General features: G+C 46.5%; 2 long non-coding RNA genes across 2 annotated transcripts; one reads left to right on the forward strand and one right to left on the reverse strand.

Moving 5' to 3' along the window:
* Nucleotides 1-12,146: 12,146 nt before the first annotated feature.
* On the forward strand, nucleotides 12,147-18,323 carry LOC135310895 (uncharacterized). Its single transcript, XR_010370846.1, has 4 exons — nucleotides 12,147-12,295; nucleotides 12,456-12,774; nucleotides 14,039-14,087; nucleotides 14,956-18,323. It is a non-coding gene; the product is annotated as an uncharacterized LOC135310895 (long non-coding RNA).
* LOC135310896 (uncharacterized) lies at nucleotides 13,518-31,739 on the reverse strand. Its single transcript, XR_010370847.1, has 3 exons — nucleotides 31,409-31,739; nucleotides 14,928-15,046; nucleotides 13,518-14,635 (listed from the first exon to the last, which is right to left on the reverse strand). It is a non-coding gene; the product is annotated as an uncharacterized LOC135310896 (long non-coding RNA).
* Between the last annotated feature and the right edge of the window lie 40,350 nt (nucleotides 31,740-72,089).

The following is a 72,089-nucleotide window of genomic DNA, read 5'->3' on the forward strand; positions in this document are numbered from 1 at the left end:
TCATTGATGTCATCCTCCTGGCTGGGTGGCCTACAGTAGACGCCCACCGCAACATCTTTGTTTTTCTGTCCCTTAATCCTTATCCAGAGGCTGTCAACTGTGCCATTGCCAACTGCAAGCTCTGTGCATTCCAGCTCCTCCACTACATACAATGCCACCTCCCTGCCTCGCCTGCCCTGCCTATCCCTCCTAAGGAGCTTGTAACCACCCGTCATGGCACACCAGTCACAGGACTTGTCCCACCTGGTTTCACTTATGCCAATGATGGACTGGGCCAAGGCTTCCAGCTCTTCTTGCTTGTTCCTCATGCTGCGTGCATTTGTGTAGAAACACTTCAAGTGTGGCTCCTTGTGCCCATCGTCATATGTAGCAAGCTGAGGAGTCTCACTAGCTCGCAGCTCCTCCAACTTTGGTGAGTCTACCCGTTGCTCATCACTCAGTAGTTTGTGTTCATTTTAGGAGACACCCTCATACAACAGCAGCTTTTCCTACTGTTTGCAGCCAGGGTTTCAAATAGCATTGTTTCCTGGATCCCAAATCATCATAATTTCATTTTGTTTTGTTTTATCTTTTCTGTCTTTTTGTATATCTGCAATTCTCCAGTGAAGCTAAGATTACCTTCTAGAAACACAAGCATTCTGTTTTTTCAGGGTTTTGTTGACTAGAATGGTGGTATGGGACTACTTCTACTTCCTTGATAATGTTCTATAATAGAAGCAGTAAATAATCATAACAAACAAATATAAATTGAATATTTTGGTACCATTTTCCACCAAACCAAATTAAAGATAACAGGGAATAGTGATTATCTTGTCTAAACAAGGGCTTCCTTGCTTGAAAGTCCTGCTCTACAAACATAAGCAACCTTTTTCAGACACTATAATGGCAAGGTTTCTATGTCTAGTAATAATAGCTGTGATATGCATGATCACATCTTTAGTTATATTGCCTTTTATGGTGGAAACAATAATCTGTGACATGTCTATGTTATTTAGCTTTTTCCAAGAGACATAAACAAATCTACAGCGACTCCACTTTTCATGTACCACCACCAGTCTGGTCTCATTTCCACCTGTATCTCTGGAATTCAGAATCCATATTTCATTGGAGATATTTTTTTAAGCCGATTGATACATATATGAAAACTTTCTCTGGATTTTGTTCTACTGCTATTGTCAAATGTTCTACCAAGTGCTTTTACGATAGCCAGATCTCTCCCAGGATTGCATTCAAACAGGAAATCATAAATCTGCAGAGAAAATGAAATCCCTTTAGTATTGGATAACATTTGTGAAGTTCATTTTGTTTGTCATGATGAATGTTATATGATCACTCTCCACTGACATTGGCCTCTCAGAAATAAAGTTCTGAAACCTTTTACATGTGAGGACTAAGCATCCATGTCTATGTAAGTTTACTGACTTCCAGTTTTTATTGGTATCTATGGCATATATGTTAAAACTATCCAGATATGACCTTACAGATGTATGAGCACAGCACCAGCATGCTCTTTGGAAGCATCTGTGAATAAGACAGACTTTAGCTCAGAGTGGGACCTCAGTGTTGCAAACACTTGTTAAGATTTGCCTTCATGCCTCTCTTGATCACAAAATCCTTGTTCAAAAAAAAAAAACAAACAACAAACCAGACTGCCCTATAAGTCTTCAATTGTATTAGTCACCTTTGCTGCCTCTGCTTTCCTTGCCATGCTCACATCACAATGTCTAGCACTATGGGCACATGTTCCCATCCTGTTATTACTGAATGATCCATCTGAGATCAGTTTGACAAGGACAGCACAGCCCTGGGACAGGTTACTGAGAGATAATGGTGAATCTCCATCCTTGCAGGTTTTCAAGACCAGAATAGATAAAGCCATGGCTGACCTGACCTGGTGCTGGTGAAAGTCCTGCTTTGAACAGAAGGCCGGATTATAGATGTCTTCTCCCAGCCAGCATTTCTGTATGTCCAGCGTAAGTTAATGGTCCATTGGCCCTGAGCCTGATACTGGTGGATGTTTTGCAGAGGATTTTCTGTGAGCTAATGGTGCTGTTGTCATCCTCTCTAAGCAGAGCACTATGCAAATCCTTGGAAATTTTTTGAAGCTGTATAACCCACTTTAATGCTTCCATTTTTAAATGCTGGACACTGACTTGACTTGTGTATTCAGATCAATGCTAGTTTTTATTGATTCCAGCTTTGATCCTGGTGACTCTGCCACTTGTTTATTTTTATGTTGTTTGGATCTCCTGGTGCTCACAATGCACAGCACTCTGCCTTCCCTCAGCTTAGTTTTAGTTCTTATCAGCATCCCAATTAGTTCTCCTCCTTGACTATATACTTTATCACCCAGCTTTTGGTGCCTTCTGAGGCAGGATGTTTCCTTTTATCAGTCTCTCAGTTCTTCTTCAAGGATATAGTCATAAAACAAATGCTCCCCTGTCTCTCAGTTCCCTTCTCTGACTGCCAAATTCTGTTTTGCCAGGCTCACATGGTTCACTGTTATTGCTTAGTGAAAAATTGTATTTTCTTTGGGATATCACCACTGGTGCATTTCAGAGCCCCATGGAGGTACTGCTTCCCACAAAGAAATACTCCAACAAGTCAGACAGTAGCTGAGCTTGCCCTTTTGCCAGCTCCACAATAACTTTTCCCAAGAAAAGGAGGTTAGGGACAAGCCGATGACTGGCAAGGTCCCCTGACAGCCAGGCTTCTGAGGCAAGAGGGAAACCTCCAGGGATGAGACTTGTGTATCCTCTATGCTTCAGAAGGTCCCCTTATGAAACCTGGCTTCAACTATGTCTGCCTTATGCTTAGTTACTCATCTGGGTACCTCTATTATTATGGCTGCAGAAATACTGTGTGAAGACATGTTTTATGTTTGGTGTGATTTAAATTTATCTTTTTTTTTGTTCCAGGGTTTGTGTGTTTTTTTCCATTTAGATGTTGTTATGTTGTCAAATTAGCTCTGAAAATAATTTCAGCACAAATCCAAAACATAGCCTCGTACTAGCTTCTATGAAGAGAATTCACAGAATCCCAGCCAAAACCAGCACATCCAGAATTTATAAAAGCTGCATTATCACTTAGTGAAATGTGTCACCAAGAGATGGAAATGGGCCCACAAGCAGTGAGACCACAAAGTCCATAGTTCCTCCGCTCTTTTTTGTTTATACAAGACAAGAATTAATTTTGCATAGTGGTATACTAAGATCCAGATCAATCTGCTAGTGTTGAGCAAGCACACTTTCATTACTCTATCATCCATTTTTCTTCCAAAGATATTTTTTAAAGCCTTGAAAGCATAAAGTAGCAAACTGTTTAAATTCTATCAAATGATAAAACACATGGTCCTGACTCATTGCTGGCATCACATAAACGAACTATGGAATTACATCAGAGATTATCTTGGGTCCTTGTGTCATTATGATGATTACATAATAGTTTTGCCAAAACTAAAATAAAATTGGAAGTCTAAACTACATTTTTATAAAACATAACTGCTTTACCTATTTTTATTGTGTCCTCTAGTATACTATAGAGTATCCAGGAAAAAATATAAAAAATACATTTTATACATAAGCAAGATGTTCTTCTGCCTACACTTGGGTACATGCTATGTTATCGTTCTTTTCTTAATATTTGCTAACATATTTGCAGCTGTACCTAAGGTTCTTCATTAGAATAGAAAAAGGTCCTATATAAATCAATGAATAAAATAAATACTTCAGGATTTATTTTCTTTTATTTTTTGAGACATACTTTAAATAGAAATGTGATATCAAGCACATATGCAAGAACACATTGACACAGTACTTTACCATGAATATTTTAAGGAAAGCAAGGAGTACTGGAATAGCCAAAATGGCATATATGCATATTAGGCATACATCATAGTGTCTATATATGTATATATAACTTGAATTAAATATTTAAAGAAATTGCAAAAATCACCTCATTTTATGATAGCATTAATTGGTTATTTTACTTGATGGTTATTTAAAACTTAATAATGCCCCAAAATAATTGCATTTTAAAATAATATATCTAATCATGGAAGAAGTATTCCAAAATAATTTTATTTTTCACTTGGTAAGGATTAAATAACAAAGTCTGTATTCTTTATTGCTGATTCCTACTATTAAGCCAACTACATCTAAGCAGTGCTGATTGCAGTATAAAGAATTATTCTCCTGGGTCCTACTTGTATTCATTCTCATTCTACACTTTAAAAACCCATTCATCAATTACTCTGCTCATACTCCAGTGCAGTCTTCTGGAGAGGAAGAGAGAGACTGCAAGTGTGTGACTCCCCTGCCATACACACATGCACACATAGATCTGTGTATACATTCATAGTACATCACATGTAATTGCCGAGAAACCCTTCACAGGGATATAATAGTGGGATATAAGTGTCTTCTCTCCCCAGAATCTCTTGTAACGTTTGGAGTCTTAAACCAAATCAGTCTTGTAAACAGCTAGGTGACCATCAGTGCCAGGATTTTTTTGACATGCGGTGTAAGTGAAATGCTGCATAATATAAAATTATGGTGCTATTAATCCTATAGCACTAGTGATTCCCAGTCCCTCCGCTACTGATACCAACACCATTGTCTCTGGTTTTAAACTTCATCAGTATGCAAACAGAGTGTCACTATGATGGGTGGTAACTTGGTTGGATGCACTTTCTAGATGTCTAGCAAATTAGTATAATTATTTTCAGAGCTGCGGGCAACTCATACATGTTTTATCCTCCATCTGGACCTGCATGCTACACAATAGCTATAAAAGATTATTTCCCCCCTTGGATGTTCATAGACCATAATTGACACTATCCTGATGAAATGGCCATGTATCCCCTAGCACTTCTATATCTGCCACAGCTTGACAACAAAATTATTGCCCTATAGTACTGAAACACTTCAAATATTTAAGACCTCTGTGCATATATTTGTGTTTTGAAACATTCAGCATTAACGTAATGTGGTAATTTATAAACCGACAAATTAACTATGCAGAAACCTGAGCAGGGCCTTATGAGGTCTGCAAAGCAGCAGAAAAGAAAGCAAAAGCTTTTCGCAGTCTGTAATTATAATCTTATCAAGTGTCAGAGGCAGGTTTTAGTCTCCTGTTGTTAGTGCTTTCACTCCTGGGCTTAGTTACTGTATGCTGAAGCTGAGATGCTTTGAATCAAACTATCGTCATGATTGCAGCTCATGACAAACTGTGCCATCATTGCTTGAGCAAGAAGGGGAAATATGAACTTCCATCACTGACCATTTAAATGGGAAAAAGATGAAGGCAAAAAGGCTAAAATAGAATTTACCAAAATTAAACATTCATGTCCGTGATACAAAATAAAGTCCATCCAAGCAAGAAGTATCAATATCTGCAAAGCTGGTATTGCTCACAAGAGGAGAAGAAAAGAAAGATCAGCTTCCTTTGTTTGTTTGTTATAGAATCATTTTAATGTTTAAAATCCATCACTGTGATCGCCCTCCTTAGTAAGCGCAGGCTGTCCTTACAGGCTCCCCATTGATCCCTAAATAGCTAGACATCGGGACTAACTGAGGCAAAGGACACCCTTCTCGCTTTTACTGCAGGATCCTGATTCCCTCCCAAATAAATTAAGGACTAATTTTGCCAGAACTCGGGAGAGCACTCAGTGTCTTCTGCTGCCCCCGTCTGTCTGGTGCAGACAGATCCGACGGGCGGCCTCGCCCAGCACGGGCGAAGCAAGGTGCGAGGGGGCGCTGCACCCCTTGGGGCAGCCCTGCGTCCGGCCGAATTGCCCGCATGCTACAGGCGAGTGCGGGCCGCCAGAATAAACGCTCCTCATCAGGGCTGTGCCAGGGTCGCCATGGAAATAGTATGATAGATTTGCCCTTATTCAATCCTAGAGGCCATATTGAAGCATGATGCAAATTTGCTAGAGCCTGAATTCCTTTCAAGTCATGACTCATGTGTCAGGAAACAAGTCAATGGGCAGACAGCAGTAAACACAGGGACAGAAAGAAACCTTTACTTTCCCACCCTGCATGCTTGTGGTGGCATTTAAAAGCTGAGACCCCTCCAGACCCCATTTCTATCTTGTTTCCCAGTTATTAATTCACTCTTCAGTTGGGGGCAGGGGTGGCAATGGGATGCGGGCAGCTGTGACAGCCCCAAGGTGATTGCACTCTGAGTGGGTGGACCCCAGCCACCAAAAACCACTGTCCCCCAGAGGAAAATGAGCCCCATCCCCAGGGCATGGAGCATCCCCTGCAGAACCAGGGTCACCCTGGCATCACCTTTGGTGCTGCGAAGCATAGGCAAGCACAGCTTGGAAGTGAAACCATCCCCTCTGCAAAGTTTATCTTGGTCATCACCATCATCGCACCATCAGTGAAGGAAGAGTTAGTATATGAATTACTACAGGAGCTTGACCCCCACAAATCAATGGGACCTGACAACATCCACCCGAGGGTGTTGAGAGAGCTGGCTGACATCATTGCAAGGCCGCTCTCCATAATCTTCGAGAAGTCATGGAGGACGGGGGATGTCCCAGAGGACTGGAGGAAGGCAAATGTTACCTCTATCTACAAGAAAGGCTCAAGGGAGGATCCAGGTAACTATAGGCCCATCAGCCTTACTTCAATCCCTGGGAAAGTTACAAAAAAGATGTAGACAGGCTGGAAGGGGTCCAGAGAAGGGCCACCAAGATGATCAAAGGATTGGGAAGCCTGCCATATGAGGATAGGCTGGGAGAACTGGGTGTTTGTTCAGCCTTGAGAAAAGGAGGCTCAGAGGGGATTTCATCACCATGTACCACTACTTAAGGGGTAGCTACAAAGAAGATGGAGACTCCCTTTTTACAAGGAGTCACATGGAGAGGACAAGGGGGAATGGACACAAGTTGCTCTTGGGGAGATTCCGATTGGACACCAGAGGAAAACTTTTCACAGTGAGGCCAGTCAACCGTTGGAATAATCTCCCCAGGGAAGTGGTTGACTTGGCCACGTTGGACACCTCCAAGAGTCATCTGGACAGGGTGCTGGGCCATCTTGTCTAGACTGTGCTCTTCCAAGAAAGGTTGGTCTAGATGATCCCTGAGGTCCCTTCCAACCTGTGATTCTGTGATTAGCTAAAGCATAATGAGTTTAACTATTTGCTTGGCTGTAGTAATGAGAATGAAACATCCTGCGTCCTGAGGTCTGAGACCCAGCCAGGCATGGGGCTTCTCTACACCACCAGTACAGCTGGTCTCCCTGTCACACCAAGAATATTGCTTTTATTTCAAAATCTCATGCTAATACAGTAGGTAACACTGCCACAGGCTCGCTCCTGATTTTTTCCCCCTGCAATTGCTCCAGTCAGGGAAGCCATCTCCATGTTGGTGGAGGCCAGCCAGACCTGACTTGGAGCTGTGGAGACAAGGAGGCATCCCTGGACAAGAGCAGGTGCTGTTACCGCTGAGACCCAAACACATGCATAAGAAACTTTCCAGTCCTACAGCTAGACCTCACTTACTGATCTTCAGCATCTTCTGCACCTGCACCTGCCCCTCACTCATGGGATGCACCCCAACAGAAACCTGCTCTGGAGGAAGGCTGAAGGTTAGCATGGTGGCAGAGCATCCCATACTGGTACGTCATGCTGTGTCCTCTGTAAACCAACAAATGCCCTAAACATGGTCTCTCAGCCCTCCTTGGATGGTTTCTGTTGGGACTGGACTGCTTGAGGCATTTGCTGGCACACTGGACAGCCAGGATCTCTGCAACAACACAGAAGAGCTGGCAAAGGACAACCAGCACCTTTTTTGCATGTTTTCCATGACTGATTTTTTTTTCCTCATTTTTCTCAGCTCCCAGCATGCATGGCTGTTCTGGAAGCTGTGCCATTTGCAGGATGAAGACCCTTTGGCAAAGGCCTTGTGGTGTCCAGGTCATGGGCTAAGGCTGCTCTGCTGGCGGCCATGTGTTTGTTGTGCACCCCTCTTCTGGGGTGCACTGGCCACCCCAGCCCTCACCCCAGCCCTCCTCACTCCCCTTTGCCAAGGACCACTGCAGTAGGCTGCTCCTCACCAATGGCTTCCCAACAGGGCTCATGGGATGTGGAGAGAGGCAGCGAGAGATTCTGCAATGCAGATTATTCAATTTAAATATGGTTTTATTTCTTTGGCTGGTAAGATGGTTTCTTTTCTCTTTTATTGGTTGCTTGCCTTCCCTAGCTTGTATGCTGAAACTGGCACTTCATTTTCACTTCAATCCCAGCCTAATATTAATGCAGGTAGTGATGTAAGAATGTGGAAAAAAAGAGAAATCCAATCCTTACACTCTATGAACCCACTGATGATGGATTAAATATAACATATTTTTTCCTTATATATTATGGCAATAGCTCTTGCATGTCTGAAGACACACGGTGTTATCTAAAGCACCCTATTCAGACATGCAATCTAAGTTGCCTCTGCCATACTCTGAGTAAACAAGCTTGAGTTAATGGTGTTTTGTGTAAATGAGGCACATGTTAGATTGAGTGCATTCAGGTCTGTTTATCTAGTTATGATTTTTCTTTGCAAGAGCAAAGAAAGAGCAAAAAAAAATCCAGTTTCCTTGTACAACTGTCCCTTGCATGAGGTATCTGGGAGATGGAGGAAGGTCTAAAGAAGTTCAAGATTTTACAGCTCAGTTGAATACTGAGGAAAATGGATACCAAGGTCAAATTAAGAATAAAGTGGAAAAGGCCAAGCCTCCAGCAAAACATTTTCTTTATCATTGTTCTGCTATATAAAAAACCAGTCGGTTGTAATAGAAGGTGACAACAGAGGGGAAATGTTATGGAAACTGAACATAGCAAAATTTTGCCAGTGGTTTATCATATATGTATTTTGATTGTTCTATCTATTTTGTGCAGCTTCTCTGCACAAAACTGCAGCATGGCAGATCCTGGTAATGGATTCCTTCCAACAGACCCCTGCCAGTTCTGGTCTGTACTGGTTTTGGATGGGATAGATTTAATTTTTCATAGTAGTTAGTATGGGGCTATATTTTGGATTTGCGCTGAAACCAGTGTTGATAATACAGAGATGTTTTAGTTACTGTCAAGCAGTGCTTACACAGCATCAAGGCCTTTTCTGTTTCGCACGCCACCCCACTAGCGAGCAGGCTAGTGGTGGACAAGAAATTGTGAAGGGACACAGCCAGGACAGCTGACCCCAACTGGCCAAAGGGATATTCCATACCATATGACATCATGCTCAGTAATAAAAGCTGAGGGAAGAAGGAAGGGGGGAACGTTCAGAGTGCTGGAGCTTGTCTTCCCAAGTAACCATTACGCGGGATGGAGCCCTGCTTTCTGTGAGATGGCTGAACACCTGCCTGCCGCTGGGAAGTAGTGAATGAATGCCTTGTTTTGCTTTGTTTGTGTGCATGGCTTTTGCTTTACCTTAATAGGTAACTGTCTTTATCTCAACCCACTATTTTTCTTACATCTACCCTTCCAATTTTCTCCCCCATCCCGTTGCGGGGGGAGTGAGCAAGCAGCTGGGTGGTGCTTAGCTTCCTACTGGGGTTAAACCACGACATGGTCATTGATCCAGATATATATGCTGGCTCAGGAGCAAGAGCCTGCATCTGTATCCTGCCATGAATGCTTTCAGGAGTAAGCTATTTCATGTTACTACAGTTTTGAATAGGTGTATAATGCAGTAATGTATATCAAACTAAACCCTACTACTGCAGATGTGACTTGTTCTGTTTCATCTGTGGTACCAAGGAAAGGGAGGATAACAGTGCAGAATTACAAGCTTTTCTATTGTGGTTCTCCATTAATTATTACAATATTTTCAAGACACTACCACAAAGTGCCACATGGAATGCATTTATATTCAGATAGATTTCATATTGTGATAAAAATAGGCAGCTTCACTTAAATCACATAAATATCTACTATATGCTCAAAAAAGACTGGTGGGTTGATCTTGGCTGGATGCCTGGTGCCCACCAAGCCGCTCAAGATAAAGACAGGGAGAGATCACTCAGCAGTTACTGTCATAGGCAAAACAGACTCAATTCAGGGAAATTAATTTCTTGCCAACCAAAAGTCAGAGTAGGGCAATGAGAAATAAAACCAAATCTTAAAACACCTTTTTCCTACCCCTCCCTTCTTCGTGGGCTCAACTTCACACCCAAATTCCGTACCTCCTCCCCACCCTGAGCAGCACAGGGGGGTGGGTAATGGGGATTACGTTCAGTTCATCACATGTTGCCTCTGCTGCTCCTTACTCCTCCCACTCTTCCCCTGCTCCAGGGCGGGGTCCTACCCACAGGAGACAGTCCTCCATGAACTTCTCCAGCATGGGCTCTTCCCACAGGCTGCAGTTCTTCCTGAACTGCTCCAGTGTGGGTCCCTTCCATGGGGTGCAGTCCTTCAGGAACAGACTGCTCCAGCATGGGTCCTTCATGGGGTCACAGGTCCTGCCAGCAAACCTGTTCCAGCATGGGCTCCTCTCTCCATTGGGTCACAGGTCCTGCCAGGAGCCTGCTCCAGTGTGGGCTCTCCATGGGGATGCAGCCTCCTTCAGGCACATTCACCTGATCTGGCATGGGGTCCTCCATGGGCTGCAGGTGGATATCTGTTCTACTGTTAACCTCCATGGGCTTCATGACAGCCTGTCTCACCATGGTCTTCACCACAGGCTGCAGAGGAATCTCTGCTCCAGTGCCTGGAGCACCTCCTCCTCCTCTTCCTTCACTGACCTTGGTGTCTGCAGAGTTGTTTCTCTCACATATTCTCACTCCTCTCACTGGCTGCTTTTGCACAGCAGTTTTTTTCCTCTACTTAAATATGTTATCCCAGAGGCGCTACCGCCATCGCTTATGGGCTCAGCTTTGTCCAGTGGCGGGTCCTTCTTGTAGCCAGCTGGCACTGGCTTTATCAGACACAGGGGAAGCTTCTGGCATCTTCTCACAGAAGCCACCCCTGCAGCCCCCCCCCCACCAAAACCTTGCCATGCAAGCCCATTGCATACAACAGTGTAGAAGAAATTACGCAATTTTCTTTTTCATAGCAAGTGTTTGTGGAGTTTTTCTAATCCATAAGGAGAAAATTAAATGGGTAAGCAGTGGTTTGGGACAGCTGTAGGCCAGTCTACAGATTTTAAATTTGCACAAGGCATACACATTTGGTCATTTGCAGACCAATTCATTTCACTTAAACAAATGCAGGAAGACTTTCAACTAGCTAAAAAGATATTAATGAATCAGAGGTGCTTTTTTCAGAAACAGGTAGGGCTGCCCAGGTGTTAGATCAAAGGTGAATCTAAAAGCAATGTCACCAAACTGGGCAAGGAGCCTCCCAGTGGCCCATGGGTATTATTTTGCCACAGCTCCTTTCAACTTGGCGTTAAGTTGGTTGGCTTAGCTACACAGAACCACTGTGGTTTTGGTGGTTGTTTCAACTCAAGAAAAAAGCAATATGATGTTCTTTACAGGGGTGGGACCACAAAGGTTGTCTAGAAATCACTTCAAAAAGCTAAAGGACGAGGTTTCATGGCACATATCTGAGCCAACAGGAGGGGGGCAGCCTCGCACCCTGCTAGGCCTGGGCTGGGGCTGGGGCATCACATCTCCCACCCCAGAGTCACTCAGAGAGGCCCACACCTCTGAGGTCCTTTGCCCACTCCTGACCTCTGCAGCCATGCTCCAACACATTTGCCTCACACTTCTGTGGGGAAAAACCCCTTGGCAAAACCCCAATGCTTTAGGAGCCTTTCCTGTTGTAATGTGAGAGATCTTGCCCGCAGAACATGTGAATGTGCTAAAGCCCTCTCTATAGAGTACTTGTATCAATCAAACTGGTTTCAGAGAGAAACTATCGAGCTTTATTCTTACCTGTACAGAAAACACTTACAGGGCTCAAATCAGAAAGTATATTTTTTATATAATTTAGAACTATGTTTGAAGAATTCTTTGGATGGTATCATTCTCTCAAGGGCATTCTCTAAATTGATTTAGCAGTTATACATTAGGTATAATATTCTCTATGAACTAGGTGATTTCCACAAAGTCTAAAGACTTTCAGTACTACATTAAAAAAAATCAAAACTCAATCTTAAAGATAATTGAATTAATTTTTCTGTCCAACTCCCATTACAGAAAGACTATATACCCTAATGCAAGACTGTTTACAATTACAGAGCTCTGCTGAAAACTGTTTATCACTTTACCACTGTATGTTCCTGCAGTCTACCTCTGCTCCTAGTTCTGTTTTGAACTCTGCTAAATCTGGCTCGGATCTGCATGGTGGCAAGGTCTGTAATCTGGTTTATGTGATGTGTGGAAAAGCAATTATTTAATTTTTAATGCAACATCTTTAGCTTAATTAAATATGGCTTTATTAATGTACCTTTTCCTTTTCATTATTTGACATACTTACACTGTATCCCTTTCTCTTTTGTGCTCTGCATGCAGGATCAGCCTGCACTGAGAAGCTCAATTGAAGCCATTTCCTGAGGCTGGAGTCACACACATTCTTCACATGGGCTCATGTTCACATGCATCTTAATGCCACTGCTCACTCAGAGGATAGAGCTCAGCAGCCTTTTGACCTTGGGATGTTCGTTGCAGGGCAAAACACATATATAAGTGCTCCTGGTCTTTTCCACAGCTCATGTTATGAAAGCTTTTCCAGTCCTCTAGACTTTCCTTGTCTCTGAAGTTGTCCCTGAGTTTTTACCATTTCTGTCACATCTGTGGGATGGAGTGATGAGAACTGAACGCAGCCTTCCAGGTGAGAGCATGTGCTTGATTTATATAATTGCACTGTGGCCTCTTGTATGTTATTCTTCAGTCTGTACATGATGGACCTTTGCACCCTGGTAGCATTGCTGACTGTTGCTGTTGCTGAGATAAGGTCTTCATTTGTTTGTCCATAGCGATGACTCCCAGGTGACTTATATGCTTTGGAAAATTATACTCTGGGTCTATTTTCTGAATATCTGCACTTAATTACTGATATCTCCACACAGCACTATTTGTGAGCACAATGAATGAGCTCTGTTGGGTACTGAAATAAGTATACTCATTGCAGATGTGCCCTGTAGACATGGCCTTAGCATCTGAAAAATAATGTATGCATAGGACAGACCATTGCTCCCCTTACATTTCAGATAGCACCACTGAGCTTCACCTGCCACACTGATGCCCCGTGTTCATCTTTCTTGTCTCAGCATGGAAATTTCCTCTAAATCTTTTCAGTGCTTGATTAACATTGACATGAGGGTTGTTGCAAGAGCTCTAACTCAACTTCCCAACTTCTTTTTTGATTTTAACAAATAGCTTAGGGAATGCTAATTCTAGAGTGGGACTTGGTCAATCTTTTTTATTATGCAATGAAATAAAGCACCATCCTAAAGAAAATGTCAGTAGTTTGAAAGCTTTTGTCTAGAAAAAAAAATTCAATTTCATGCAGAACAGAAGTTTTGATATGTTTAATTTCAGCAGTTTGACTTTTGTAGTAAATTGTAAATAGAAGTAAAATAGTAACATTAAATGTTCATGTCACGAAAGGAAATTCTAGTTATAATGAAACACTGCAACATAATTAAATCTGTAAAGTTCATATGATTCATTTTGACCTTTTCCATAGCAAATTTCATTTAAATCAACACCTTCCTGTGAGACAATGCATTTAAAATAAATTTCCCTCTTTTTTTAAAGCAGAAACCTGTTCTATTAAAAACACAATCAAAAGTTCCCACTGTTAAACTTTGCCATTTCAGTAATTTACAGCTTCTTCTCCTTTTATGTCCCTTAGTGAGTTTCCAAAGCAGGAGAGTTTTTCCTCTGTGTACTTGGCCACTGTGTTTCTTTTGTAGCTTTACTTGGTGGACTATACTAAAAGCTATCAGAAGTCCAAATAAATTTTATCCCCTATTCTTTTATTAGTACATTCTAGGAGATTAAGGAGGCACCATTTTTGTTTGAAGAAACTGTGCTAATTAGACTACATTGTGATCTTTAATGCTTTTCTATTGTTTTAATTATAATTCCAGCAGTCCAAAAACTGGCATGCCAGATTTTCCAGGTTATTCACTTTTGAAGGTAAATACAGCATTTTCCATGCATAAATTTTCAGATAAATTTTCCAGTTCCAGTGTGGTTTTGTTTGCTTCAGCTCAGCCATTTCACGTTTAAGCCTTCTGGCGCTGCTGGGTGCCTTCCATTGAACCAGGTGACTTACTCCTTTCCAATTTATCACTTTGCTTCAGCATCAAGTTTTCTGGGACACCTCTACCTCTGACAGCACCTCATTCTTAAAATCAAATACATTTTCTGAGCAAGAGAACCATGATTTTTAAAAAAATATTATTTTCGTGGAAGCTGGAATAAGGAAAATTTGGTAGATGAATTTTGCCTATCCAGACTTCAGATACCACCAGCTTTCATACATATGAAGATTGAGCTCTGCTGTCACCTTGTCCAGTACTGTTTTTCAACAGGGTAGGAACACTCGTAGCAAATCAGTAGCCTGAGCATTGCTGGGCTTTTATAGATACTATGGAAAAGGGGAGGTAAATAAGATATGAGGATAATAATGAGAGTGCCTTGCAGAAGTTTACAGGGACCTTCCTCAAAGTGTCATGGGAAACCTGGGAGTAAAAAAAATATATTAACCAGCAAATAGGACGAATAGCACAGAATTCCTGTAAGTTAAGATGGGAAGTCATCTAGTAACTTCCAATCGCTTCCATCACATCCAGTCACTTCCAAAACTAGTGTAGTAACCTGACAGTACATCTTACTTTGCACCTTTGTAAGTGTCCAGGCAATCGGACAGGGATCACACGGGGAGGTGACAGAAGCAGTTGCATGTACACTTCAGATGTCATATTTTTTACTACTTTCATGATTTTACAACTTTAAAAATATGTACACTCTTACCTATTTGTTAACGTTTCTTTGAGAGCAGAACTGAGCTTTATGGGAAGAAGTGTCCTTTGATGAGAAGCAGAGGCCCATCAGGTTGGTTCAGGGAGGGAGCTGCCAGCAGATAGGAACACCTGGATGAAGGCAACACCTGGATTAAAAGGTGGCATCACCTCTCTCCCCACTATAACCCAGGAACAAATTCAGCAGTGGGCACCGGGTGTAAAGATACTACGGACCACTTGTATCTGTGCTGATATGACATGGAGTCAGAGGGGATCCATCAACCATGGCTGGTTTGGAGCAGCAGTGTGCTTGAGAGATGAGTCCCACCCAAGCTGTCCCCAGTTCAAAGTAAAACATCTGAAATGCCTATCCTGCAGTTTTGGGGCACCAACTGCTTTGATCTATTGATTTTCTTGACTTCTTGTTATGTAGACAGGAAAAAAAAGTGGCTTGAATAAACCTTATCTCAAGGACTGATCCAGGTTTGTAATCCCACAGTGCCTATAGCCTAGAAAACAAGGAAGCCTCACATAAAATTCAGGACTCCCTATGCACCCAGCCTCCTTCACTTCTGAATAACCAAGTGTTCAAAATAAATAAGCGGCATGGCTTCAAGTCCCAGGTTTTGCAGGGCTGCATGAGACAACCATCTCTCTCTTCAGAAGCAACTGAGTTAAAAAGAATTTGCAGTACTGTGTTCAGTTTTGGGCCCCTCACTACAAGAAGGACATCAAGGTGCTGGAGCATGTCCAGAGAAGGGCAACGAAGTTGGTGAAGGGTCTAGAGAATAAGTCTTATGAGGAGCGGCTGAGGGAGCTGGGGTTGTTTAGTCTGGAGAAGAGGAGGCTGAGGGGAGACCTTCTCGCTCTCTACAACTACCTGAAAGGAGGTGGTAGTGAGGCGGGGGTCGGTCTCTTCTCCCTAGTAACAAGCAATAGGACGAGAGGAAATGGCCTCAAGCTGCAGCAGGGGAAGTTTAGGTTGGATATTAGGGAAAACTTCTTCACCAAAAGGGTTGTCAGGCATCGGAACAGGCTGCCCAGGGAGGTGGTGGAGTCTCAATCCCTGGAGGTATTTAAAAGAAGGGTAGACGCGGTGCTTGAGGATATGGTTTATTGGTGACCTTGGCAGTGATAGGTTGGTGGTTGGACTCGATGATCTTAAGGGTCTTTTCCAACCTTAACAATTCTGTGATTCTATGATTTGCAGCAAAACATGTCAGATAAAGCTGTGATCCAATGAGACTTTAAATCTGAAAGCAGATATCTCAGAGTATGTAGGTAAGCAGAAAAAAGCACTGCTTTGAAATGTCTAATATCCATATTGCTGCAACCCTCACAAGTGCTTCAGAGATAAGATGAACCACCAGTTAAGATCTCAATGTTAGGTGGAAACCAATTACACAGCTTTTACAGTAAATAAGACAGTACACAACAGGGGCAGGAACAGACCTGTGTTAATTGCCACCCCATCCAGGTGCATATGAGAAGCACTGGAATTGTTTTGGCAATTTCCTACCAATGAAGTCTGCCATTGGCTGATGAGGAGCAGAGATTGGAGAGCAGTCCTGTCCTCCACAGGAGCAGAGAAATGGCATCCACTGTCACTCTGACTTATTGCTCCTTTGCCTTCTTCAAAAAAGTCTTTTTGCCCTTCTGCTGTGCTCTATCTATGCTGCTCTGTTGAGGGTCACAAATACTGAAAATATTGAATTAAAGGAAAGACGTACCCGGGTCTCATTCATTTTTGTCATAGGTCTTTCAGTATTTCTGGCAAGGAGGTTTTTCTGGGCACTGGCCACATCAGGGCCAATATCGAGGAAGCTGGCAGAGTTTGTGGTCTGCACACTCTTGCCTTCAGGATTTGTTTCTTCCCACCCACCCAATCCACAGACTGAGACGACCCTGAGAGGAGAAGAGCGACGGCAGAATTGCATCCCTAGTATCGTGACAATCACTTCATAAATAAACAATCTAAAACAAGCTTAGCAGGAACAATTCACAATATTAAAGGAATGGATACAAATTGCATATATCTGAAGTTATACCTGCCCATTGTGCAAACCAAATCCTCTGTCTTTTATGCAGCCACTGGTGAAACCATTCCTTTTCAACAGGATCATCACTGGCCTCGATAAGGCATTTGACATGCACATGATGAGGTGTCTGAGCACATGACAAGGTGTTTGACCAGACCAAGCCCCTTGCGCTCAGCATACCACAAGAAAGAAACTGGGAGAAAAATAAAGACATTAAAAGCCAGTTCTCTATTTTTCAAAACACTAATTCAGTGCATCAAGTCTATTTCTCTTCTCTTCACAGGGATTGTTTAGGCTTTACTTCAGTGTAACAAGAATTACTGAAACACTCTTTATCTAGAGAATAACTTGCCCAACTTAAAACCATTCTGTGTGCTGATTACTGTTAGAGAAAACATAAAATGGAAAAAAATAATGAATGCACATTTAAATCAACCCTGGACAGCTTTCAGTTATATAGTTTTATTTATGTGAGAGATCACCAGAACAATTTCCAGTCTGAGCAAGCCCTTCAGATGTGACTCAACAGCTACTCACATAGATTTATATGTTCATACACATTTATCATCAGCTAATATCTGCCATTTCCTTGGTGTGCTAATCCATATACATGAAAAAAATTATTTTTAAAATGCTATTTTATCAGCAAGTTTTGATGTTAGGGTGATCTTTTATTTTTAATTTATTATTTCTCATATTCTTACATGTGTTGTCAGTCATAATTTACAATATAAGGTAAAGGAATAATATCTCAAGTTTGGAAATTTGAGCGTAGGAAGAGAGAAACATTTTTTCTTTTTTTCTTTACTTTCAGCTATGCATTTGCCTAATAAGCCCCAAGACTGCTCTGAGGTGTTTTTGTAGGGCCCACCACAAAGCCTGCTGAAGCTGGCAGAAAGAGTCTAATTCCCTCAGTTTCCATGTAGCTGCGTGCAGGGCTCAGGAGGTACCAGCCAGGGAAGCCGTTGCATCTCCCCTCTGTGCTCCCACCTTTCCTGTGCTTTGCCAATCAATGCAGGTGGGGGGAGGAAAATTGCTCTCTTTTATTGTCCTGGGGAAACACAGAAGACAGCTACAGTCAGCCCCTCTGTACTTCAGGATGAATATGGAAACAGGCATCTTTTCACCACAAATTCCAGACATTTTCCTTTTTAATAAACGGAGAACTACTGCAGTAAGAGGACAGCTCTTTCTTATCTCCCTTCCCCCCTCCCCCGCCTTTCCCTCCTCCCAACAAAGCAAGAGACAAAAGAAAGTCTCCCCCTCTGTCCCTTCATTACCCATTTGCTCCTGTGAATGTCTAATAAACTGATTATTGCAATGTTCTTTGTAAAGATGTGCTGCAACACTCCACCACAAAAGACTGATTTTATTATATGGTAGAAAATATTAATTTTCTTGCTGTATGTGTTTAATGGTGATAATTATTGTGATCTTACATTTCTGTTGTGCCTCTCCTCCCAAGAGACCTCAGCTTGCTTTATAAACCCACACCGACACAGCAACTCTACACAGGGATCACTTCCTCTCCTATTAAAGCATGGTCATCTTTGCAATGAACGCAGCAGTGGTGCAAAGTACTACAACTCAGCCCTCTAGGACAGAAAACACAGCCTGTCTAGTTCAGTCAGAAGCAGCTGGGGGGCAGGAGACGGGGAAGGTAGATGTGGAGAAGACTTCCTCTTTCTGCCAAGAGGACCCAGATTCAGTCACATGAACCAGCTTACTTTGCAAATAAATATGGTGTGACTCACCTCTGGAAGGGGATGTGTGATCTGCCTCTAAAACTTAACAACTTATCTTTGTGCCTCCCACCACATGACACTGAGTTTGTCTGGGGTACATTGCTAGCAATGACAGGAACCACTTTGAGTTTCTAAAAGAGAGGGGAGGGAAGGAAGGAAGCAACAATGATCAAATAAATTTGATTTATTTATTGTCTGCAAGCCAGAGCCTGGGCAGAACTAAGGAAGACTTTAAAGCCCTGGGGGAGGGAGTGAAAAATATTGGTGCCCAAGTTATCTTCTCCTCCATCTTATGCACTGGAGAAAAAAGAGCCACTAGAAATAGGCAAATAATACAAATCAACTCCTGGATACATGGCTGGTGCCGACATGAGGGTTTTGGCTTTTATGACAATGTGACATTCTTCAGCAACCACAGCCTGCTAGGGAGGGACAGACTCCACCTGTCTGGAAGGGGCAAGGGAATCTTTGGCAGCAGGCTGGCCAACTAGGTTGAGGAGGGCTTTAAACTGAGGGTCTTGGGGGTGGGGACCAAAGTGGCAATGCCAATGCCATCACATCCAACAGGGGAACAAGACAGGCCAACCACAGCAGTGGCAAAGGTGCCTTTGCTGCCTCATGAGATGATAACCAGGAGACCAACCACCGCAAGGGTTTACATGGCTATAGTGTGTCCTCGTGCACCCCTCCAGGGAAACCTGTATGCTCAAGCACCTTTCTGAAATGCCTGTACACCAACGCACGCAGCATGGGGAATAAACAGGAGGAACTAGAGGTCTGTGTGCAGTCGCAGGGCCATGATCTGATTGCGGTCACAAAGACATGGTGGGATCGCTCACATGACTGGAATGTGGTCATGGCTGGCTACAGGCTTTCCAGGAAAGTCATGCCAGCAAGGCAAGGTGGGAGAGTTGCTCTTGATGTGAGGGAGTGTCATGGTTCAGCCTCAGTTGGCAACTAAACACCACGCAGCCACTCACTCACGCCCCCAAACCCCGTAGGAAGGGGGGGAGAGATTCAGAAGAGCAAAAGCACAAAAAAACTTGTGAGTTGAGATAAGAACAGTCTAACAACTAAAATAAAATAATAATTATAATAATGATTATTATATTAACAAGAATGATAATATAATAAAAAGGAAAAGGGAAAAAGGGAAAAAAACAGAAAAACAAATGCTACAACTGCTCACCACCCACCGACCGACAGTGCCGGTCCCAGAGCCACGACTGCTGCTTCCCTCCCCCGGCCAGCTCCTCCCAGGTAACATACTGGGCATAACGTTACATGATAGGGAATATCCCTTTGGCCAGTTTGAATCCGCTCTCTTAGCTGTGCCCCCTCTCCTCCTGGCTTCTTGTGCACCCGGTAGAGCATGGGAAGGTGGAAAAGTCCTTGACTAGTACAAGCACTACCCAGCAACAACCAAAACATCTGTGTGTTATCAACATTGTTGTCATACTAAGTCCAAAGCACAGCACTATGCCAGCTAGAGTGAAGAATATTAACTCTATCCCAGATAAAACCATGACAGTATCCACCCCTTATTCCATATCATTTACATCATGCTCAGGTCCCATACTATCCAATAAAATTTCAGTAACCCATACCCGCCTTCTCATCCTTTAACAGAATATACAGACTTCATTTATCATTCCCCTAGTCTATGGACCACCTCTGTAAAATGTCTGTGAAATGTCCATTGAGTTCATTTAGTCCATGACTTTGGGTTCCATCTACTGTATGATTCTTTCAGAGAGGTGGGGTGTGTGGTGTTGGATTGTTGCACGCTGAAGTCAGTCCTCATTCCATCACCACTGCACTGTTAATCCTTGTTTTATCACCACTGCACTTTGCTTGGTTCAATGAAAGTTTTTTTCATTATTTTGAGGTTCCCACCATGATACCATTGATATGGCATATAGCAATCATAGTAGTGATGACAAAAAACGTTATATAGCAATTAACAACGTACCATTCAGTTCATTGGCTGATTTCACCCAAAATCAAATCCCCTTGAGGTACACACTGGAATCCTCCATCCTCCCGCATCACCCACCAAGTGCACCCAGGTCCTCGAGCAAAAGCAATCCCACGAATGGGCTTGCCTCTGCCTGAGGCAGGAAGAACCCAGACTGTTTTCCACAGCATATTTTTCACGTGCACTACAGGGACTCTATCCCCTTCCACAGTACGTAGAAGGTTCTGATTGGGCAGGGCCATCTCGATTGACAGATCCCCTTGTGTTGACTAATCAGATGGCTTTTGCTAAATGCGTATCCCAGTGTTCATATGTTCCAACCCCCATTGCTCTCAGTGTAGTCTTTAATAGTCCATTATATCATTCGATTATCCCAGAGGCTGGTGCATAATAAGGGATGTGATACACCGGATCAGTGCTGTTCTCTTTGGCCCAGGTGTCTATGAGGATATTTCGGAAATGAGTCCCATTGTGTCACTCAGTACTTTCTGGGGTGCCATGTCGCCACAGGACTTGTTTTCTGAGACCCAGGATAGTGTTCCAGGGGGTGGCATGGGGCACGGGATATGTTTCCAGCCAGCCAGTGATGGCTTCCACCACTGTAAGCACATGGTGCTTGCCTTGGTGAGTTTGTGGCAGTGTAATATAGTCAATTTGCCAGGCCTCCCCATATTTGTATTTCAGCCATCGACCCCCATACCACAGAGGCTTTACCCGCTCCACTTGCTTGATTGCAGCGCATGTTTCACATTCATGGATAATCTGTGCAATAGCATCCATGGTCAAGTCCACCCCTCGATCACGAGCCCACCTGTATGTTGCATCTCTCCCTTGATGGCCTGAGGTACCAAGGGCCCACCAAGCTAGAAATAGTTCACCCTTATGTTGCCAGTCCAGATCCACCTCAGCCACTTCAATCTTGGCAGCCTGATCCACCTGCTGGTTGTTCCAATGTTCTTCAGTGGCCCGACTCTTGGGGACATGAGCATCCACATGCCGTACCTTTACAACCAGGTTCTCTACCCGGGCAGCAATATCTTGCCACAATGTGGCAGCCCAGATGGATTTGCCTCTGCACTGCCAGTTGCTCTGCTTCCATTGCTGTAACCAGCCCCACAAGGCATTTGCCACCATCCAGGAGTCAGTATAGAGATAGAGCGCTGGCTACTTTTCCCATTAAGGAATGTCTAAGGCCAGCTGGATGGCCACTACCTCTGCAAACTTGCTCGATACACCTTCTGCTTCAGCAGTTTGTGTGACTTACTGTATAGGACTCCATACAGCATCCTTCTATCTCCTCCACCACCTGCATCAAAAAGTTGTCCTTGATGCTCTGCAGGAACCTTCTGGATTGTGTGTGCCTTGCCATGTTGCTTTTCCAACAAATATCAGGGTCGTTGAATTTCCCCACGAGAACCAGGGCCTGTGATTGTGAGGCTACTTCCAGCTGTCTGTAGAAGGCTTCATCAACTACCTCTTCCTGATCAGGTGGCCTGTAGGAAATGCCCATAACAGTGTTGCCCATATTTGCCTGCCCCTTAATTTTTATGCACAAGCTCTCAACTTGTTCTCCTTCCACTCCAAGGCAGAGCTCGACGCATTCCAGTTGCTCCCTGTCATGGTTAATAAGTAATTAAAGAATATCATCCAGAGATCTGCCCCAAGGATCGATAGCTATGCGTGGCAGGGTATGTGGGATAGTATGGGCAAATGCCTAGGATGGTGCGCACCTCCAGTGTTGTGGAACTTCACCCCTGAACAAGTGCAGAATCCTGAAAAATTAGTAGAATATATGGAGGAAGTATGTTGTCACCCTGGCAATCCCAGAGAAATACAAATCACTGCAATGTGCTGGGGCCTGGCCCATGCCTATCGAGCCCTGTTTAACACTCTTCAGTAACCCCAAGGGAAAGAGAAGGCCTTTGGATCTAAAAAGACAAAGACAAGGAAAGCAACAAGCACTGCAGCCACTCAAACCCCCACGATAGACACTGCAGCTACTCCAACCCCAGTGACAAGCATTGCAGCTGAATCAGAGGACCAACCCGTGCCAGTATCAGTCGCCCCTATGCACAAGAATAAATCTTGGAAGAGAAAGTCAACTCGTTTAGAAAGAGATGATGAAGAAGCAGGGCCATCACAAGAAGAGGAGGAGGAAGAGGAAGAACTCATACAAGAAACAGAAACTACCTGATCCCTATCCTTGAGTGAGTTGCGGGATATGCGGAAAGATTTCGGCCATCGTTCAGATGAGCACATTTGTCACCTGGCTGCTCCGATGCTGGGATAACAGGGCCAGTAGTCTGGAATTAGAGGGAAAAGAAGCCAAACAGCTGGGATCCCTCTCTAGGGAAGGAGGCATTGACAAAGGAATTGGAAAAGGAACACAAGCACTCAGCCTCTGGAGGCGAGTCCTGTCAGGTGTGAGAGAAAGGTACCCCTTCAAAGAAGATATTGTATTTCGCCTAGGAAAATGGATGACTGGCGATTCACGACATGGACTCCGTATTCATGCACAAGTGAAGCCGTTTATTTACAAAAGATCAGCCTTAATATAGTCTGCTTCAAGACCTAGTATTTTTCCATTGTCTCCGCCTCTGAATATGTTGTATCACATTAGCTCCGTATATGGTATAAACATAGACAAGCCATGGGCTCACCTGTTGAATCTTCTCTGGTGCTATTTGCAGACTGGCCTGCTTTATTTGGTGGGATGCAAACGCTAAGGTCATTTACATATATTCATCAGATTCTGCGGCAATAAGGCTATCATCCATATAGTGATAGATAAGTGCTTCAGCAAATTGTTCACGTACTGGGAATAGGGCTTTCGCTACAAACCATTGACATATCATAGGGCTATTTTTTCATGCCTTGTGGCAACACTACCCAATGATAGCGTTTGTGGGGCTCACTAATATTAATGGAAGGGACTGAAAATGCAAATTTAGGGGCATCGTTAGGATGCAAAGGAGTTGTAAAGAAACAATCTTTTAAATCAATAATAGTAAGATGCCAATTGCGGGGGGATCATGGCAGGTGACAGCATGCCTGGTTGTAGTGCACCCATATCCTCCATTACAGCATTAATTTTCCTTAGGTCATGTAAGAGACGCCATTTACCACTTTTCTTCTGAATGACAAACACAGATGAATTCCATGGACTAGTGGTAGGTACTGTGTGTCCTGCATGTAATTGTTCGTCAACTAATTTGTGTAAATGGCGCAATTTGACAACAGGCAGGGCCCACTGTTCCACCCATACCGGAGTTTGTGTTGCCCATGTCAATTCTAAGGTGGCTTGCGCCGCAGTGGCCCTCAGGATAAATTTGACCAAATTTGCACTCCCCACTGACTCATACAGTCCCGTCCCCATAATGTAATTGGTGTTGCTAATACAAACGGGCGCACCGACGCTACATGTTTGTCGGGCCCTTCGATTAATATCATGTTTTCACTCTGCAAAGGTAAAGCATTCCCGCCAATTCCAGTTAAAGCTTCCCCAAGTTGCACCAGAGGCCAGTCTTTGGGCCACAGTTCTTTAGAGATGACAGTGACATCAGCACCAGTGTCAAGAACACCGGCTAATCGGATAGATTTCTTGTCTTTCGTCGTCAGGGTACAGTGCAGCATGGGGCGCGTGGCACTCACTGTTTGGGCCCACAAAATATGCGGGGCTCCTGTTGATGCAAAGCCTTGACACCCTCGTACTGTGTTAGTGGTTTGTGGGGGGTGGGCATTAAAGTAGACTAACTGGGCTATTCGTGAGCCTTGCACAATATTTCAAGGTGTGTAGGGGAATAGACAGGGATCGGCGACCAGAAGATCACGGGATGTGACGGAAAGATAGACTCCTCCCCATAGGAGTGGCAGGAACAGGAAGTGCAAGAGCTATATAAGCGTGTGACGCAGTTAAATAAACGGACATTTTGTATCCATCATATTGATGTCTGTGCATCACTGTCCCCAGGGTGGGTAGAGCCCTGTGTCCCGGAGATATGCGGCCCAAGATAAGTTCTCCCATAGAAGCGTACAGCAACAAGTGGTGACCCCGACATGATCGGCGGGGCGGCATGGCAAGTTCGCCGGGGGGAAATGATAGCTTGAGGCACGCAGGGGTGGGATGGGGAGCCGCAGGACGGCGGGCACGCCATGGAATCAGTCGTAAAGGTACTGAAGGGATTGGGGAAGGAATATGGTACTTCGATTTCGAAGGCGCCTACCTCAAAGGCCATCCAATGGATGATTACGCAGGGGCTCATATGGAGTCCCGCAGACATATTTAATAAAGATAATTGGGTGAGAATTAAAGAGGAGTTAGCCGAAAGGGCTATGATGGGAAAACCCCAGTACATACAGCTCTGGGGAAAGATACACCGATTGCTATTAAAAGTTCGGGAGGATCAGGAGACGTGGCGGCAGGCGCGGCGGTGCCTGCACGGTGCTACAGGCGACAGTAGCCCGGAAATAGACCCAGGCTGGGCAGTGGGGACGCAGACAGGGGCAAGCATCGCGGGGGATGGGGAAGAAGCGGGGAGTTCGGACGGAGTAGCCTGGCCAGCGACTCAGTCTGAGGCTCCCGAAGAGGCGGATCGGGAAGCGGCGGTGTTCCCTGTTGAGCCAACAGGACCTTTGGAACGCCCCCCTGCATACCCCTGGGACGATTTGGCACAGGCGCGGGTACGTGCGCGCGGGGAGGGTGACGTGGCGGCGGACGCAGCGGGAGTGACGGAGCGGAAGGAGAAAGATGATCAGCGCCGAAAGCAGCGCCGGCAGCGGCACAGCCCTCTGCCCGACCCTCGAGACTGGCTCCCGGGGCAACCCTTGAGATGGGAGTCAGACGAGGAGGAGGATTGGGGTGCCTGGAGGGGAGGACAGGATGGATATAGATCAAGCTCGAGTAGCAGCGAATCAGAAGTTGGGGGAGAAACCGATGTCCACATGTGGGAAGATGGGGCAGATTGCCTGCAGCGCGCAAAAAAGAGGCATAAGGCAGCAGGGACTCGGAGGACCAATCAGAAGGAGGGAGGAGAGGGACCGCCAAAATGGGAGGTCCGGAGCGCTGCAGCTCCGGAGGGGTCCGCGGAGGAAGTGCTGCGGCAGCTGCAGCAGGCTATGCGCGCACTAGGGGAAGTAACTCGGGGGCAGACAGGACCCTTAAACGAAGGGTGCGCCCCAGCGACAGTCAGTCGAGTTACCTAACTGGCGGCTGATAGCCAGAGATTGTAGCCTCGATGGAGTAAGGATAGAGATGCCCGGGATCTTCCCTGTCCGACTAGCTCCAGGAGGAGGGGTGGAGTGGACGCCTATAGATGCCAAGCTAGTGCGGAGTTTATGGCGAGAAATTAGGGAAAAGGGGCTAAAAGACGAAGGGGTAGGATTGCTGCTAGATGCTGCGCATGCAGCGCCGTTGACCCCCTCTGATGCTAGGCAGTTGGCGAAAGCAATATTGGCTCCCACAATGTACATACTTTCGAAGGAGGCAATGCACAGTGCCTGCCATGCCCTCGTACAGCAAGCGGCGGCAGTTCCGGGCCACCCGCTGAGAGGGACCACCCTTGACCGGCTCACTGGCAGAAGTCAAGGACTGGAAACCCCGCAGTTGCAAGCAGCAGAATTAAGGGGCAGGGAGCTGCAAGCGGTAACGGAGAGTTCCCGCAGAGCGTATAGCGAAGTGGGCAGGTATGAAAAAAAAGCAGAACCTTGGCAAAAGATACAGCAAGGACTAGCAGAGCCATTTACAACGTTTTGCGACAGGTTGCAGAAGGCTATTATAGAATCAGAATTGCCACCAGCAGCCAAGGAGGCAGTCCTTATGGATTGCCTCCCAAGTCAAGCAAATCCGCAAACACAAGATGTCCTCCGCACCCTGGCGGTGGGGGCATCATTGGGTCAAACCATCAGGCATGTCTTGCACCAGGAGGCGTTGAATCAGCATGGCGGTGTGGGAGCGCACATCTGCCAGAACCCTGACTGTGGAAGCGAAGAAAAGGTGCTGGTGCAAGCGGCCGGGGTGGGGCCGAGATGTCACTTGTGTGGACGGCAAGGGCACTTTAAAGCTGGGTGCCCACTAGCGGAAAGGGGAGGACGTAGTGGAGGAGGAGCGCGCCCAGTAGGGAGGTGCTGGGCGTGTGGGAAGCCAGGACACCTGGCAAGAGATTGTCCAACCACAAAGCCGGGAAACGGCCAAAGGAGGGCGAAGCGAGGGGGATTTGCGCCTCCTGTGAGTCAAATGGCCCCCATCATGGTGCCAGTGCCAGGAGCTTGGCCCACCGTAGCGGGCCAAGGGGGAGTGAACCTTCAGGCAGGGGAGCAGAACCAGCAAGATTTGCAGGTTACAGCCCCCGCGTGGCCTTGGTCATAGGCTGTGACGAGAGACCCATGGCGGCGGTGATGATTACCCCGCAAGAGCCGAGTTGCCTGGCATGGATATGCCTGGGAATATTAGTGGATACCGGGGCAGATGTCACAGTGATGCCACTCAAATGGTGGCCACCAACTTGGCCCCTTGCCATGGGAAAACGTATAATAGGGGTGGGAGGAGAACAACAAACAAGGACTAGTACTTGCCCTGTGAAACTCGAAGTCATGGACGAGGAGGCAGGGAAGCTCCTCACGGCCGTAGTGACCATACTAGTAGCAGATGGGGTAGCAAGCCCCTTGTTGGGGCGGGACGCCCTTGCCCAGATGGGGATCGGGTTGAAAAATTTAGCATAAGGGCCACTGCCTCAGAGGGGCTTCGTCAGCACAAGTTAGTGTGGAAAACCGAACAGCCCGTCTGGGTGGAGCAGTGGCCCCTGACAACAGAGAAAACAGAGGCTGTAAGAGCTATAGTAAAACGAGAGCACGAAGCAGGGCACCTAGAGCCCTCGATGAGCCCGTGGAACACCCCTATATTTGCTGTAAAAAAGAAAGATAAAAACCAATGGAGGATGCTGCATGACCTTAGAGCAGTAAATCAGCAAATGGAGGACATGGGGCCTCTCCAACCCGGCCTACCAGATCTGAGTGCTGTCCCGAAAGGATGGCGAGTCATTGTTTTAGATATCAAAGACTGCTTCTTCAGCATTCCGCTACATCCAGATGATAGAAAGAGATTTGCCTTTACTCTGCCCGCGGTGAACCGCGCAGAACCAGGTAGTAGATGGCAGTGGGCAGTACTTCCGCAGGGGATGAAAAATTCTCCAGCGATCTGCCAGAGGTATGTGGCTTCTGCATTGCAGCAAGTAAGGCAGCAGTATCAGGAGAGAATCTACATGATCCACTACATGGATGACGTCCTCATAGCTGCGCCCACCGAGGTGTTATGTGAACAAGTCTTTTCAGACACCCAAAAGGGCCTTGCGGGACAGGGCCTCCAGGTAGCTGAGGCAAAGGTACAGCGAGGACCAGTGTGTGGATTTCTGGGTGCTAGAATAGAAGGGGATTGCATACAAGCTCAGCCTATTAAACTTACACCTAAGGTTAAAAATTTACACGATGTACAGAAGCTGGCAGGAGCACTGCAGTGGTTGCGGATGTTCGTGCGTGTCACTGGTGAGGAGATGCAACCTTTCTATGCGTTGCTGAAAGGGACCGACCCATGGGAGCCCAGGAGTTTAGACCCTGAGGCAGTCAAGCAGTTGCAGATGATAGAACGTCGAATGCAAAAGGAAGGAGTATGGCGGTGGGACCCTCAGGAGGAATTAATTGCAGGTTGGATTCTGACCGCCGGTGGAGGATTAGGATTGCTATATCAAATACGGGCGGGGGAAGAAAAACCACTGCGATGGGTATATCAGAAGGTTCCCAAGGATGCATTCTCCACAAAAGTCAAGGTAGCCGGGGGAATGATTTGGCGTCTGCGAAGGGAAAGCAAGGGAATCTTTGGGAAGGAGCCAGATAAGCTGACAGTGCCGTGCAATGGGGAGAAATGGCGGAAGGTGGTAGAGAGTGAAGAGGATATACAATTGGCAGTATACTCGTACCCAGGGAAAATCGTCACAGGCACGATACAGAGGTGGGCCGAGACAGCCTAAGTGGTGGATTTAAGTGTGGATAGTAGAGTTTTGGATACCCCTCACCCAGGACCAACATATTTCACAGACACTTCCTTGAAGACGAACAGAGCGGCGGTAGTGTGGAAAGAAGAGAATAGTTGGATGCACCAGACGTATGAGGAGCAGGGTAAAAGTGTGCAGTGGCTAGAAGCAAAAGCGCTAGAGATGGCCCTGCAAAAGGATATAGATCGGCATATAAATGTGTGCACAGACTCCTTATATGTGTATAAATTAGTCACGTCCATGAAACGAGAGGGTGTACCACACACGGAAATTGCCTTGATGCTAGAGGTTGCTTTATCGCAGCGAGGAGCAACTGTGACAGTAATTCACATTCGCAGTCATCAGACGGGGCCTGGACCACTGATTGAGGGGAATCGCATGGCTGATGAGGCAGCCGCGGGAGTCTGGACATTGACGGAGGCAAAGAAACTGCATGAACAACTGCACCTGGGTGCTAAAGCCTTGGCAAAGGAGTGTGGCATCTCAATAAGAGCAGCAAGAGAAGTGGTAGCCACCTGTCCTTACTGTCAACACTCGCCATTGTGGGAGGCAGGAGTCAACCCTCGAGGACTGGAAGCAAATGCTATCTGGCAGACTGACTTTACTGAATGTCCACAGTTGGCCCCCGGACGGCACCTGGCAATTACAATTGATACATATAGTGGAGTCATCATGGCTACTCAACATCGGAAGCAGACCGCAACACACTTGACCGCGCATTGGACCACGGTAATGGCGTGGCTTGGAAAGCCCACCGAGATAAAAACAGACAATGGACCGTGCTTTCGGGCTCGAAGTACCGAAGAATGGTGTAAAGCTTGGAATATTGTATTAAAACACGGCATTGCTTACAATAGCACGGGGCAGGCAATAGTTGAACGTGCTCATCGCACCTTGAAAGCAAAAATAATACAGCTTGGGGAGGGGGAGGGGTATAAGGGAGCTATACCCGTAGCAGCTCAGCAAACTATTTTAATGCGTGCACTATATTCGCTTAATCATTTTATACGCGGGCAGGAGCAAGTTACAGCAGTGGAGAAGCACTTTGGCAAAGCTCAAGCAGGCGAGTGCTATCCGCAGGTACGAGTAAGGTTCCCAGGCAGTGAGCAATGGGAGAGAGGATGGAAACTGAGATGCCTGGGGAGGGGCTACGCCGCGGTTGAGAATGAAGGGCGCAGAGAATGGGTGCCTGCAAAGTGTGTGAAAGCAGAACTGTGCAAGGATGTATAATGAATAATCCCTCTCTGAGTTGTCTCTTTGCAGGGTCTGCTGACATGGATCCTCATGCTAGCCGTGCCATTGGGAAAAGAAATGAGCTCCTTGACAAGATCGCAAGCAATATTGCAACGAGAGCGACACTGGGAAAGGGCGGCAAAAGAGAGATATGAATTGGGATTGGATAGTAATAATTGGGGGGATCTTGTTGTGTGTAGTAACCATGGTTACTTGTGGGCTGCCATTGTTATGCTGTGTTCTAAGACAAATCAGAGAGCGCCTGCAAGAGTTACATGAACATAGACGTGACCGCAATATGTATCCGCTTATGCAAGTAGCTTTGTAGAACTTTTAGCAGCATGGGGAGGGGGAGATGTAGGGGAATAGACAGGGATTGGCGACCGGAAGATCACGAGCTGTGACGGAAAGATAGACTCCTCCCCATAGGAGTGGCAGGAACAGGAAGTGCAAGAGCTATATAAGCGTGTGACGCAGTTAAATAAACGGACATTTTGTATCCATCATATTGATGTCTGTGCATCACTGTCCCCAGGGTGGGTAGAGCCCTGTGTCCCGGAGATATGCGGCCCAAGATAAGTTCTCCCATAGAAGCGTACAGCAACAAAGGTGGAGTGGGAGAGTCTAGGCCATAATTTTGATTTCACCAGAGTAATCTGAATCAATAACGCCGGGTAAAACAAATAGCCCTTGCAGGGTTGTAGACAATCATGGGACACCAGGGTAAAAGATTTCATGATTGACCCCAACGCATTCCTTGAATATGGGGATCCCAGTCCATATTCTATCACTCCTTGTCGCATTTCCTTAATAATGGAAAAGTTAAGTCCTTCCCATCTCGGTTGTTGATTGGGAACATAGATTACAGGGGCTATGATCTTTGTGGCCAGCTCATGATTCCCAGCGGCTAATGCCTCTTTACGGATCGCTTGCCCTTGATCATGTGGGTCTTAGGGGTACAAATCAGGTTCTTTCTCTGGGTCAATGGGTCCAGGATCGAACGGGTAATCAGGGTCATCATCGCTGTTCGAGGACCCTAGGTAAACTTGAGTCTTACATCGGGTGCCTTTCGTTTTTCCTGGGACCTCGGATTTAGCTGGCATTGGGGGGACAGTGGATAGAGCGGCGGACTCACACTCTCCGGCATCTCGGTAACTAGCTTCCTGCTTGCGCATAAGCTCTAATATTTGTCTCCAGGGAGTTAAGAGCTCTGCCGCATTTTTATCCGACCTTGTTGCTCTATCCCACAATTTAACTCCTGCTTCGTCCCAAGTTTCAGAGTTAAAAATGTTAACGGCATTGGCCCCCTCAGTTTATTGATACCCACTTCAAAATTCTCTTTAATGACTACGGGTCAATATCAACTTTGTGCTTTCATAGGAGTCCCTCCATTAGGCTCAGTACTGACTTCTCCTCAGACGATATATTATTCCCCATAGTTCCCCACAGCTCACCTCACTCAATGAGGGATACCAGCTGGCTCCTGCTTCCTTTCAGCAGCACTTCAGTCCTGTGGGGATCGCCACCAGGTCACCTATTAGGTCAATTTGTCGCTCCTCACACAGGGCACCATTTGTGGCGATTCACGAACCGGACTCCGTATCCATGCACAAGCAAAGCCGAAGCCATTATTAACAAAAGAGAAGCCTTAATAGTCTGCCTCCTGAGCTAGTATTTTTCCCTTCTCTCCGCCTCTGAATGTGTTCTATCACACTAGTTCCACATATGGTATAAACATAGATAAGCGCGCTCTCCTGCTTTGCTGCTCCAGCTGTGCCCCTGACCTTCTGTCCAGCATATCAAGGCCTCAGTTCTGTGTTTTTCTGTGGGTTGTTTTTCTATCCCACGGCTTGCATCCAATAAGGGCGATGAGCCCACGGGAGGCCACATTCACTTACTCCACACCATGCCACATAGGCTTTACCCGCTTTGCTTACATGATTGCAGCGCATGTTTCACATTCATGGATAACCTGTGCAATAGCGTCCATGTTCAAGTCCACCCCTCGCTCACGAGCCCATCTGTATGTTGCATCTCCTCCTTGATGGCCTGCGGTGTCATGGGCCCACCGAGCTAGAAATAATTCACCCTTATGTTGCCAGTCCAGATCCACCTCAGCCACTTCAATCTTGGCAGCCTGATCCACTTGCTGGTTGTTTTCATGTTCTTTAGTGGCCTGTCTCTTGGGGGTGTGAGCATCAACATGACGTACTTTCACAGCCAGGTTCTCTACCCAGGCAGCAATATCTTGCCACAATGTGGCAGCCCAGATGGGTTTACCTCTGCACTGCCAGTTGTTCTGCTTCCACTGCTGTAACCAGCCCCACAGGGCATTTGCCACCATCCAGGAGTCAGTATAAAGATAGACCAATGGCCACTTTTCCTGTTCGGCAACGTCTAACGCCAGCTGGGTGGCCTTTACTTCTGCAAACTGGCTTGATTCAACTTCTCCTTCAGCGGTTTCTGTGACATGTTATACAGGACTCCATACAGCAGCCTTCCATCTCTGGTGCTTCCCCACAAGACGACAGGACCCATCAGTGAACAGGGCATATTGCTTCTCATTTTCTGGCAGTTTGTTATAGAGTGGGGCTTCTTCAGCACGTGTCAACTCCTCCTCTGGTGATAATCCAAAATCTTTGCCTTCTAGCCAGTCCATGATCACTTCCAAGATTCCTGGGCGACTGGGGTTTCCTACTCGAATCCGTTGTGTGATCAGTGCAACCCATTTACTCCATGTAGCATCAGTTGCATGGTGTGTAGAGGGGACGTTTCCTTTGAACATCCAGCACTGGCAGTCGGGGTGCCAGGAGCAGCTGTGCCTCAGTACCAACCACTTCTGAAGCAGCTCGAACCCCTTCGTATGCTGCCAATATCTCTTTTTCAGTTGGAGTATAGCGGGCTTCGGACCCTCTGTATCCCCGACTCCAAAACCCTAGGGGTGAACATCGAGTCTCCCCTGGTGCTTTCTGCCAGAGGCTCCAGGTAGGACCATTCTCCCTGGCTGCAGTGTAGAGCACATTCTTTACATCTTGTCCTGCCCGGACTGGCCCAAGGCCTACTGCGTGAACTATCTCCTGTTTAATTTTTTGAAAGGCCTGTTGTTGCTCAAGGCCCCATTTGAAATCATTCTTCTTCCGGGTCACTTGATAGAGAGGGCTTATGACCAGACTGTAATCTGGAATATGCATTCCCCAGAAACCCACAGTGCCCAAAAAAGCTTGTGTTTATTTTTTGCTAGTTGTTGGAGACATGGCTGTTATTTTGTTGATCACATCCATTGGAATCTCACGACGACCATCTTGCCATTTTATTCCTAAAAACCGGATCTCTTGTGTGGGTCCCTTCACCTTACTTTGTTTTATGGCAAAACCAGCCTTCAGAAGGATTTGGACTATTTTCTCTCCTTTCTCAAAAACTTCTTCTGCTGTGTAGCCCCACACGATGATGTCATCGATGTATTGTAGGCATTCTAGAGCTTCTCCCTCTTCCACTGCAGTCTGAATCAGTCGATGGCAAATGGTAGGACTGTGTTTCCACCCCTACAGCAGTCGATTCCAGGTGTACCCTTCGCCCCTCCATGTGAAAGCAAACTGTAGCCTGCACTCTGCTGCCAAAGGGCTGGAGAAAAATGCATTAGCAATAACAGTTCCCTTAGATTCTGGATACCTTTCTCCAAGGTTCTTCATTTTCCTAAACGATATGTAACATCTTCCTTGAAGGGCTACCTTTCCTTCAATCTGGACAGGAGTCGCCTCCAGAGGCTGAGGGCTTGTTTCCCTTTTCCAATTGCTTTGTCAATGCCCCCTTCCCTAGAAAGGGATCCCACTTGTTTGGCTTCCTTCCCCTCTAATTCCAGGCTCCTGGCCCCATTATCCGAGCATCGGAGCAGCCAGGTGGCAATTTGCTCACCTAGGCGACGACCATAATCTTTTCGCATATCTTGCAGCTCACTCAAGGACAGGGATTGGGTGGTCTCCTTTTCATTCATGACTTCTTCCTCCTCTCCCCCTCGTGATGGCACTGCTTTTTCATCATCTCTTTCTAAATGAGTTGATTTTCGCTTCAAGATTTCTTCTTCTGTATGGGGGCAACTGATACTGGCACAGGTTGATTGCTGGTTCAGCTGCAGTGCCTGACGCTGGGGTTTGAGTGGCCGTATGCAGGGATGAATGTCACAGACTCCTGAGAGATGTTTTGCACAAGACCCTTATTGTCAGCTTTTCATTGCTTATATATCTTTTTGACACATTCCTCATGCGATCACACGCACAATTTCTCTTATTCGTCAGCTAGCTCTAAACACCCGCCTTATGCTACATTCTAATAGGCTGTTCTATTTGCGCTACTTCATTTGGTTTTGCTTACTTAAATACTTCTTCGCATTCCCACGTTCCTGTCTCTGTCTTTTACTGCCGCTTTGCTTCAGTTCAAGGACGTGTCAAACAGTGCTAAGTTACTTGCAAATTCATCCCCCACATCTCCCCCATTTTTATTTTGTATTAGCCACACATTTTTTACTGTTCTCTCTATTAATCACTGCAAGCACTGACAAAAGAATGGCAAAATTAAAAGCAAAACAAGGAATTCATTCACTACTTCCCATTGGCAGGCAGGTGTTCAGCCATCTCCAGGAAAGCAGGGCTCTATCACGCGTAACAGTTACTTGGGAAGACAAATGCCATCACTCCAAACATTCCCCCCTTCCTTCTTCTTCCCCCAGCTTTATATACTGAGCATGATGTCATATGGTATGGAATATCCTGTTGGTCAGATTAGGCCAGCTGTCCTGGCTGTGTCCCCTCCCAGCTTCTTGTGCACCTGGCAGAGCACAGGGAGCTGAAAAAGTCCTTGACCAGTGTAAGTGCTACTTAGCAACAACTAAAACATCTCCGCATTATCACCACTGTTTCCAGCAAAAATCCAAAATATAGTCTCATACTAGCTACTACGAAGAGGTCTCTCGCAGCGGTAAAAAGTCAGAGGCTTGGGGGTGGGGGTGGGGAAGGCAAAAGCATCCAGCCTTTCCCATTCAACTTTGTGGTTCTAGTTAAAAAACGCAACCTGATCCAGATTTCTGAAGTGTTTTGAACAAAACCTATGTTGCTAACGTCCATACAGCCACACTACTTTCGATCTCTGTAAAGACTCTGTAAAATAAAGCGTGGTTCATGTTCTATCACAGCACTCCAAAACTTTGGGGGTTTGCACAAAGAGAACTCAGATACTCCAAAACACTTATGATTTCAGATCACCAAACCCTGAGAAAAACAAAACTTCATCAACCCGCCTCTTGTATTTTTTCCAATAAAAATAAAAGCGCATATCGGTGCTGAATGCCAGCAGACTGTGCAGGCTGAACATCTGAAAGGAAAGCCATTAGTGCAGACCTGGACTTCAGAGCTTTTTGGAAACAGTAACTCAGCAGGGTAGTCAATAAGACTTGTAAATCCATTTACTGCATCTTTTAGATCAATTTCTTTCTGACTTCTCGTACAACATTTAAAACTTGCTGAAGCCCCAAGACATTCTTCTCCCATGATGCCTTTAGAGTAAACCACTCAATCATCAGAAAACGTTGCGTATTTTTCTTCACAACTACAAATTGTGACTGGTATTTTAAGCACTATTAAAGCTAAGGAGCTGAACGTTGGAAATATAACAGTAATTGGATCTTTCACAAGTTCCTTCCTTTCTCTCCATACTGTTGTTCTTGGCTTACTTTCAAAAAAATGACTGATTCAATTTTTTGTTACTGTTCTTTCTCCCGCTGTCAGGTCTTAATTGCAAGCCAGCAACACATTGGCTGCGAGGACAAAATTTAAAATGCAATAAAAATCAATAAAAGCATGTGCAACTTTTTACTACAATTTACTCACCTTTGTTTGACTTTATGACAAGTTATGGCTCGGCAAAATGTCTTACCATGATCTAGTTGTTTAAATATAAATCCACTGTTATTCCCCACTGCCCTTCAGTAATTTTCCTCAGGTTTTGCCTTGCATCAAGTAGGAACATTTCAAAAACAACAGGGAAATTTGCTACAACAGATACGTGCTTTAGCCCCTCTCCTCTAGATCATAACATGGGAAACAAAATTCCAAGAAGGTGTTGGTCATGAGCTATTTTTACCTCTGTGGTTTGGGGTTTTTTAACCCATATAATTACTTTCATGGGTACCTTAAGGGAGGGAAGAAAGAGTTATCATTCTGCTCTATTTGAATATGTGCTAGAGCTCAGAATAAAACAACTAAAAGAATGCAAAGCATGTAACAGTCCCAAGTTGATATAGATAAGTGCTTTTCTTCCCTGCAAGAATTGATTCAGATTGTAACCTCTGTGTTGCCATTAATTCAAGGCTAATCTACACACAAAGGTCTCAATGCATATGTAATGTGAAGTGGGGGGATAGGCTAGAGTCTGAGTACCCACAGCTCATCAGCTATGGCTGGGATCACCATGTGCTACAAACCCCTGATTGGTGCCATGCGGGTGGTGCCCATCACCACAGCTGGTTCTCAGCTGACCACAGTCTGCTCCAGAGGAGTCAATGTGGAAAATGAAAATGACTCAGAAGGTGACTTTGCAGTGAAGGTGTAGCCTCTGGGTGAAGATAACATAGTCTGGCAACTGCTTTGTCACTTTGAATGACACCTACCAGTCACTACAGATTGCTGGACTTGGATTATTGTTGCTAGCACACAGTAAATTCATGTTAAATAGACCCACAGATTTTCTAAACTGCTGCTGCTGTTCTTCATTAGAGCTGGGTCAGCTTCTCCTATTGAACAATGCGTTTAATTTGGTCCCTCATATTACGTCTACACACAGATTTCAGTGTTTCAATTATTTAGAATTATTCACTGAATAATGCATAGGAACATCTTGCAGACTGTGTACTTACTTGTGAATGCTTGCCACAGTTATTGCTTGTTCACTAGCTGGACTGTGTGATTGGTCACCAAAGCCAACCAGTATTTTTTCTGCTCTCCCTGTAGCCCTCCCCAGCCCAAGAAGCATCTTCAAGTTGCATATTTTAAAAATGAGACTAATCAGTCATATGTACTTTTTCACCAATACCTATAACATTTCCAATTCCTTTGCACATTCCTAAGAGAATAAATTTTGTGTGTTCACGTGTACAGCCAATAAAATGTGAAACAAAACTGTAAAAGTAAATGAATAAATAAATAAAGTCAGCTTTTAGCCTAGCGGGCAGAATACTTACCTAGGAAATGGGAAAGCTGTGTTCAGCTTCCTTCTCAGCCTGAAGGCATCCTTCCTCAGCTGAGTCTTCCAGGTATAGACACATCTCAACCTTCATTTTGAAATTTTCCCTTTCACCAGTCAAAATGATGAGTGTCCTGAAGCTGGGGGAGGGGGTGAAGAAATAATAATAATAATAAAAAAAAAAACTCAAGGAAACCTGATTTTGTAACCTTGTAGCCTGACAGCTGGTGGGAGAAGGTAGCCATGACCTGAAGCCCTTTTCTGGAGAAACCGCCTCAACTACAGAAAAGGCAATGGCAGAGCGTAGCACTAGCATGGTGAAAAACATCTTCCAAGCAGCAAGGCCTGCTCACCCAGCACCATGGCAGTTGCTACAGTCTGGGTCCAGAAGGGATAGAGAGCACCCAGGATACAGCTCTGATTCATGCACCAGGGAGGAGCAGGAACAGAGGCGAACATCTGGTGCCATGTCTCCTGCTGACTGGCTCCAGGTTGCTGCCTACCCGGTATAGGGAATTTGGGGGTTAGCCTTTGGAGCTTCCCTTCCTATTGATTGCATAGGTCTTGTTTTGACCTCTGAACCACCCTGATGGTGTTGGACACCTGAGTTTTTAGACAGTGCAAGGTCTACATTGGAAGCCCCGAACAGATGCTCTGAATCTGGCCCCTTGTTCCTATTTTCAATTATTTCTCTCATTCTAACCCTGTAAATGATTCTGAAGCATCACTCCTCACTGTCAGAGGGGAGGTGCAGTACATTTCAGGGCATCCAGAAGAGCTGACAAAAACTTCACTTCCCTCCAGCTCTGTGTGTGCTATGGCCCTGAACATGCAGAAGGCACAGGGATGGGGCAGGGGACAATTTCCAAGGCCAGGTGCGATGAAAGGCATGGCCAAGCCAGCACCATGCTTCTGGGTATGACTGTCAAGGAAGAAGGACAAGCAGATGGACTAAGCAAGAGGCACAGGCACTGCTGTAGGGCACTGCATACTGGGCTAAAAGGAGAGCCGCACAGAGCCATGATATTCGCATGCAGGTGTCATGGTTTTAGCTGGGATAGAGTTAATTTTCTTCACTGTAGCTGGCATAGTGCTGTGCTTTGGACTTAGTTTGAAAACAATGTTGATAACACACATGTTTTGGTTGTTGCTGGGTAGTGCTTGTACTAGTCAAGGACTTTTCTAGCGTCCCATGCTCTGCCAGGTGCACAAGAAGCCGGGAGGGGAGGGGGCACAGCTGAGAGATATTTGCTGGAAAAGCAACATGACAAGGTACGCACAATCCAAGGCGTTCCTGCAGAGCACTGAGGATAACTTTTTGATGCAGGTCGTGGAGGAGCCAATGAGGTAAGATGTGCTGCTGGACCTTATACTAAACAAACAAAGAAGGTCTGGTTGAGGATGTGAGAGTTGGGGGTAGCCTTGGCTGCAGCGACCATGAGATGGTGGAGTTCAGGATCCTGCATGGTAGAAGCAGGGCAACAAGTAGGATTACAACCCTGGACTTCAGCAGAGCTAACTTTGGCATCTTCAAAGACCTGCTTGGAGGAATCGCATGGGCTAGGGCTCTAGAGGGCGGGGGGGGCGGGTCCAAGAGAGCTGGTCAGTATTCAAGGAGCACTTCCTCTGAGCTCAGGATCGGTGCATCCCTGTGAGGAAGAAGTCAAGCAAAGGAGCCAGGAGACCTGCATGGCTGACCAAAGAGCTTCTAGAAAAACTCAAATGGAAGAGGGACTGACCACTTGGGAGGAATATAGGAACGTTGCCAGGGTGTGTAGAGATGCAACGAGGAAGGCCAAGACCCACTTGGATCTAAATCTGGCAAGGATAACAAGAAGGGCTTCTTCAAATATATCAGTAATAAAAAAAAGAGTGGGGAAACTGGGCCTGCTGCTGAAAAGAGGTGGGGGCCCTGGTGATGCAGGATGCATCAAAGGCAGAGTTATTGAATGCTTTCTTTGCCTCGGTCTTCACTGCTAATGCTGGCCCTCAGGCATCCCAGCCCCCAGAGGAGAGAGAAAACCTGGAGAAAGGAGGGCTTCCCCTTGGTTGAGGAAGACTGGGTCAAAGATCACCTAGGCAAACTGGATCCTCGCAAATCCATGGGCCCCGATGGGATGCACCCACGAGTGCTGAGGGAGCCAGCGGATGTTCTTGCTGAGCCACTCTCCATCATCTTTCAGAGTTCATGGAAGACAGGAGAGGAGCCCGAGGACTGGAGGAAAGCAAATGTCACCCCAATCTTCAAAAAGGGCAAGAAGGAGGATCTGGGGAACTATAGGCCAGTCAGCCTCACCTCCATTCCTGAAAAGGTGATGGAGCAGTTCATCCTGGAGGTCATCTCCAGGCATGTAGAGGAAAAGAAGGCTATCAGAAGTAGTCAACATGGATTCACCAAGGGGAGATCATGCTTGACCAACCTGATAGCCTTCTATGATGGTGTGACTGGCTGGGTCGATGGAGAGCAGTGGATGTTGTTTACCTCGACTTCAGCAAGGCATTTGACACTGTCTCCCATAGCATCCTCACAGACAAGCTAAGGAAGTGTGGGTTAGATGAGTGGACAGTGAGGTGAATGGAGAACTGGCTCAACAACAGAGCTCAGAGGGTCGTGATCAATGGGGCAGAGTCTGTCTGGAGGCCTGCAACTAGTGATGCTCCCCAGGGGTCTGTACTGGGTCCAGTCCTGTTAGACATGTTCATCAATACCTGGACAAAGGGACAGGACGAAAGGGTAGAGTGTAACCTCAGCAAGTTTGCAGATGATACCAAACTGGAAGGAGTGGCTGATACGCCGGAAGCCTGTGCTGCCATTCAGCGAGACTTGGACAGGCTGGAGAGCTGGGCCGAGGGGAACACAATGAAAGTCAACAAAAGCAAGTGTAGGGCCCTGCACCTGGGGAGGAACAACCCCATGCACCAGTACAGGTTGGGGCTTGAGCTGCTGGAAAGCAGCTCTGTTGCGAAGGACCTGGGAGTGCTGGTGGACAGCAAGTTGACCATGAGCCAGCATTATTCTCTTGTGTCCAGGAAGGCCAGGGGTATCCTGGGTTGCATTAAAAGGAATGTGGCTAGCAGGTCGAGGGAGGTTATTCCCCCCCTCTACTCTGCCCTAGTGAGACCACATTTGGAGTACTGTGTCCAGTTCTGGCCTTCCCAGTTCAAGAAAGAGAGGGACCTACTGGAGAGAGTCCAGCAGAGAGCTACCAAGATGATCAGGGGACTGGAGCATCTCCCTTATAGGAAAGGCTGAGAGACCTGGGTGTGTTTAGCCTAGAGAAGAGAAGACTGAGGGGGGGATCTTATCAATGCTTACAAATATCTAAAGGGTGGGTGTCAAGAGGATGGGGCCAGACTCTTTTCAGTGGTGCCCAATGACAGGACAAGGGGCAACGGGCACAAATTGGAACACAGGAAGTTCCACCTCAACATGAGAAAAAACTTCTTTACTGTGAGGGTGACAGAGCACTGGAACTGTCTGCCCAGAGAGGTTGTGGAGTGTCCTTCTCTGGAAATATTCAAAACCCACCTGGGCGCAGTCCTGTTCACCCTCCTCTAGGTGTACTTGCTCAAGCAGGGTGGTTGGACGAGATGATCTCCAGAGGTCCCTTCCAAGCCCTACCGTTCTGTGATTCTGTGAATCTCCCTTTCTTTTCTGTCCTATAGAATTCTCTTTATCTCAACACATGAGTTTTACTTCTTTTTTTTCCTATTTTCTCCCCCATCCCACTGTGGGGGAGTGAGCGAAGGGCTCTGTGGTGTTTAGCTGCCTGCCAGGTAAAACCACAACACCTCCCTTGCAGCAACAATAGCCAAAGCTGCTGCTAGAGAGAATTCATGGAGGTGTTGGCTCCTCAAAGTCTATGTGGCTCTTTTTAAACTCCTGTTGCTACAGATTACACATGAGATTATTGCAAGAGAGATTAGAAGTGTGAGTTATCTGTCTCTTTTTTCAGGACCGTTGTCCTTTAGTAGAGAAAAAAAAACCAAATCCGTCTCCCAAGAGATGTCTCTGTTTATCTCCCTCTTTCATTTGGTGGGTTTGTTTTCACAGGCTCATCTTTGCTTTGTGGCAGTTAGTCCTTTTTTCTGCCACTCTTTCTTACTAAATCCTTTTTTCCTGCTTCCTCTTGTTTTACATCCTTTCTTCTGCACTTTAGGTTTCTTCTCCTACTGTCCTTCAGAAGAAAGGGAAGTTTCATATCGGGAAAGGCTCGATTTCTCTCATTTCCTCCTCAAAGGCAATGAGATGAATCATCCTTTGACCATACTGCCCTCCAAATCTGGATCCTCCCTTATCTCCCAAGGGCCAGGGAAATAAGTTGGGTTTCCTTGGTGTTGTAGTTTAGCCCCAGTTATCAACTAAGCACCACACAGCCGCTTGCTCTCTCCCCCCACCCCAGTGGGATGGGGGAGAGAATCAGAAGAGCAAAAGTAAGAAAACTCGTGGGTTGAGATGAAAGATTTAGAGCTGTTGTGACTAAAACTTGTTGCTTTGGGGGAGTCAGAAAGGATTCAAGACAAGAAGCACCTAAACAAAAATTTACAACAACAACATTTGATCTTAGAAAAGCAGATGTACAGAGCCATAAAGATAAGGCACTACAGAGTAAACACTAAACCAGAACAGACTATCCCTCAAGGACAGTATATACATGATCTCAGAACTGAGTTTGCCCATATATTTATTTTTTTCCCTTTTGCCAGCTCCAGGGACCTCTTCAGGGCAATAATTTCAGCGTTTTGACCTGATGTTCCAGTAGGTAGTGACTGAGATTCAATTATTTTGTTAGCTGTTGTCACTGCATAGCCAGCCTTTCGAGTACCTTGTCGGATGAAGCTGCTTCTGTCCATGAACCAGGAATTTTGTGCATCTTCCAGAGGTTCTTCTTTCAAATCTGCTCTACTGGAGTACACAGTCTCTATAGCTTCAAGGCAATCATGTGTTAATGGTTCAGAAGTCACTCCACTGAGGAAAGAAGCTGGGTTCATAACATTGGTTACTTCAGCAGTAACATCATCTGGTTCAATTAAAATGGCCTGGTGCTGTAGAAATCAGGATGGGGAAAGCCAGTGATCCCCTTTCTGTTCCAACACAGGTGATACTGTGTGTGAAACCAGTACTGTGATCTTTTGGCCCAAGGTAAATTTCCAGGCCTCCTGAGTATTCAAGACCACAGCTGCCACAGCTCGCAGGCACCCTGGCCACCCCTTGCTTACGTCATCAAGCTGCCTAGAAAAATATGCCACAGCTCTTCTGTAGGGTCCTAGCCATTGAGCTAGGACTCCCAGATCTATACCCTGTTTTTCATGGGAAAACAGCCAGAAGGGTTTAGTAACATTGGGTAGGCCCAAGGCCGGGGCTTTCATTAGTTCCTTTTTAATTGTCTTGAATGCGTTTTGAGCTTCTTTGGACCAGACCAATCAAGTGGGGTTGTTTTTCAAAAGTTCATACAAAGGTTTTACTATTATTCCATAATTATAAATACATAACTGGCACCAACCTGTCATTCCCAAAAAGGTCCTGAGTTCTTTTACCATCTGAGGGAGGGGGGTGCTGCAGATGGCTTCTTTTCATTCTGTTCCTAATTCCTGTTGTCCTCCAGATATTTCATATCCAAGGTAGGTTACTTGTTGCTGCACCATCTGAGCTTTCTGTTGAGAGACTCAATACCCATTTAGTCCCAAAAAGTTCAACAAACTAATAGTCCATTGTATACAATCAGGTTTTGGTTTAGTTGCTATTAATAAGTCGTCCACATACTGTAAAAGGACTCCTTCCCTGGAGGGAGGATCCCATGTTTCAAGTTCTTGTGCTAATTGATTTCCAAAGATTGTTGGACTATTTTTTAAAACCTTGGGGTAACACTGTCCAGGTAAGGTGGGTTTTCCTACCCATGGTAGGGCTTTACTATTCAAATGCAAATAAATTTTTATTTTCTTTGGCTAAAAGCAAACAGAAGAATGCATCTTTTAAATGTAATACTGTAAACCATACTTGATTATCCCGTAATTTAGTAAGTAAGGTATAAGGATTAGCTACCACAGGGTATAGGTCCTTAATAATTTTGTTCACTTCTCTTAAAAAATCTTGTACTACCCAATAAGTTCCATCCGGCTTTTTTACTGGTAATATGGGAGTACTATATTCTGATTCACATTCTATTAATAGCCCGTGCTGTAAAAAGTTATTAATTAGTCCTTCTATTCCCTTCCAGTCTTCTAACTTCTAACTTCATTTTTCCAATGTCCTTCCTCCCAACAATATGCACACTGATTCTTTCCCAGTTCCTCTCTATTTCCAAAGGACCTTTCCCTTCCTTGTCCTCTAAATCCTCCTCTGTTTACCATTCCTCTCTGTTCCAAGGCTGCCACCATAGCTGTCACCATCACTTTTGTCAGTTTTCCTCTATCCACATTCTCCCGATCCCTCTAAACTTTCCATGCCTCCTCAAGCAATTTCTGTAAGTTTCTTATTTCCAGTTCCTTTAGTTTCTATAGCTTCTTTCTTATATCTGTAAGATGATTGCCCCAAAAACAGAGAAACAAGTTGTTTTCCCACATCCGAGGAGGGATCTAGGGTAGTGTATTTTCACATGGCATTTCTCAATTGATCCAAAAATTCAGTAGGGGTCTCTTTCTGCCCCTGTTTGATAGCATATAATGCTGACCAATTTACAGCTTTTGCATTCTCTAATCCCACTTTTATCCAGTCTTGGTATTTTTTAATAATCTATCATCAGGCCCGTCATTGGGGTCCCAATGTGGGTCAGTCAGGTGAATGTAATTGTCCACATTACCTTGTAAGGTTCCCCCAGTAATTTGGGCCTACACATGAGTTCGTGCAGTTTTTAATACTGATTGTTTTTTCTGTTTCTGTCATTTCCCCCAAAATAAAATCTACATCTGTCCAGTCAGGGTCCTGTTTTTTTTATTATTATTCAAATAATTTTGCCACTCAAGAGGAGTTGTCCCGGTATCCCCTAGCTACCTCTTTCCAGGCATCTAAATCAGTAGTGGAGAAGGGTACTTTTACTCTAGCCAGTCCTTCTGCCCCCATTACCATTAGTAATGGAGTCAGGACAGGAGTTGTGGAGTTTTCTTTGTTCTACTCCTGGTCCATGCTGTAACAGGAGTAACAGCACTTATTGCTCCTTCCTCCTCGCTGTTATCCTTTCGAGATAACAATGATGGATGAGGGGGTGTCGTGGTTCAGCCCTAGTCAGCAACTAAACACTATTCCGCTTCTCACTCACTCCCCCCACCCCTGTGGGATGGGGGAGAGAATCCTTTTGGCCAGTTTGAATCCGCTCTCTTAGCTGTGCCCCCTCCCCTCCTGGCTTCTTGTGCACCTGGCAGAGCATGGATAGCTAGAAAAGTCCTTGACTAGTATAAGCACTACCTAGCAACAACTAGGTGTTATCAACATTGTTTTCAAACTAAGTCCAAAGCACAGCACTATGCCAGCTACAGTGAAGAAAATAATTAACTCTATCCCAGCTAAAACCATGACGGGGGAGACAGATTAAGGGGTGGAGGGGGCAATCCCAAATCCTTGGGTTGCTCCTCTATCTCCTCCCTTTTCTTTCTAGGGTTTGTTATTTTCAAACATCTCTGCCCAATACTACATGCTGAACAGCATCTTCTTATTTTCTCCTGCTCCTTCTTTTCACTTCTCTTTTTTGTTTTCTAAAGATAAAACCAGGGAATCTTCTGGTGGAATATCTATATTGCAATCTCTCTGCCACTCAGATGATTCCGCAAAGTGGAAAACATATCTGCATATATAAGCTCATCCCACTTTCCTTCTTTCCTTAAAAACAACATCAGCTGCAATACAGTGTTTTCTTAGTCACACCCCCACCCGGCGGTCCCCCTATATCTTTCCAGTGTACTAGGATACATCCTAGGGGGCTTTTCTTTGGAATCTCGCTGCTCTGATCCCTCCCCCATTCCATTTTCTTATTTATGAGGCACACAGGATGGCAATGTGTACATAGCACAATATTGGTCTGTAATAAATTTAACAATCGCTTCGTTTCGGTCGTACCCCTCGCAGGATAGCAGAACCAAGGGTCAGAACTCCACACTCGCTTTGCAGCTACGCTGCGTCTCAGTCACTCATTCATTCACCAGTCACACCAGAGTTAACTCAGCTCATTCATACTTAGTTATCAGTTTTGCAAAGCCTGACGGGTATATCCAAATTCAGTGTCAGCAAGCCAGTATCCGAGTTCAGTATCAATAAATCGGTACCACCAGAAGTACAAAACTTATGTGGGTTACATAAGTGTACCAATACCAAAAGTATGTTACTGCAAAAGTATGAAGCCTAACCCGCGCCTGTACCCATGTACTAAACACCAGAGTACACCACTAGCATCGAGTGTGCACGAAACCAAAAGTACAAATGCTTATAAAAGTTTTGTACCTAATACAGAACAACCAAAGTACACTACCCATGATGAGCGTGCACCATCAAATGTATCCCTCAGGCACTAGTAGCCTGGATATGGCGCTCTGCGTAGGACATCTCCTACAGGTTACAATAAACCCAAATGACCAGTCCCAAATTCCAAAACAGAAAACCAAAAAAAAAAATTAAAGAATTTCTTTATTCCTTTAGATGGTCCTTGTCTGCTCCCGCAGTGATCCGACTGAGGCGAGGAGTCCCTCCAGGAAATCCTGGGGGTACCCTAGGGAGTCTTGTTCTCAGCGGGTCCTGCAGCCGAGCAGAGTGGGTCCAATCTGGGGTGCCAAACTGATGCCGTGAAAAGCCGAAATCAGGACTCAATAGTCTGAGCAACTATTAAGCAAGTATTCTTTATTGCAGCGCTGGATGCACAGGGGATCATCCCTCCTAATGTGCATGCCCGCACAGGGTTAGTTGTATAACTTACACAAGCTCTACGTACATATTCATTAGTTTCCCAAGAAGTCATTATCATATGCAAATGTCATTTGCGCATGCCTATTGGTGTCTCTGGGTGGTTGTCAGGAGGCTCTGGATGAAGGATATACTCTTCCTTACTGTCTCCACTAGTTAACTTTTGCTTTTACGCAAACTCAGTTCTGAGATCATGTATATACTGTCCTTGAGGGATAGTCTGTTCTGGTTTAGTGTTTACTCTGTAGTGCCTTATCTTTATGGCTCTGTACATCTGCTTTTCTAAGATCAAATGTTGTTGTTGTAAATTTTTGTTTAGGTGCTTCTTGTCTTGAATCCTTTCTGACTCCCCCAAAGCAACAAGTTTTAGTCACAACAGCTCTAAATCTTTCATCTCAACCCACGAGTTTTCTTACTTTTGCTCTTCTGATTCTCTCCCCCATCCCACTGGGGTGGGGGGAGAGAGCAAGCGGCTGTGTGGTGCTTAGTTGATAACTGGGGCTAAACTACAACACCAAGGAAACCCAACTTATTTCCCTGGCCCTTGGGAGATAAGGGAGGATCCAGATTTGGAGGGCAGTATGGTCAAAGGATGATTCATCTCATTGCCTTTGAGGAGGAAATGAGAGAAATCGAGCCTTTCCCGATATGAAACTTCCCTTTCTTCTGAAGGACAGTAGGAGAAGAAACCTAAAGTGCAGAAGAAAGGATGTAAAACAAGAGGAAGCAGGAAAAAAGGATTTAGTAAGAAAGAGTGGCAGAAAAAAGGACTAACTGCCACAAAGCAAAGATGAGCCTGTGAAAACAAACCCACCAAATGAAAGAGGGAGATAAACAGAGACATCTCTTGGGAGACGGATTTGGTTTTTTTTTCTCTACTAAAGGACAACGGTCCTGAAAAAAGAGACAGATAACTCACACTTCTAATCTCTCTTGCAATAATCTCATGTGTAATCTGTAGCAACAGGAGTTTAAAAAGAGCCACATAGACTTTGAGGAGCCAACACCTCCATGAATTCTCTCTAGCAGCAGCTTTGGCTATTGTTGCTGCAAGGGAGGTGTTGTGGTTTTACCTGGCAGGCAGCTAAACACCACAGAGCCCTTCGCTCACTCCCCCACAGTGGGATGGGGGAGAAAATAGGAAAAAAAAGAAGTAAAACTCATGTGTTGAGATAAAGAGAATTCTATAGGACAGAAAAGAAAGGGAGATTCACAGAATCACAGAACGGTAGGGCTTGGAAGGGACCTCTGGAGATCATCTCGTCCAACCACCCTGCTTGAGCAAGTACACCTAGAGGAGGGTGAACAGGACTGCGCCCAGGTGGGTTTTGAATATTTCCAGAGAAGGACACTCCACAACCTCTCTGGGCAGACAGTTCCAGTGCTCTGTCACCCTCACAGTAAAGAAGTTTTTTCTCATGTTGAGGTGGAACTTCCTGTGTTCCAATTTGTGCCCGTTGCCCCTTGTCCTGTCATTGGGCACCACTGAAAAGAGTCTGGCCCCATCCTCTTGACACCCACCCTTTAGATATTTGTAAGCATTGATAAGATCCCCCCCTCAGTCTTCTCTTCTCTAGGCTAAACACACCCAGGTCTCTCAGCCTTTCCTATAAGGGAGATGCTCCAGTCCCCTGATCATCTTGGTAGCTCTCTGCTGGACTCTCTCCAGTAGGTCCCTCTCTTTCTTGAACTGGGAAGGCCAGAACTGGACACAGTACTCCAAATGTGGTCTCACTAGGGCAGAGTAGAGGGGGGGAATAACCTCCCTCGACCTGCTAGCCACATTCCTTTTAATGCAACCCAGGATACCCCTGGCCTTCCTGGACACAAGAGAATAATGCTGGCTCATGGTCAACTTGCTGTCCACCAGCACTCCCAGGTCCTTCGCAACAGAGCTGCTTTCCAGCAGCTCAAGCCCCAACCTGTACTGGTGCATGGGGTTGTTCCTCCCCAGGTGCAGGGCCCTACACTTGCTTTTGTTGACTTTCATTGTGTTCCCCTCGGCCCAGCTCTCCAGCCTGTCCAAGTCTCGCTGAATGGCAGCACAGGCTTCCGGCGTATCAGCCACTCCTTCCAGTTTGGTATCATCTGCAAACTTGCTGAGGTTACACTCTACCCTTTCGTCCTGTCCCTTTGTCCAGGTATTGATGAACATGTCTAACAGGACTGGACCCAGTACAGACCCCTGGGGAGCATCACTAGTTGCAGGCCTCCAGACAGACTCTGCCCCATTGATCACGACCCTCTGAGCTCTGTTGTTGAGCCAGTTCTCCATTCACCTCACTGTCCACTCATCTAACCCACACTTCCTTAGCTTGTCTGTGAGGATGCTATGGGAGACAGTGTCAAATGCCTTGCTGAAGTCGAGGTAAACAACATCCACTGCTCTCCATCGACCCAGCCAGTCACACCATCATAGAAGGCTATCAGGTTGGTCAAGCATGATCTCCCCTTGGTGAATCCATGTTGACTACTTCTGATAGCCTTCTTTTCCTCTACATGCCTGGAGATGACCTCCAGGATGAACTGCTCCATCACCTTTTCAGGAATGGAGGTGAGGCTGACTGGCCTATAGTTCCCCAGATCCTCCTTCTTGCCCTTTTTGAAGATTGGGGTGACATTTGCTTTCCTCCAGTCCTCGGGCTCCTCTCCTGTCTTCCATGAACTCTGAAAGATGATGGAGAGTGGCTCAGCAAGAACATCCGCTGGCTCCCTCAGCACTCGTGGGTGCATCCCATCGGGGCCCATGGATTTGCGAGGATCCAGTTTGCCTAGGTGATCTTTGACCCAGTCTTCCTCAACCAAGGGGAAGCCCTCCTTTCTCCAGGTTTTCTCTCTCCTCTGGGGGCTGGGATGCCTGAGGGCCAGCATTAGCAGTGAAGACCGAGGCAAAGAAAGCATTCAATAACTCTGCCTTTGATGCATCCTGCATCACCAGGGCCCCCACCTCTTTTCAGCAGCAGGCCCAGTTTCCCCACTCTTTTTTTTATTACTGATATATTTGAAGAAGCCCTTCTTGTTATCCTTGCCAGATTTAGATCCAAGTGGGTCTTGGCCTTCCTCGTTGCATCTCTACACACCCTGGCAACGTTCCTATATTCCTCCCAAGTGGTCAGTCCCTCTTCCATTTGAGTTTTTCTAGAAGCTCTTTGGTCAGCCATGCAGGTCTCCTGGCTCCTTTGCTTGACTTCTTCCTCACAGGGATGCACCGATCCTGAGCTCAGAGGAAGTGCTCCTTGAATACTGACCAGCTCTCTTGGACCCGCCCCCCCCGCCCTCTAGAGCCCTAGCCCATGCGATTCCTCCAAGCAGGTCTTTGAAGATGCCAAAGTTAGCTCTGCTGAAGTCCAGGGTTGTAATCCTACTTGTTGCCCTGCTTCTACCATGCAGGATCCTGAACTCCACCATCTCATGGTCGCTGCAGCCAAGGCTACCCCCAACTCTCACATCCTCAACCAGACCTTCTTTGTTTGTTTAGTATAAGGTCCAGCAGCACATCTTACCTCATTGGCTCCTCCACGACCTGCATCAAAAAGTTATCCTCAGTGCTCTGCAGGAACGCCTTGGATTGTGCGTACCTTGTCATGTTGCTTTTCCAGCAAATATCTCTCAGCTGTGCCCCCTCCCCTCCCGGCTTCTTGTGCACCTGGCAGAGCATGGGACGCTAGAAAAGTCCTTGACTAGTACAAGCACTACCCAGCAACAACCAAAACATGTGTGTTATCAACATTGTTTTCAAACTAAGTCCAAAGCACAGCACTATGCCAGCTACAGTGAAGAAAATTAACTCTATCCCAGCTAAAACCATGACACCTGCATGCGAATATCATGGCTCTGTGCGGCTCTCCTTTTAGCCCAGTATGCAGTGCCCTACAGCAGTGCCTGTGCCTCTTGCTTAGTCCATCTGCTTGTCCTTCTTCCTTGACAGTCATACCCAGAAGCATGGTGCTGGCTTGGCCATGCCTTTCATCGCACCTGGCCTTGGAAATTGTCCCCTGCCCCATCCCTGTGCCTTCTGCATGTTCAGGGCCATAGCACACACAGAGCTGGAGGGAAGTGAAGTTTTTGTCAGCTCTTCTGGATGCCCTGAAATGTACTGCACCTCCCCTCTGACAGTGAGGAGTGATGCTTCAGAATCATTTACAGGGTTAGAATGAGAGAAATAATTGAAAATAGGAACAAGGGGCCAGATTCAGAGCATCTGTTCGGGGCTTCCAATGTAGACCTTGCACTGTCTAAAAACTCAGGTGTCCAACACCATCAGGGTGGTTCAGAGGTCAAAACAAGACCTATGCAATCAATAGGAAGGGAAGCTCCAAAGGCTAACCCCCAAATTCCCTATACCGGGTAGGCAGCAACCTGGAGCCAGTCAGCAGGAGACATGGCACCAGATGTTCGCCTCTGTTCCTGCTCCTCCCTGGTGCATGAATCAGAGCTGTATCCTGGGTGCTCTCTATCCCTTCTGGACCCAGACTGTAGCAACTGCCATGGTGCTGGGTGAGCAGGCCTTGCTGCTTGGAAGATGTTTTTCACCATGCTAGTGCTACGCTCTGCCATTGCCTTTTCTGTAGTTGAGGCGGTTTCTCCAGAAAAGGGCTTCAGGTCATGGCTACCTTCTCCCACCAGCTGTCAGGCTACAAGGTTACAAAATCAGGTTTCCTTGAGTTTTTTTTTTTATTATTATTATTATTTCTTCACCCCCTCCCCCAGCTTCAGGACACTCATCATTTTGACTGGTGAAAGGGAAAATTTCAAAATGAAGGTTGAGATGTGTCTATACCTGGAAGACTCAGCTGAGGAAGGATGCCTTCAGGCTGAGAAGGAAGCTGAACACAGCTTTCCCATTTCCTAGGTAAGTATTCTGCCCGCTAGGCTAAAAGCTGACTTTATTTATTTATTCATTTACTTTTACAGTTTTGTTTCACATTTTATTGGCTGTACACGTGAACACACAAAATTTATTCTCTTAGGAATGTGCAAAGGAATTGGAAATGTTATAGGTATTGGTGAAAAAGTACATATGACTGATTAGTCTCATTTTTAAAATATGCAACTTGAAGATGCTTCTTGGGCTGGGGAGGGCTACAGGGAGAGCAGAAAAAATACTGGTTGGCTTTGGTGACCAATCACACAGTCCAGCTAGTGAACAAGCAATAACTGTGGCAAGCATTCACAAGTAAGTACACAGTCTGCAAGATGTTCCTATGCATTATTCAGTGAATAATTCTAAATAATTGAAACACTGAAATCTGTGTGTAGACGTAATATGAGGGACCAAATTAAACGCATTGTTCAATAGGAGAAGCTGACCCAGCTCTAATGAAGAACAGCAGCAGCAGTTTAGAAAATCTGTGGGTCTATTTAACATGAATTTACTGTGTGCTAGCAACAATAATCCAAGTCCAGCAATCTGTAGTGACTGGTAGGTGTCATTCAAAGTGACAAAGCAGTTGCCAGACTATGTTATCTTCACCCAGAGGCTACACCTTCACTGCAAAGTCACCTTCTGAGTCATTTTCATTTTCCACATTGACTCCTCTGGAGCAGACTGTGGTCAGCTGAGAACCAGCTGTGGTGATGGGCACCACCCGCATGGCACCAATCAGGGGTTTGTAGCACATGGTGATCCCAGCCATAGCTGATGAGCTGTGGGTACTCAGACTCTAGCCTATCCCCCCACTTCACATTACATATGCATTGAGACCTTTGTGTGTAGATTAGCCTTGAATTAATGGCAACACAGAGGTTACAATCTGAATCAATTCTTGCAGGGAAGAAAAGCACTTATCTATATCAACTTGGGACTGTTACATGCTTTGCATTCTTTTAGTTGTTTTATTCTGAGCTCTAGCACATATTCAAATAGAGCAGAATGATAACTCTTTCTTCCCTCCCTTAAGGTACCCATGAAAGTAATTATATGGGTTAAAAAACCCCAAACCACAGAGGTAAAAATAGCTCATGACCAACACCTTCTTGGAATTTTGTTTCCCATGTTATGATCTAGAGGAGAGGGGCTAAAGCACGTATCTGTTGTAGCAAATTTCCCTGTTGTTTTTGAAATGTTCCTACTTGATGCAAGGCAAAACCTGAGGAAAATTACTGAAGGGCAGTGGGGAATAACAGTGGATTTATATTTAAACAACTAGATCATGGTAAGACATTTTGCCGAGCCATAACTTGTCATAAAGTCAAACAAAGGTGAGTAAATTGTAGTAAAAAGTTGCACATGCTTTTATTGATTTTTATTGCATTTTAAATTTTGTCCTCGCAGCCAATGTGTTGCTGGCTTGCAATTAAGACCTGACAGCGGGAGAAAGAACAGTAACAAAAAATTGAATCAGTCATTTTTTTGAAAGTAAGCCAAGAACAACAGTATGGAGAGAAAGGAAGGAACTTGTGAAAGATCCAATTACTGTTATATTTCCAACGTTCAGCTCCTTAGCTTTAATAGTGCTTAAAATACCAGTCACAATTTGTAGTTGTGAAGAAAAATACGCAACGTTTTCTGATGATTGAGTGGTTTACTCTAAAGGCATCATGGGAGAAGAATGTCTTGGGGCTTCAGCAAGTTTTAAATGTTGTACGAGAAGTCAGAAAGAAATTGATCTAAAAGATGCAGTAAATGGATTTACAAGTCTTATTGACTACCCTGCTGAGTTACTGTTTCCAAAAAGCTCTGAAGTCCAGGTCTGCACTAATGGCTTTCCTTTCAGATGTTCAGCCTGCACAGTCTGCTGGCATTCAGCACCGATATGCGCTTTTATTTTTATTGGAAAAAATACAAGAGGCGGGTTGATGAAGTTTTGTTTTTCTCAGGGTTTGGTGATCTGAAATCATAAGTGTTTTGGAGTATCTGAGTTCTCTTTGTGCAAACCCCCAAAGTTTTGGAGTGCTGTGATAGAACATGAACCACGCTTTATTTTACAGAGTCTTTACAGAGATCGAAAGTAGTGTGGCTGTATGGACGTTAGCAACATAGGTTTTGTTCAAAACACTTCAGAAATCTGGATCAGGTTGCGTTTTTTAACTAGAACCACAAAGTTGAATGGGAAAGGCTGGATGCTTTTGCCTTCCCCACCCCCACCCCCAAGCCTCTGACTTTTTACCGCTGCGAGAGACCTCTTCGTAGTAGCTAGTATGAGACTATATTTTGGATTTTTGCTGGAAACAGTGGTGATAATGCGGAGATGTTTTAGTTGTTGCTAAGTAGCACTTACACTGGTCAAGGACTTTTTCAGCTCCCTGTGCTCTGCCAGGTGCACAAGAAGCTGGGAGGGGACACAGCCAGGACAGCTGGCCTAATCTGACCAACAGGATATTCCATACCATATGACATCATGCTCAGTATATAAAGCTGGGGGAAGAAGAAGGAAGGGGGGAATGTTTGGAGTGATGGCATTTGTCTTCCCAAGTAACTGTTACGCGTGATAGAGCCCTGCTTTCCTGGAGATGGCTGAACACCTGCCTGCCAATGGGAAGTAGTGAATGAATTCCTTGTTTTGCTTTTAATTTTGCCATTCTTTTGTCAGTGCTTGCAGTGATTAATAGAGAGAACAGTAAAAAATGTGTGGCTAATACAAAATAAAAATGGGGGAGATGTGGGGGATGAATTTGCAAGTAACTTAGCACTGTTTGACACGTCCTTGAACTGAAGCAAAGCGGCAGTAAAAGACAGAGACAGGAACGTGGGAATGCGAAGAAGTATTTAAGTAAGCAAAACCAAATGAAGTAGCGCAAATAGAACAGCCTATTAGAATGTAGCATAAGGCGGGTGTTTAGAGCTAGCTGACGAATAAGAGAAATTGTGCGTGTGATCGCATGAGGAATGTGTCAAAAAGATATATAAGCAATGAAAAGCTGACAATAAGGGTCTTGTGCAAAACATCTCTCAGGAGTCTGTGACATTCATCCCTGCATACGGCCACTCAAACCCCAGCGTCAGGCACTGCAGCTGAACCAGCAATCAACCTGTGCCAGTATCAGTTGCCCCCATACAGAAGAAGAAATCTTGAAGCGAAAATCAACTCATTTAGAAAGAGATGATGAAAAAGCAGTGCCATCACGAGGGGGAGAGGAGGAAGAAGTCATGAATGAAAAGGAGACCACCCAATCCCTGTCCTTGAGTGAGCTGCAAGATATGCGAAAAGATTATGGTCGTCGCCTAGGTGAGCAAATTGCCACCTGGCTGCTCCGATGCTCGGATAATGGGGCCAGGAGCCTGGAATTAGAGGGGAAGGAAGCCAAACAAGTGGGATCCCTTTCTAGGGAAGGGGGCATTGACAAAGCAATTGGAAAAGGGAAACAAGCCCTCAGCCTCTGGAGGCGACTCCTGTCCAGATTGAAGGAAAGGTAGCCCTTCAAGGAAGATGTTACATATCGTTTAGGAAAATGAAGAACCTTGGAGAAAGGTATCCAGAATCTAAGGGAACTGTTATTGCTAATGCATTTTTCTCCAGCCCTTTGGCAGCAGAGTGCAGGCTACAGTTTGCTTTCACATGGAGGGGCGAAGGGTACACCTGGAATCGACTGCTGTAGGGGTGGAAACACAGTCCTACCATTTGCCATCGACTGATTCAGACTGCAGTGGAAGAGGGAGAAGCTCTAGAATGCCTACAATACATCGATGACATCATCGTGTGGGGCTACACAGCAGAAGAAGTTTTTGAGAAAGGAGAGAAAATAGTCCAAATCCTTCTGAAGGCTGGTTTTGCCATAAAACAAAGTAAGGTGAAGGGACCCACACAAGAGATCCGGTTTTTAGGAATAAAATGGCAAGATGGTCGTCGTGAGATTCCAATGGATGTGATCAACAAAATAACAGCCATGTCTCCAACAACTAGCAAAAAATAAACACAAGCTTTTTTGGGCACTGTGGGTTTCTGGGGAATGCATATTCCAGATTACAGTCTGGTCATAAGCCCTCTCTATCAAGTGACCCGGAAGAAGAATGATTTCAAATGGGGCCTTGAGCAACAACAGGCCTTTCAAAAAATTAAACAGGAGATAGTTCACGCAGTAGGCCTTGGGCCAGTCCGGGCAGGACAAGATGTAAAGAATGTGCTCTACACTGCAGCCAGGGAGAATGGTCCTACCTGGAGCCTCTGGCAGAAAGCACCAGGGGAGACTCGATGTTCACCCCTAGGGTTTTGGAGTCGGGGATACAGAGGGTCCGAAGCCCGCTATACTCCAACTGAAAAAGAGATATTGGCAGCATACGAAGGGGTTCGAGCTGCTTCAGAAGTGGTTGGTACTGAGGCACAGTTGCTCCTGGCACCCTGACTGCCCGTGCTGGGCTGGATGTTCAATGTGAAGGTCCCCTCTACACACCATGCAACTGATGCTACATGGAGTAAATGGGTTGCACTGATCACACAACGGATTCGAGTAGGAAACCCCAGTCGCCCAGGAATCTTGGAAGTGATCATGGACTGGCTAGAAGGCAAAGATTTTGGATTATCACCAGAGGAGGAGTTGACACGTGCTGAAGAAGCCCCACTCTATAACAAACTGCCAGAAAATGAGAAGCAATATGCCCTGTTCACTGATGGGTCCTGTCGTCTTGTGGGGAAGCACCAGAGATGGAAGGCTGCTGTATGGAGTCCTGTATAACATGTCACAGAAACCGCTGAAGGAGAAGTTGAATCAAGCCAGTTTGCAGAAGTAAAGGCCACCCAGCTGGCGTTAGACGTTGCCGAACAGGAAAAGTGGCCATTGGTCTATCTTTATACTGACTCCTGGATGGTGGCAAATGCCCTGTGGGGCTGGTTACAGCAGCGGAAGCAGAACAACTGGCAGTGCAGAGGTAAACCCATCTGGGCTGCCACATTGTGGCAAGATATTGCTGCCTGGGTAGAGAACCTGGCTGTGAAAGTACGTCATGTTGATGCTCACACCCCCAAGAGACAGGCCACTAAAGAACATGAAAACAACCAGCAAGTGGATCAGGCTGCCAAGATTGAAGTGGCTGAGGTGGATCTGGACTGGCAACATAAGGGTGAATTATTTCTAGCTCGGTGGGCCCATGACACCGCAGGCCATCAAGGAGGAGATGCAACATACAGATGGGCTCGTGAGCGAGGGGTGGACTTGAACATGGACGCTATTGCACAGGTTATCCATGAATGTGAAACATGCGCTGCAATCATGTAAGCAAAGCGGGTAAAGCCTATGTGGCATGGTGTGGAGTAAGTGAATGTGGCCTCCCGTGGGCTCATCGCCCTTATTGGATGCAAGCCGTGGGATAGAAAAACAACCCACAGAAAAACACAGAACTGAGGCCTTGATATGCTGGACAGAAGGTCAGGGGCACAGCTGGAGCAGCGAAGCAGGAGAGCGCGCTTATCTATGTTTATACCATATGTGGAACTAGTGTGATAGAACACATTCAGAGGCGGAGAGAAGGGAAAAATACTAGCTCAGGAGGCAGACTATTAAGGCTTCTCTTTTGTTAATAATGGCTTCGGCTTTGCTTGTGCATGGATACGGAGTCCGGTTCGTGAATCGCCACAAATGGTGCCCTGTGTGAGGAGCGACAAATTGACCTAATAGGTGACCTGGTGGCGATCCCCACAGGACTGAAGTGCTGCTGAAAGGAAGCAGGAGCCAGCTGGTATCCCTCATTGAGTGAGGTGAGCTGTGGGGAACTATGGGGAATAATATATCGTCTGAGGAGAAGTCAGTACTGAGCCTAATGGAGGGACTCCTATGAAAGCACAAAGTTGATATTGACCCGTAGTCATTAAAGAGAATTTTGAAGTGGGTATCAATAAACTGAGGGGGCCAATGCCGTTAACATTTTTAACTCTGAAACTTGGGACGAAGCAGGAGTTAAATTGTGGGATAGAGCAACAAGGTCGGATAAAAATGCGGCAGAGCTCTTAACTCCCTGGAGACAAATATTAGAGCTTATGCGCAAGCAGGAAGCTAGTTACCGAGATGCCGGAGAGTGTGAGTCCGCCGCTCTATCCACTGTCCCCCCAATGCCAGCTAAATCTGAGGTCCCAGGAAAAACGAAAGGCACCCGATGTAAGACTCAAGTTTACCTAGGGTCCTCGAACAGCGATGATGACCCTGATTACCCGTTCGATCCTGGACCCATTGACCCAGAGAAAGAACCTGATTTGTACCCCTAAGACCCACATGATCAAGGGCAAGCGATCCGTAAAGAGGCATTAGCCGCTGGGAATCATGAGCTGGCCACAAAGATCATAGCCCCTGTAATCTATGTTCCCAATCAACAACCGAGATGGGAAGGACTTAACTTTTCCATTATTAAGGAAATGCGACAAGGAGTGATAGAATATGGACTGGGATCCCCATATTCAAGGAATGCGTTGGGGTCAATCATGAAATCTTTTACCCTGGTGTCCCATGATTGTCTACAACCCTGCAAGGGCTATTTGTTTTACCCGGCGTTATTGATTCAGATTACTCTGGTGAAATCAAAATTATGGCCTAGACTCTCCCACTCCACCTTTGTTGCTGTACGCTTCTATGGGAGAACTTATCTTGGGCCGCATATCTCCGGGACACAGGGCTCTACCCACCCTGGGGACAGTGATGCACAGACATCAATATGATGGATACAAAATGTCCGTTTATTTAACTGCGTCACACGCTTATATAGCTCTTGCACTTCCTGTTCCTGCCACTCCTATGGGGAGGAGTCTATCTTTCCGTCACAGCTCGTGATCTTCCGGTCGCCAATCCCTGTCTATTCCCCTACATCTCCCCCTCCCCATGCTGCTAAAAGTTCTACAAAGCTACTTGCATAAGCGGATACATATTGCGGTCACGTCTATGTTCATGTAACTCTTGCAGGCGCTCTCTGATTTGTCTTAGAACACAGCATAACAATGGCAGCCCACAAGTAACCATGGTTACTACACACAACAAGATCCCCCCAATTATTACTATCCAATCCCAATTCATATCTCTCTTTTGCCGCCCTTTCCCAGTGTCGCTCTCGTTGCAATATTGCTTGCGATCTTGTCAAGGAGCTCATTTCTTTTCCCAATGGCACGGCTAGCATGAGGATCCATGTCAGCAGACCCTGCAAAGAGACAACTCAGAGAGGGATTATTCATTATACATCCTTGCACAGTTCTGCTTTCACACACTTTGCAGGCACCCATTCTCTGCGCCCTTCATTCTCAACCGCGGCGTAGCCCCTCCCCAGGCATCTCAGTTTCCATCCTCTCTCCCATTGCTCACTGCCTGGGAACCTTACTCGTACCTGCGGATAGCACTCGCCTGCTTGAGCTTTGCCAAAGTGCTTCTCCACTGCTGTAACTTGCTCCTGCCCGCGTATAAAATGATTAAGCGAATATAGTGCACGCATTAAAATAGTTTGCTGAGCTGCTACGGGTATAGCTCCCTTATACCCCTCCCCCTCCCCAAGCTGTATTATTTTTGCTTTCAAGGTGCGATGAGCACGTTCAACTATTGCCTGCCCCGTGCTATTGTAAGCAATGCCGTGTTTTAATACAATATTCCAAGCTTTACACCATTCTTCGGTACTTCGAGCCCGAAAGCACGGTCCATTGTCTGTTTTTATCTCGGTGGGCTTTCCAAGCCACGCCATTACCGTGGTCCAATGCGCGGTCAAGTGTGTTGCGGTCTGCTTCCGATGTTGAGTAGCCATGATGACTCCACTATATGTATCAATTGTAATTGCCAGGTGCCGTCCGGGGGCCAACTGTGGACATTCAGTAAAGTCAGTCTGCCAGATAGCATTTGCTTCCAGTCCTCGAGGGTTGACTCCTGCCTCCCACAATGGCGAGTGTTGACAGTAAGGACAGGTGGCTACCACTTCTCTTGCTGCTCTTATTGAGATGCCACACTCCTTTGCCAAGGCTTTAGCACCCAGGTGCAGTTGTTCATGCAGTTTCTTTGCCTCCGTCAATGTCCAGACTCCCGCGGCTGCCTCATCAGCCATGCGATTCCCCTCAATCAGTGGTCCAGGCCCCGTCTGATGACTGCGAATGTGAATTACTGTCACAGTTGCTCCTCGCTGCGATAAAGCAACCTCTAGCATCAAGGCAATTTCCGTGTGTGGTACACCCTCTCGTTTCATGGACGTGACTAATTTATACACATATAAGGAGTCTGTGCACACATTTATATGCCGATCTATATCCTTTTGCAGGGCCATCTCTAGCGCTTTTGCTTCTAGCCACTGCACACTTTTACCCTGCTCCTCATACGTCTGGTGCATCCAACTATTCTCTTCTTTCCACACTACCGCCGCTCTGTTCGTCTTCAAGGAAGCGTCTGTGAAATATGTTGGTCCTGGGTGAGGGGTATCCAAAACTCTACTATCCACACTTAAATCCACCACTTAGGCTGTCTCGGCCCACCTCTGTATCGTGCCTGTGACGATTTTCCCTGGGTACGAGTATACTGCCAATTGTATATCCTCTTCACTCTCTACCACCTTCCGCCATTTCTCCCCATTGCACGGCACTGTCAGCTTATCTGGCTCCTTCCCAAAGATTCCCTTGCTTTCCCTTCGCAGACGCCAAATCATTCCCCCGGCTACCTTGACTTTTGTGGAGAATGCATCCTTGGGAACCTTCTGATATACCCATCGCAGTGGTTTTTCTTCCCCCGCCCGTATTTGATATAGCAATCCTAATCCTCCACCGGCGGTCAGAATCCAACCTGCAATTAATTCCTCCTGAGGGTCCCACCGCCATACTCCTTCCTTTTGCATTCGACGTTCTATCATCTGCAACTGCTTGACTGCCTCAGGGTCTAAACTCCTGGGCTCCCATGGGTCGGTCCCTTTCAGCAACGCATAGAAAGGTTGCATCTCCTCACCAGTGACACGCACGAACATCCGCAACCACTGCAGTGCTCCTGCCAGCTTCTGTACATCGTGTAAATTTTTAACCTTAGGTGTAAGTTTAATAGGCTGAGCTTGTATGCAATCCCCTTCTATTCTAGCACCCAGAAATCCACACACTGGTCCTCGCTGTACCTTTGCCTCAGCTACCTGGAGGCCCTGTCCCGCAAGGCCCTTTTGGGTGTCTGAAAAGACTTGTTCACATAACACCTCGGTGGGCGCAGCTATGAGGACGTCATCCATGTAGTGGATCATGTAGATTCTCTCCTGATACTGCTGCCTTACTTGCTGCAATGCAGAAGCCACATACCTCTGGCAGATCGCTGGAGAATTTTTCATCCCCTGCGGAAGTACTGCCCACTGCCATCTACTACCTGGTTCTGCGCGGTTCACCGCGGGCAGAGTAAAGGCAAATCTCTTTCTATCATCTGGATGTAGCGGAATGCTGAAGAAGCAGTCTTTGATATCTAAAACAATGACTCGCCATCCTTTCGGGACAGCACTCAGATCTGGTAGGCCGGGTTGGAGAGGCCCCATGTCCTCCATTTGCTGATTTACTGCTCTAAGGTCATGCAGCATCCTCCATTGGTTTTTATCTTTCTTTTTTACAGCAAATATAGGGGTGTTCCACGGGCTCATCGAGGGCTCTAGGTGCCCTGCTTCGTGCTCTCGTTTTACTATAGCTCTTACAGCCTCTGTTTTCTCTGTTGTCAGGGGCCACTGCTCCACCCAGACGGGCTGTTCGGTTTTCCACACTAACTTGTGCTGACGAAGCCCCTCTGAGGCAGTGGCCCTTATGCTAAATTTTTCAACCCGATCCCCATCTGGGCAAGGGCGTCCCGCCCCAACAAGGGGCTTGCTACCCCATCTGCTACTAGTATGGTCACTACGGCCGTGAGGAGCTTCCCTGCCTCCTCGTCCAGGACTTCGAGTTTCACAGGGCAAGTACTAGTCCTTGTTTGTTGTTCTCCTCCCACCCCTATTATACGTTTTCCCATGGCAAGGGGCCAAGTTGGTGGCCACCATTTGAGTGGCATCACTGTGACATCTGCCCCGGTATCCACTAATATTCCCAGGCATATCCATGCCAGGCAACTCGGCTCTTGCGGGGTAATCATCACCGCCGCCATGGGTCTCTCGTCACAGCCTATGACCAAGGCCACGCGGGGGCTGTAACCTGCAAATCTTGCTGGTTCTGCTCCCCTGCCTGAAGGTTCACTCCCCCTTGGCCCGCTACGGTGGGCCAAGCTCCTGGCACTGGCACCATGATGGGGGCCATTTGACTCACAGGAGGCGCGAATCCCCCTCGCTTCGCCCTCCTTTGGCCGTTTCCCGGCTTTGTGGTTGGACAATCTCTTGCCAGGTGTCCTGGCTTCCCACACGCCCAGCACCTCCCTACTGGGCGCGCTCCTCCTCCACTACGTCCTCCCCTTTCCGCTAGTGGGCACCCAGCTTTAAAGTGCCCTTGCCGTCCACACAAGTGACATCTCGGCCCCACCCCGGCCGCTTGCACCAGCACCTTTTCTTCGCTTCCACAGTCAGGGTTCTGGCAGATGTGCGCTCCCACACCGCCATGCTGATTCAACGCCTCCTGGTGCAAGACATGCCTGATGGTTTGACCCAATGATGCCCCCACCGCCAGGGTGCGGAGGACATCTTGTGTTTGCGGATTTGCTTGACTTGGGAGGCAATCCATAAGGACTGCCTCCTTGGCTGCTGGTGGCAATTCTGATTCTATAATAGCCTTCTGCAACCTGTCGCAAAACGTTGTAAATGGCTCTGCTAGTCCTTGCTGTATCTTTTGCCAAGGTTCTGCTTTTTTTTCATACCTGCCCACTTCGCTATACGCTCTGCGGGAACTCTCCGTTACCGCTTGCAGCTCCCTGCCCCTTAATTCTGCTGCTTGCAACTGCGGGGTTTCCAGTCCTTGACTTCTGCCAGTGAGCCGGTCAAGGGTGGTCCCTCTCAGCGGGTGGCCCGGAACTGCCGCCGCTTGCTGTACGAGGGCATGGCAGGCACTGTGCATTGCCTCCTTCGAAAGTATGTACATTGTGGGAGCCAATATTGCTTTCGCCAACTGCCTAGCATCAGAGGGGGTCAACGGCGCTGCATGCGCAGCATCTAGCAGCAATCCTACCCCTTCGTCTTTTAGCCCCTTTTCCCTAATTTCTCGCCATAAACTCCGCACTAGCTTGGCATCTATAGGCGTCCACTCCACCCCTCCTCCTGGAGCTAGTCGGACAGGGAAGATCCCGGGCATCTCTATCCTTACTCCATCGAGGCTACAATCTCTGGCTATCAGCCGCCAGTTAGGTAACTCGACTGACTGTCGCTGGGGCGCACCCTTCGTTTAAGGGTCCTGTCTGCCCCCGAGTTACTTCCCCTAGTGCGCGCATAGCCTGCTGCAGCTGCCGCAGCACTTCCTCCGCGGACCCCTCCGGAGCTGCAGCGCTCCGGACCTCCCATTTTGGCGGTCCTTCTCCTCCCTCCTTCTGATTGGTCCTCCGAGTCCCTGCTGCCTTATGCCTCTTTTTTGCGCGCTGCAGGCAATCTGCCCCATCTTCCCACATGTGGACATCGGTTTCTCCCCCAACTTCTGATTCGCTGCTACTCGAGCTTGATCTATATCCATCCTGTCCTCCCCTCCAGGCACCCCAATCCTCCTCCTCGTCTGACTCCCATCTCAAGGGTTGCCCCGGGAGCCAGTCTCGAGGGTCGGGCAGAGGGCTGTGCCGCTGCCGGCGCTGCTTTCGGCGCTGATCATCTTTCTCCTTCCGCTCCGTCACTCCCGCTGCGTCCGCCGCCACGTCACCCTCCCCGCGCGCACGTACCCGCGCCTGTGCCAAATCGTCCCAGGGGTATGCAGGGGGGCGTTCCAAAGGTCCTGTTGGCTCAACAGGGAACACCGCCGCTTCCCGATCCGCCTCTTCGGGAGCCTCAGACTGAGTCGCTGGCCAGGCTACTCCGTCCGAACTCCCCGCTTCTTCCCCATCCCCCGCGATGCTTGCCCCTGTCTGCGTCCCCACTGCCCAGCCTGGGTCTATTTCCGGGCTACTGTCGCCTGTAGCACCGTGCAGGCACCGCCGCGCCTGCCGCCACGTCTCCTGATCCTCCCGAACTTTTAATAGCAATCGGTGTATCTTTCCCCAGAGCTGTATGTACTGGGGTTTTCCCATCATAGCCCTTTCGGCTAACTCCTCTTTAATTCTCACCCAATTATCTTTATTAAATATGTCTGCGGGACTCCATATGAGCCCCTGCGTAATCATCCATTGGATGGCCTTTGAGGTAGGCGCCTTCGAAATCGAAGTACCATATTCCTTCCCCAATCCCTTCAGTACCTTTACGACTGATTCCATGGCGCGCCCGCCGTCCTGCGGCTCCCCATCCCACCCCTGCGTGCCTCAAGCTATCATTTCCCCCCGGCGAACTTGCCATGCCGCCCCGCCGATCATGTCGGGGTCACCACTTGTTGCTGTACGCTTCTATGGGAGAACTTATCTTGGGCCGCATATCTCCGGGACACAGGGCTCTACCCACCCTGGGGACAGTGATGCACAGACATCAATATGATGGATACAAAATGTCCGTTTATTTAACTGCGTCACACGCTTATATAGCTCTTGCGCTTCCTGTTCCTGCCACTCCTATGGGGAGGAGTCTATCTTTCCGTCACATCCCGTGATCTTCTGGTCGCCGATCCCTGTCTATTCCCCTACACACCTTGAAATATTGTGCAAGGCTCACGAATAGCCCAGTTAGTCTACTTTAATGCCCACCCCCCACAAACCACTAACACAGTACGAGGGTGTCAAGGCTTTGCATCAACAGGAGCCCCGCATATTTTGTGGGCCCAAACAGTGAGTGCCACGCGCCCCATGCTGCACTGTACCCTGACGACGAAAGACAAGAAATCTATCCGATTAGCCGGTGTTCTTGACACTGGTGCTGATGTCACCGTCATCTCTAAAGAACTGTGGCCCAAAGACTGGCCTCTGGTGCAACTTGGGGAAGCTTTAACTGGAATTGGCGGGAATGCTTTACCTTTGCAGAGTGAAAACATGATATTAATCGAAGGGCCCGACAAACATGTAGCGTCGGTGCGCCCGTTTGTATTAGCAACACCAATTACATTATGGGGACGGGTCTGTATGAGTCAGTGGGGAGTGCAAATTGGGTCAAATTTATCCTGAGGGCCACTGCGGCGCAAGCCACCTTAGAATTGACATGGGCAACACAAACTCCGGTATGGGTGGAACAGTGGGCCCTGCCTGTTGTCAAATTGCGCCATTTACACAAATTAGTTGACGAACAATTACATGCAGGACACACAGTACCTACCACTAGTCCATGGAATTCATCTGTGTTTGTCATTCAGAAGAAAAGTGGTAAATGGCGTCTCTTACATGACCTAAGGAAAATTAATGCTGTAATGGAGGATATGGGTGCACTACAACCAGGCATGCCGTCACCTGCCATGATCCCCCCGCAATTGGCATCTTACTATTATTGATTTAAAAGATTGTTTCTTTACAACTCCTTTGCATCCTAACGATGCCCCTAAATTTGCATTTTCAGTCCCTTCCATTAATATTAGTGAGCCCCACAAACGCTATCATTGGGTAGTGTTGCCACAAGGCATGAAAAAATAGCCCTATGATATGTCAATGGTTTGTAGCGAAAGCCCTATTCCCAGTACGTGAACAATTTGCTGAAGCACTTATCTATCACTATATGGATGATAGCCTTATTGCCGCAGAATCTGATGAATATATGTAAATGACCTTAGCGTTTGCATCCCACCAAATAAAGCAGGCCAGTCTGCAAATAGCACCAGAGAAGATTCAACAGGTGAGCCCATGGCTTGTCTATGTTTATACCATATACGGAGCTAATGTGATACAACATATTCAGAGGCGGAGACAATGGAAAAATACTAGGTCTTGAAGCAGACTATATTAAGGCTGATCTTTTGTAAATAAACGGCTTCACTTGTGCATGAATACGGAGTCCATGTCGTGAATCGCCAGTCATCCATTTTCCTAGGCGAAATACAATATCTTCTTTGAAGGGGTACCTTTCTCTCACACCTGACAGGACTCGCCTCCAGAGGCTGAGTGCTTGTGTTCCTTTTCCAATTCCTTTGTCAATGCCTCCTTCCCTAGAGAGGGATCCCAGCTGTTTGGCTTCTTTTCCCTCTAATTCCAGACTACTGGCCCTGTTATCCCAGCATCGGAGCAGCCAGGTGACAATGTGCTCACCTGAACGATGGCCGAAATCTTTCCGCATATCCCGCAACTCACTCAAGGATAGGGATCAGGTAGTTTCTGTTTCTTGTATGAGTTCTTCCTCTTCCTCCTCCTCTTCTTGTGATGGCCCTGCTTCTTCATCATCTCTTTCTAAACGAGTTGACTTTCTCTTCCAAGATTTATTCTTGTGCATAGGGGCGACTGATACTGGCACGGGTTGGTCCTCTGATTCAGCTGCAATGCTTGTCACTGGGGTTGGAGTAGCTGCAGTGTCTATCGTGGGGGTTTGAGTGGCTGCAGTGCTTGTTGCTTTCCTTGTCTTTGTCTTTTTAGATCCAAAGGCCTTCTCTTTCCCTTGGGGTTACTGAAGAGTGTTAAACAGGGCTCGATAGGCATGGGCCAGGCCCCAGCACATTGCAGTGATTTGTATTTCTCTGGGATTGCCAGGGTGACAACATACTTCCTCCATATATTCTACTAATTTTTCAGGATTCTGCACTTGTTCAGGGGTGAAGTTCCACAACACTGGAGGTGCGCACCATCCTAGGCATTTGCCCATACTATCCCACATACCCTGCCACGCATAGCTATCGATCCTTGGGGCAGATCTCTGGATGATATTCTTTAATTACTTATTAACCATGACAGGGAGCAACTGGAATGCGTCGAGCTCTGCCTTGGAGTGGAAGGAGAACAAGTTGAGAGCTTGTGCATAAAAATTAAGGGGCAGGCAAATATGGGCAACACTGTTATGGGCATTTCCTACAGGCCACCTGATCAGGAAGAGGTAGTTGATGAAGCCTTCTACAGACAGCTGGAAGTAGCCTCACAATCACAGGCCCTGGTTCTCGTGGGGAAATTCAACCACCCTGATATTTGTTGGAAAAGCAACATGGCAAGGCACACACAATCCAGAAGGTTCCTGCAGAGCATCAAGGACAACTTTTTGATGCAGGTGGTGGAGGAGCCAACGAGGCGAGATGTGCTTCTTGACCTTATACTAACGAACAAGGATGGGCTGGTTGAGGATGTGAGAGTTAGGGGTAGCCTAAGTTTTGGAGTGCTGTGATAGAACATGAACCACGCTTTATTTTACAGAGTCTTTACAGAGATCGAAAGTAATGTGGCTGTATGGATGTTAGCAACATAGCTTTTGTTCAAAACACTTCAGAAATCTGGATCAGGTTGCGTTTTTTAACTAGAACCACAAAGTTGAATGGGAAATGCTGGATGCTTTTGCCTTCCCCCCCTACCCCACCCCCAAGCCTCTGACTTTTTACCGCTGCGAGAGACCTCGGCTGTTATCCAAATGCATGTTGTCACAGGCTGCAGCACCATCGTGCAACCTTTTACATCCATGCCTGTAAGAGGCATGTCAAAATTAAGAGCTGGCCGCCAAGTGGCTTGATGAAGAAGCTGTGTCTGTATTCTGATCTGGTATTGCAGAGTAGGTATGAACTCCATCTTTGGGATTTGGGAGTGAAACAGTTCTAGCCAGTATTATCTTGTTTTAAGAGCTATAGCTTTGGAAAGGAAGTTTGGATTATTATGGAGGGAGAAAGATGTCTGAGGGGAGCAGCTTGGGATTTTGGAAAAACCTGTACTTCTGCCTTTAATTGTAGGGCTCTAAGGCTATTGTTGTCACAGGAATTTGGGCCAGAGCTCCCAGCTGCTCTATCACTAAAACTGAGGACAGCAGGTCCTCTTGGAAAATGTGGTATCCTCAGCAGCTCTGGCAGTTCTCTTTGCTTGGAGCAGCTCAGCCTGGGACTGAACAGAGATACAACCGCACTCTTCAAGAAAGCCACAGAAAACCAGAAAGGACCCATGAATCCTCTAGAAAGGCACAGAAAAATATCTCATCCCTCTAACCCCAAGTTTGTTTCCTAAACAAAAGTATCCAACCCTTATTCCATATCATTTACATCATGCTCAGGTCCCATACTATCCAATACAACTTCAGTAACCCATACCCGCCTTCTCATCCCTTAATAGACTATACAGATTTCATTTATCATTGCCCTAGTCTATGGACCACCCCTGTAAAATGTCTGTGAAATGTCCATTGAGTTCATTTAGTCCATGACTTTCGGTTCCATCTACTGTATGATTCTTTCAGAGAGGTGGGGTGTGTGGTGTTGGATTGTTGCATACTGAAGTCAGTCCTCGTTCCATCACCACTACACTGTCAGTCCTTGTTCTATCACTGCTGCACTTTGCTTGGTTCAATGAAAGTTCAATTTTATTTATTAATTTGGGAGATTCCCACCATGATACCATTGATATGGCATATAGCAATCATAGTAGTGATGACATACAACATTATCACAGAATCACAGAATCACAGGTTGGAAGGGACCTCAGGGATCATCTAGTCCAACCTTTCTTGGAAGAGCACAGTCTAGACAAGATGGCCCAGCACCCTGTCCAGACGACTCTTGAAGGTGTCCAACGTGGCCGAGTCAACCACTTCCCTGGGGAGATTATTCCAATGGTTGATTGGCCTCAATGTGAAAAATTTCCCTCTGGTGTCCAATCGGAATCTCCACAAGAGCAACTTGTGTCCATTCCCCCTTGTCCTCTCCATGTGACTCCATGTAAAAAGGGAGTCTCCATCTTCTTTGTAACTACCCCTTAAGTACTGGTACATGGTGATGAGATCCCCTCTGAGCCTCCTTTTCTCAAGGCTGAACAAACCCAGCTCTCCCAGCCTATCCTCATATGGCAGGCTTCCCAATCCTTTGATCATCTTGGTGGCCCTTCTCTGGACCCCTTCCAGACTGTCCACATCCTTTTTGTATAGCGGGGACCAGAACTGTACACAGTACTCCAGGTGTGGCCTGACAAGCGCTGAGTATATAGCAATTAACAGCATACCATTCAGTTAATTGGCTGTTTTCACTCAAAATCAAATCCCCTTGAGGCACACATTGGATTTCTCCATCCTCCCGCATCACCCACCAAGTGCAACCAGGTCCTCGAGCAAAAGCAGTCCTACGAATGGGTTTGCCTTTACCCAAGGCAGGAATAACCCAGACTGTTTTCCACAACATGTTTTTTACATGCACTACAGGGACTCTATTCCCTTCCACAGTACGTAAGGGTTCTGACTGGGCAGGGCCAGCTTGATTAGCAGATCCCCTAGTGCTGATTGACCAGGTGGCTTTTGCTAAATGTGTATCCCAGTGTTTAAATGTTCCAACCCCCATTGCTCTCAGTGTAGTTTTTAACAGTCCATTGTATCTTTCGATTTTCCCAGAGGCTGGTGCATGATAGGGGATGTGATACACCCACTCAATGCCATGCTCTGTGGCCCAGGTGTCTATGAGGTTGTTTCGGAAATGAGCCCCATTGTGTCACTCAGTACGTTCTGGGGTGCCATTACCATTACCATTACCATTGTAAGCACACGGCGCTTGCCTTGGGGGGTTTGTGGGAGTGTAATATAGTCAATCTGCCAAGCCTCCCTATATTTATATTTCAGCCATCGTCCCCCATACCTCAGAGGCTTTACCCACTTCGCTTGCTTGACTGCAGCGCATATTTCACATTCATGGATAACCAGCGCAATAGTGTCCATGGTCAAGTCCACCCGTCGATCACGAGCCCATCTATATGTTGCATCTCTCCCTGTATGGCCTGAGGTGTCATGGGCCCACCGAGCTAGAAACAGTTCACCCTTATGTTGCCAGTCCAGATCCACCTCAGCCACTTCAATCTTAGCAGCCTGATCCACTTGCTGGTTGTTTTCATGTTCTATAGTGGCCTGTCTCTTGGGGGTGTGAGCATCAACATGCCGTACCTTTACAACCAGGTTCTCTACCCGGGCAGCAATATCTTGCCACAATGTGGCAGCCCAGATGGATTTGCCTCTGCACTGCCAGTTACTCTGCTTCCACTGCTGTAACCAGCCCCACAGGGCATTTGCCACCATCCAGGAGTCAGTATAGAGATAGAGCACTGGCTACTTTCCCCATTCAGCAATGTCTAAGGCCAGCTGGATGGCCACTACCTCTGCAATCTTGCTCGATTCACCTTCTCCTTCAGCAGTTTCTGCTACTTGTCATATAGGACTCCATACAGCAGCCTTCCATCTCTGGTGCTTTCCCACAAGACGACAGGACCCATCAGTGAACAGGACATATTGCTTCTCATTTTCTGGCAGTTTGTTATACAGTGGGGCTTCTTCAGCACGTGTCACCTCCTCCTCTGGTGATATTCCAAAGTCTTTGCCTTCTGGCCAGTCCATGATCACTTCCAAGACTCCTGGGTGACTGGGGTTTCCTACACAAATCCATTGTGTGATCAGTGCAACCCATTTACTCCACATAGCATTAGTTGCATGACATGTAGAGGGGACGTTTCCTTTGAACATCCAGCCCTGCACCGGCAGTCGGGGTGCCAAAAGCAGCTGTGCTTCAGTACCAGCCACTTCTGAAGCTGATTGAACCCCTTCGTATGCTGCCAACATCTCTTTTTCAGTTGGAGTATAGCAGGCTTCAGACCCCCTGTATCCATGACTCCAAAACCCTAGGGGTGAACATTGGGTCTCCCCTGGTGCTTTCTGCCAGAGGCTCCAGGTAGGACCATTCTCCCTGGCTGCAGTGTAGAGCACATTTTTTACATGTTGTCCTGCCCGGACTGGCCCAAGGCCTACTGTATGAACTATCTCCTGATTAATTTTTTGAAAGGCCTGTTGTTGCTCAAGGCCCCATTTGAAATCATTCTTCTTCTGGGTCACTTGATAGAGAGGGCTTACGATCAGACTGTAATCTGGAATATGTATTCTCCGAAAACCCTCACCACCTAAGAAAGCTTGTGTTTCCTTTTTGCTAGTTGGTGGAGACATGGCTGCTATTTTGTTGATCACATCCACTGGAACCTGACGACGACCATCTTGCCATTTGATTCCTAAGAACTGGATCTCTTCTGCAGGTCCCTTGACCTTACTTTGTTTTATGGTAAAACCAGCCTTCAGAAGGATTTGGACTATTTTCTTCCCTTTCTCAAAAACTACTTCTGCTGTATGGCCACACACAGATCTCTCGTTCCTCCTGTTTATTCCCCATGCTGCATGCTTTGTTGTACAGTTAATTCAGAGAGGTCGAGCTAAGGACAGGGAGATCGCTCACCAACTACCGTCAGAGGCAAAACAGACTCAGCTTGAGGAAATTAATTTAATTTATTGCCAATCAAATCAGAGTAGGATAATGAGAAATAAAACCAAAACTTAAAACACCTTCCCACCCCCTCACCCCCCCTTCTTGCCAGGCTCAACTTCACTCCCAAATTCTCTGCCTTTTCCCCCCGAGTGGCACAGGGGGACCGAGAATGGGGGTTGCGGTCAGTTCATCACATGTTGTCTCTGCCGCTCCTTTCTCCTCACACTCTTCCCCTGCTCTAGTGTGGGGACCCTCCCACAGGAGATAGTTCTCCATGAACTTCTCCAATGTAGGCCCTTCTCATGGACTGCTCCAGTGCATGTCCTTTCCACAGGGTTACACTTCCTGCCAGAAAACCTGCTCCAGCATGGGCTTCCCACAGGACTTCCCACAGGGTCACAGCCTCCTTCAGGCACATCCACCTGCTCCAGCATAGGGTCCTACACTGGCTGGAGGCGGATATCTGTTCTGCCATTAACCTCCATGGGCTGCAGGGGGACAGCCTGCCTCACCATGGGCTTCACTAGAGGCTGCAGAGGAATCTCTTCTTCAGCACCTGGAGCTCCTCCCCGTCCTTCACTGACCTTGGTGTCTGCAGAGTTGTTTCTCTCACATATTCTCACTCCTCTCTTCTGGCTGCTGTTGCACGGCAGTTTTTCCCCCCTTCTTAAATATGTTATGACAGAGGCATTACTACTGTCGCTGATTGGCTCAGCCTTAGGCAGTGGCAGGTCCATCTTGGAGCCAGCTGGCATTGGCTTATCCAGACATAGGGGAAGCTTCTGGCATCTTCTCACAGAAGCCACCCCCCCACTACCAAAACTTTGCCATGCAAACCCAATATATAGTCAGACGTGTCCAGGGCTGGCAATTACAATTCAGGCTGGGGGAGACTCGTCCCCTGCTAGCACATACTAGAAGGAGTACAGCAGGTAGGTGGCTGAAACGTATTCACTCCTGTCCCTGGGCCTGCAGTGATACGAACTGTTCCTCCAAAACATATTCTGAAATTCTGTCCTACCTTCTTGAGCAAAGTCAAGGCTTGTTTCCTAAAGTCCTATTTGCATCACCTTAGTTAAGATATTCTGTGCATGTCATCATGTTCTTAACATGATAGAGATCTATGGCCTTAAGTGAAGACTAGAGCAGCTGCAGAATATTTGACGTTGCAGAGGAAGTATAAATTTTAGGTAATAAGAAATATTTCTTTATCCTAAATTTTGACAATATTTCAGTAGAGTAAATAAGAAAATAGCCTGCAAACTAAAGATTAGAAAAAAACCTGCCAAAAGGATGTTCTCAGAAATTTGCCATGTTAGTAAATTCTCTTTATTTCAAAGCAGTAAGGGGGAAACTACATCATCCCTCTGCCACTGCATACAAAGAGCACCTGTTTGGGATCAATGAATAGGTATGTGCAGCCAACCTTCTTGCAATTGCCTGCAGGTTATGGATTTGGAAGTTGGTGGAAAATTTCAGGTTGAGTCTGAACGTTCACTCACATCTGGTCTTTAATGTAACAGCCTAAAGGGAGTGTTGCTCTAAATTTTAAATCACACTGGACTTGATGAAGGGCTTGACATGATCTACAGGAAAAGGTCAGAAAATCTGTAAACATTTATTTCAATGAGATTAAACCAGTGCTTTCAATGTTGCTTTTACACTTCCATCTATGTATTCACTTACAGTCTCTACAGAACCCTTCTAGTGCTTTTCTGTCCTAGGAAATCTTTAGCATACATGCACTGAAAGGCAATG

Source organism: Phalacrocorax carbo (assembly GCF_963921805.1).
Source record: "Phalacrocorax carbo chromosome W unlocalized genomic scaffold, bPhaCar2.1 SUPER_W_unloc_6, whole genome shotgun sequence".
Lineage (NCBI taxonomy): Eukaryota > Metazoa > Chordata > Aves > Suliformes > Phalacrocoracidae > Phalacrocorax > Phalacrocorax carbo.